Source organism: Cynocephalus volans, chromosome 7 (genome assembly GCF_027409185.1).
Source record: "Cynocephalus volans isolate mCynVol1 chromosome 7, mCynVol1.pri, whole genome shotgun sequence".
NCBI lineage: Eukaryota > Metazoa > Chordata > Mammalia > Dermoptera > Cynocephalidae > Cynocephalus > Cynocephalus volans.
Window position 1 is genome coordinate 148,711,379 of NC_084466.1, and position 66,729 is coordinate 148,778,107.

At 40.6% G+C, this 66,729-nt stretch overlaps 2 protein-coding genes and 3 non-coding genes across 5 annotated transcripts; 2 read left to right on the plus strand and 3 right to left on the minus strand.

Annotated features, from left to right (window-relative positions):
• Positions 1-10,031: 10,031 nt before the first annotated feature.
• TRNAV-GAC (transfer RNA valine (anticodon GAC)) lies at positions 10,032-10,104 on the plus strand. Its single transcript has one exon. It is a non-coding gene; the product is annotated as a tRNA-Val (tRNA).
• A 5,858-nt stretch (positions 10,105-15,962) lies between these two features.
• NANOS1 (nanos C2HC-type zinc finger 1) lies at positions 15,963-17,610 on the plus strand. Its single transcript, XM_063103488.1, has one exon. It carries the CDS (start codon positions 15,963-15,965, stop codon positions 16,812-16,814), a length of 852 nt encoding a protein of 283 aa, XP_062959558.1. The 3' UTR covers positions 16,815-17,610.
• Positions 17,611-20,909: 3,299 nt separating this feature from the next.
• Positions 20,910-56,200, minus strand: EIF3A (eukaryotic translation initiation factor 3 subunit A). Its single transcript, XM_063102006.1, has 22 exons — positions 56,007-56,200; positions 50,922-51,112; positions 50,607-50,743; positions 50,042-50,205; positions 48,382-48,581; positions 46,874-47,082; positions 45,133-45,304; positions 41,967-42,071; positions 41,480-41,578; positions 37,381-37,497; positions 36,936-37,121; positions 36,000-36,347; positions 35,452-35,556; positions 35,256-35,369; positions 33,570-33,692; positions 32,885-33,038; positions 32,143-32,327; positions 28,235-28,323; positions 26,783-27,618; positions 24,127-24,328; positions 23,034-23,224; positions 20,910-22,134 (listed from the first exon to the last, which is right to left on the minus strand). Exons 1-22 carry the CDS (start codon positions 56,053-56,055, stop codon positions 21,905-21,907), a joined length of 4,206 nt encoding a protein of 1,401 aa, XP_062958076.1. The 5' UTR covers positions 56,056-56,200; the 3' UTR covers positions 20,910-21,904.
• LOC134382872 (small nucleolar RNA SNORA19) lies at positions 37,807-37,938 on the minus strand. The gene has a single exon (XR_010024134.1). It is a non-coding gene; the product is annotated as a small nucleolar RNA SNORA19 (small nucleolar RNA).
• LOC134382873 (small nucleolar RNA SNORA19) lies at positions 41,718-41,844 on the minus strand. The gene has a single exon (XR_010024135.1). It is a non-coding gene; the product is annotated as a small nucleolar RNA SNORA19 (small nucleolar RNA).
• Positions 56,201-66,729: the final 10,529 nt, after the last annotated feature.

A 66,729-nucleotide genomic window follows, 5' to 3' on the forward strand; every position in this document is an offset into this window, starting at 1 on the left:
TCCATCTTGCCTGATCCTCACAACTGCACCATGAGGTAAGAACTAGAGCCATTTTATAGATCAGTTCTTACCCAGGGGTGATCTTGCCCCCAAGGAACATGTGGCAATGTCTAGAGACATTTTGGGGTGTCACATTGGAGAGAAGGAGGCAGTTGCTACTGGTATCTAATGGATAGAGGCTAAGGAAACTGCTAAACATCCTACAATGTAAAGGACAGTCCCACAACGAAGAATTATCCTTCCCAAAATGTCAATAGTGCTGAGGCTGGGAAAACCTATTACAGATGAAGAGACTGAGGTCCAAGAGAACAACATGCCCAGGGTCACACAGCCAGTGCAGTAGGCAGAATAATGTCCACCCAAACCTGTGAATACCTTTCTTTACATGCCAAAGGGGAATTAACATTGGAGACAGGATTAAATTTGCTAGTCAGCTGATCTTAAAATAGGGAGATGATCCTGGATTACCCAGGTGAGCCCAATGTAATCACAAGGGTCCTTATAAGTAAGAGGGGAGACAGGAGAGGCTGTGCCAGAGAGACACAGTGAGAATGACAACCGGCCACTGCTGGTTTCAAAAATGGAAGGTCTGTTTGACCCTAAAGCCTAGCTGACCACTACATTAGAAGAAGTGGGGGTGGGAATCTTCTATAATCCCACAGCCCAGGGAGAGCAATTGCTAATATTTTGGAATTATACCATAGTTACAGATTTATATCATGAGCATTTGCCTATGTCATTAAAAATTAATAGGAAAGTGTAGGGAAAGTGAAGATAAATGGTCAGGATCCCTCAAGGGGTTCGGAATCTTGCCGAGCATTTGATGTAAATATGCACATGTGCCCAGGTGTCACTTGGTTATTGTCTGTAATTGCACTTATACACCCAAGTGTATTTTGGTTGTCAGACTCCACCCAGGTGTTCCTGGGTTATCGGACTTAAGTATAAAGGATGATTGGGTCTGATCCACAGGGCCCCCCAGTCCCGGGGGGTGGGGGGGAGGAGCACAGAGAGGCCGCTACTGCTGCTGGAGGCTGTTGCTGCAAGTTGTTGCTGCCAGGGCCCCCAGGAGGCCACCGCAGCTGCCACCACAGCTGCTGATGGCTGATGCAAGCTACTGCTGCTGCTGAGGAAGCTGAGGACTAAGCTCGTTTTGGAATGAACTTGTCCTTTGCTCACAGCTCCCAGGATCTCTCCCAATTACCTAGCTCATGACCTGCATGTGAGGAGTAGGGGTCTGTGCCTGGCACAGGAGGGGTCTGGTGACCCAGCCTGGCACATGAGGGGTCTGGTGACCCAGCCTGGAATATGAGAAGTCTGTGACCACTCTGTATATGAGGGGTCTGTGACCCAATCTGTACAATGGGTTTGAAGTGTCTGTGGGTCTAGCCCAACAGAAACATACCTTTTATTGACCATATAATAGTTCATCACAGGAAGCACCATCATTTAACAGTTCCTTTTTTACTTGGCTATTGTTTTCAATTCTGTGCTATTACAAACAACCCTGCAATAACCATTTTTGTTGGAATTTCTGACTGCCTCTTGAGTATTTCCTTAGAATAGATTCCTAGAAGTCAAATCATTGATCCCATGGGAATGAACCTTTTGAGGGTCTGAATAGATACTCTGCCAAATGTCTCTCCAAAAAGGTAAGTACAGGAAAGTATCCATTTCATCAAATTCTTGAAAATCTGAAGGATTTATAAAAGTCATTTGGTAGGTAAAAATGCTATCTGGTTTTAATTTGCCTTTCTTTGGTTATTAGAGGAGTTGAACCTTTTTCTCGTATATTGACAAATCATTTTTATTCATCTATCAATCATTTGCTCATGTTCTCTGCCCATTGTTCTACTTCTGTGTTAATAATTTTCTAATCAGTTTGTGTTTTATATACACATATCAATATCAGCATTAAAGATAGCAATCCTGTGGGCTGGCCAGTTGGTTAGAATGTGGTGCTGATAACACCGAGGTCTGGGGTTTGATCCCTGTATCGGCCAGCTGCCAAAAAAAAATGTTTTAAAGAGATAGTAACTTATGTTCTCATATATGACAAATGTATCTTGGAAAATATGTTTTGGAATATATTTGCCATGCATATTTGTTTTGAAGAAATATTCACCATAAATATTTGTTTCGGGAAAGCATTTGCCATAAACAGTTATATGTGGTTGCATTTTGTTGCTGTTGATGTTTTATACCTTTTTTTTCCCTTATGTTATCAGATCTATTGCTTTTTCCTTTGGAATTTAATCCATCATCTAAATGCTTTGAAAGATCCTCCCAGTCCAGAGATGGGGTAAATACGTACATGCATTTCCTTCTATGTTGTATGTGTGTAGTTTAATTTCTTAAATTTAACTCTTTAATTTATCTTTATTATGACTATGAGATGCCAACCATGATGGCAAAGTTCCTACCACTTTTTAAAGTCATAACTACATGAAAAAGTTAAATAACAAACCCAGGAGATATACAAGTTTAGCCAAAATCAAGCCTGAATCTGACATGCACCAAATTGTAAGCATCCTCGCTGTGGTCCAGCAAGGCTATTAGGAACAAAGTGTGCGCAGATCACATAGGGACATCAGAGCAGCATCCCCTCTCCACAAGCTGACCCGCGTTCAGTGTTTCTAGTCTCACTCTGAGATACCCCAGTGCTTATTATCAGGGCCAATGCTGATTTTGACTGTTACATTAGAAGAAGGAGGTGCGAGGTCCTCTGTAATCCCATGGAGGTTTTCCTCGACTTCCTCCTCCAACCACACCATGCTCAACCTCACAAAGAAAAAAGGGTCCTCCTCACCAGGGGGTCCCTGAGCTCCACCTCCCTGGCCATCTCCCACTACCACCAAAAGGAAGAATGGAAACTCCTAGAACCCACCCCAAGCGGTGATTAGTGTCTGCCTGGATGGAAAAGCCCAATCATCCAAGAGGCGATGGATTGGAGCATGGAGCAGTAATTCTCAACTGCAGTGTCTGGTCAGCTCCACAATATCTGCAGTGTCTGGCTTGAGCAAAATCTATTAATAATAAAGGACCAAAGACCACCAATGATTTGCATTTTGTCAAAACTTTTGTTTTTATCAAGTATTGAGTAGATTCAAAAGACTCTTCCAAAATTAAGGGTAAGGTACAAAGAACAACAGTAAGAGGCAACTATGCATAAACCACATACTTTGTCATCACCGTTTAAATGTCCCTCCGCAGTCCCATGCCATCACCAGACCCCTGAGAAGCGCTGTCCTAAATTCTGTAGTCATTCCCTTGCTCTTTTCTGTGGTTATGCCATATATGTTTGTATCCTTAAACAATATTTTGATTAGTTTTCCATATTTAGCTCTATGTAAGTTGAAACATAGCACATTGTCTTCTTTTGCAAACATATTTTTTTCATTCAACATTATGTTCCTGATACCCATGTTTTCTCATGTAACTATAATTTACTCATTAATGCTGCTCAGTGGGTCCCACTGAATAAACATACCACAATTTATTTATTCATTCTACTGTTGGTGAACATGTGGGCTGTTTCCAGTTTGGGGCAATTAGGAATAATGCTACTCTGAACATTTTTTAACAATTTTATTGAGATATAATTTATATTAATGCAAAATGTACCCATTATAAGTGGACTATAAATTTATACAGATGTACAACCATGACCACCATCCAGTTTCAGAACACTTCTATCACCCCAGAAGGTCCCTCATGCCTGTCTGCAGTCAATCCCACCCACCCACACACAGCCCCAGGCAACCACTGATCTGCTTTCTGGCTCTACAGTACTGCCTTTTCTAGAAGTTTCATTTCAGTGGAATCGTACAATATGTAGACTTTTGTGCCTGGCTTCTTTCACTCAGCATGTTTCTGAGGCTCATCTGTCTTGTTGCATGCATCCATAGTCTGTTCCTTTTTATTGCTGAGTAGTCCACCCTGTGGATATGCTGGAATTATTTATCCATACACCAGCTGATGGACATTTGGGTTATTTCCAGGTTCTGGCCAATATGAATAATATTGCTAAGAATACTTGTGTATAAGTCTCTGTGCAGACCTGTGGTTTCTTTCAGCTTGGCAGCTGGACAGTTCTGGGATTGAAACCTTGACCTTGGTGTTATCAGCACCATGCTCTAACCAACTGAGCTAACTGGCCAACTCCTTAGATCTGTTTTCATTTCTCGTGGGTAGATACTTAAGAGTAGCATGGTAGAGTCACGTGGTAAATGTATGTTTATCTTTTTTAGAGAAACAATGAAACTGTTTTCCAAAGTAGCTGTGCCAGAGCCTATGAGAGTTGCAGCGTCTCCACATCCTTGGCAACACTTGGTTTTGCCAGACTCTTAATACAACCTGTTTGGTAGGTAGCGTGAACATTCGTAATCATGTTTCCTGGTGCACATGTGCAAGAGTTTCTTAGGAGTATATATCTGGGTGACTGCTAGGTCACAGGTTATGTGTGCCTTCAGCATTATTGCTAACTTAATTTTCAAATTGGTTATACCAATTTCGTTCCCTCTAGCAGTGTATAAGAGTTCTAGTTACACTACATTCTTGTCAACATTTGATACTGACAGAACATTTAATTTTGCCTATCTGGTGGTATAAAGTGGTGTCTCATTTGGTTTTCATTTGGATTTCCCTGATGATAATCTTGTTTATTCTCTTTTATATTGACCATACACATTTCCTCTGCTAAAAGTGCCTTTTCACATCTTTTACCAATTTGTCTATTGGGTTGTATATCTCATGTCAATTTTTAGAAGTTCTTCTATGTATTCTGAGCACTAGAACCTTTAGTCAACCACATGTATTGCAAATAGCTCCTCTCAGTTTGTGACTTGTCTTTTACTTTCTCTGTGGTATCTTGTGAAAAACAAAAGTTCTTCATTTTAATTACATATCATTTATTAATCCTTTCCTTTATATAGTTAGTGGGATTTTTGTGTGCATGTGTCTTGTTTAAGAAATCCTTTCCTGCCTTGAAGCCATAGGAATTGGCCTATATTGTCTTCTAAAAGCTAGAGTTTTCCCTTTCACAGCAAAGTCTTTAATCCACCTGAAATTGAAATGGAAATTTTATTGAAAATGTAATGTAGCAATCCAATTTCTCTTTTCTTCCATATGGATTCTCAATTATATCAAGTTTCCAACATGGGTCAAGTTTCTTCATATGTGTGGTCTGGTTCTGGGCTTTCAATGTTGTTGCATGACCAGTCAATCTATGGCTGTGTCAATAGCACATCATCTGAATTACTAAAGCTTTAGAATAATTATTTTCTTTGGCAAGGCAAGCCCCACCCCCACGCTGCCTTCCTAGTTCTTCTTCCTCACGAGTGTGTTTGCTTTCTTGGTCTTTGTTTTCCATATAAATTTTAGAATTGGCTTGTCAAGTTTGACACGTGCACAAAAACATACAAAAAGTTAGCATTTTGATTTGAATTGCATTGCCTCTAAATAGATGAATTTGGGAGAACTGACGACTTTATAATAGTGAGTTTTCTATTATACAAATATGGTGTATTTCTTATTTAGTTTCCTTTAATGTCTTTCAATAAAGGTTTATAATTGTCTCCATAAAAGTCTTGTACATATTTTATTAGATTATTAAAATTACTTCTTCTTTGAACAGAACTTGTCTATAAAGTCATCTGAATCTGGTGGGTTTTTGGTGAGATTTTTTAACGCTATTATAAGTAATATTTTAACTACATTTTCTGTTTGTTGGTATACTGAAATGCAGTTTTTGTATACTGATTTTTGTATGCAGAAAACTTGCTAAACTCTCTTATTCATTTTAACAGTTTATTGTATCTTCTCTTATATTTTCTACAGAGAAAACTCATATGATCTGTAAATAATGGCTGTTTTGTTCCTTCCCGATCCTTAGAACATTATTTTTTCTTGCCATACTGCACAAGCAAGGACCTCCAAGACCTCCAGGGCAATGTTGAATAGAAGTGTTAGGTATATCTGCTATGGGGTTTGTAGACATGCTTTTTCAGTTAATTAAAGAACCCCCCCCCTTTTTTTTTAGTTTTCCAAAAGTTTTAAACATAACTCTATATTGAATTTCATCCAATGCTTTTTCTGCATCTACTGAGATGATTTTTTTTTCTTTTAATATGTTAATGTGGCAAATTACATTAATTGACTCCTAATGTTAAACCAACATTCCATTCCAGAGGTAAATCCATCTTAGACCTGATAAATTATATATATATTTTTTCCATTACTGGATTTTGTTTGCTGATATTTTGTTTCAGATTTTTACACATGTGCCCATGGCTCTAAATTTTCCTTTCTTTTATACTTCTTCAAAGTCATCTGGATCTGGTGTTTTCTTTGTGGGGAGATTTTTAACTCTGATTCAATTTATTTACTGGTTTCAGGATTACTGAGGTTTTAAAATTCTTCTTGAGTGCGTTTTAGTTTTCCAGAAATTTGTCCAATTCACATACTTTTTCAAATTTATAAAGCATCTAGAGTCACAGAATTATTTGTATCACATCTTTTATTCTTGATAAATCTTGCCAAATATTTAACTTTGTTAGTGTTTTATAAGAATCAACTTGTTGGCTTTGTCAATCACTCATCATATCTTTGTTTTCTATTTCATTAATTCCTCCACTTTTCTAGTTTCTTTTTTTTTTTTTTTTTGGAAGCTGGCCAGTAAGGGGAAACAAACCTATGACTTTGGTGTTATAAGGCTGTACTCTAGCCAACTGAGCTAACCAGCCAGCCCTCTGTTGTTTTCTAATGGAATGAAATTATGGCCAGAGAATCCTACGTGATGCCAGTCCTATCAAATTTATTAATACCTGGATGATGGCACAGAATCCAGTCAACTTTAATAAATGCTCTGAATGCCTGAAAAGAATGTAAATTCTGCAATTATTTAAAGTAATGTCTATATTCATATTAAAATATTTTATAGATCTACATATTAACTATATATATATATTCACATATATAACTTTTTTATATATGAGTATATATACACATATACATCCATTAGGTCAAGCTTGTTCATTGTTATTCACGTCTTCCATATCCTTACTGATATTTTTTCTGCAACTATGACAGAATTGTTACATCTCCCACTAAGATGGTGGATTTGTCCATTTCTCTTATTTCTCCTTGGAGCTCTATCAGTTTTTGGATTTATATACTTTGAAATTAAATTACTAGGTATATAGTAGCTCAGAATTTGTGGGGGAGACACGGGAGGAGAGCAGGTGGCCAGTACAGGGAACCAAACCCTTGACCTTGATGTTACAAGGCTGCGCTCTAACCAGCTGAGCTAACCAGCCAGCCATAGCAGCTTAGCATTGTTATGGCTTCTTGGTAAATGGAACCTTTCACATTACATAGCCACTCTCTTTATATCTGGAAAAGCTTTTTGGCATACAGTCTATCTATTTTGTTTGCTATTAGCGCAGCCACATCCGCTATTTTTGGTACTGTCTGCTGCCATGTCTTCTTTCATCCTTTAACCTTGAACCTTTCAGTATCCTTATGTTTTATACATGTTTCTTGTGGAGGATATATAGCTGTTTTTTAAAACCAGTCTGAAATCTTTGTATTTTAACAGAACAATGTGGTCCATTAACATTTACTATAAGTACATATTTATGCCAGCCGTCTTATTGTATATTTCCAATTTGCTCTATCATTTCCATGATTATTTTTCCTTCTGTCATGCTTTCTTTTGTAATGATTTTTCTCTCTCTCTTTCATTTCAGTTCTTTGCATCTACTATTTTGGAAGTTACATCCTCTACCTACTTTTTTTTAAATTGGTTTCCTAAAGATTATAACATACATACTTAAGCTACCAAAATCTAAGTTTAATTAATATTGATGTTCAGGATTTTCTTCAAAATGATCCATAGTGCAGGAGATAAGGTGAAAAACAGGTATGGAAATAGATAAAATAAGATTAGTCAGGTATTAAGAGTAAACTGGGTTAGGATTCATTATACTATGATCTTTACTTTTGTAAAGCTTGAAATTTTCCACAAGTTAAAAATTATTAAAGTGAGTATCTTTCCCCTCCTTCTGAACAGTACAAAGATTTTACAGCACTTCCCCCCAGGCTCCCCCTCCTGATGCACATGCTATTGCTGTATTTTTGTTGCATTCAGCTTCTTGTTTGTTTGTGTTGTTTGTTTTAACTGCAAATTAAATAACATCACCATCATCATTATTATTTTAGGTTTGTTTAGAGTCCCCCACACAAGTACTTCTTCCTTGTCTCAGTCATCATTCTTGCAACTCAGACCCTTCCTCTGCAATCATTTTCCACCTGCCTGAGGGACACAAACACACACACACACACACACACACACACACACACACATTCTCTCACACACACATTGTGCAAAGCTCCCTCACCCACAGCTTTCCCTATACTGTGTCAGGTCCTGACAGTCAAAGGAAACCTAAATTCCCCAGCCCAGTTGGACTCTGGATATACCAAGGTCTTGTGAGCCATGACACACCCCAGCGTGTTGGTGGGGTGTCTCTGCCAGGGAGTCCGACAGCCCTCTCTACTCTTCCTGTGGTGAGCAGACTAATGGCTCCAAAAGATGTCTACATCCTCATTCCCAGAACCTATGAATATGTCCATGGCAAAAGGAAATTAAGGTTCCAAGTGGAATTAAGTTTGCTAATGAAAGGATGTTGAAATAGGGAGATTATCCTGGGTTATCTGTGTGGGCCCAGTGTAATAACATGAATCCTTAAAAGTGGAAGGGGAAGACAGGAGGAAAAAAGAGAGAGATGGCAGCTTGAGAAGGATTCAGCAGCCTGCTGATGCTGGCTTTTGAGAAAGAAGGGGCCATGACCAAGGAATCAGACAGCCTCTAGAGACTGGAAAAGGCAAGAGAACAGATTCTCCCCTGGAGCCTCCAGCAAGGAATGCAGCCCTGCCCACACCTTGAATTTAGCCCAGTGAGACCCGTTTCGGACTTCTGGCCTCCAGAACATTAAGAAAACATTTGTGTTGTTTTAAGCCCTATGTTGGTGGTAATTTGTTACACAGCAAAAGGAAATTAATATGCCCTGCTGTGGACTGACTGTGTGTGTCCCCCAGAGTTCATGTATTAGAAACTTAACGCCCACTGTAACTGCTGAGGGTGGGAAATCCTATTACGGTAATTGAAAGGTGAGGCCTTGAAGAGATAATTGGATTATAGGACCATGCAGTAGTGAATGGATTAATAATGGTGGTCGGGGGCATGGTGCTGAGGGCTTTAAAAAGATAGTGAATGAGGAGGTTATTCCCTCTCTCTGCCCCTCCATTTTCCGCAATGTGATACCTAACGTCACTGTCGCCACCACCAAGGCCTTCACCAAATGTGTTCCCTGGACTTTGGACTTCCCAGCCTCAGAAACTGTAAGCAATAAGTCACCCAGTTTCAGGTATTTTGTTTTAAGTAACAGAAACGGACCAGTACAGCTCCCACCAAAGCATCAGCACTTGCTCACGTGTCTGTCTGCCCAGTTAGAGTGTAAGCTCCATGGGGTCAGAAGTGGGTCAGTATTATTTGCCATTTATTCCCAGGCTTTGATGGTGGATAAATGAACATTAGAGCTGGAAAGGGCCAAAAAATCATTTAGGTTATCCCAAGTATTTTACATGAGAGAAAACTGGGATCCAGAGAAGGGAAATGACTTTTCTTGAGACTACATAACTTATAGGGAGCCTAGACTGTCCACCAGCTCTCCAGGGCCACATACCATCTCAGGCCACCACCCTGATTTCTCATCACCAAACCATAGAAGCCCCAGGACAGACACAACTGCCAACAAACCATCATGGTCAGGCACCATCAGGGCACAAGAAATCCCTAGAGAACTCAGGACAGCTGGGAGAATGTCAATACAAATCAGATAAGACCAGAAAATGTCTAAAATGATTTAAGAAATCTTAGAAATGTTAGTCCCGGGCCAGCCCGTGGCTCACTTGGGAGAGTGTGGTACTGATAACACCAAGGCCACAGGTTCAGATGCCTATATAGGGATGGCCGGTTAGCTCAGTTGGGAGAGCATGGTGCTGACAACACCAAGTCAGGGGTTAAGATCCCCTTACCGGTCATCTTTGAAAAAAAGAAAGAAAGAAATGTTAGTCCCAAGGGAGCAGCCGATCCACATGTAACAACCAGGGCAGAACTGCACCCAGCACCTGCCTGATCAGCTCAATTAGGGAGACCCTTCACCTGCAGCTTTAGAATGGGAAGGGCCCATGGGCACGCGGCTAATGCCAAACTTGAGCCTGCCTTCAAGAAGCTTAGCATTTCAGGCCTTAGCCAGAGCTAAAACTTTGGACAAATCAGGAAAAGGCACTTCTTCCACAAGATACCTTTTTCCATCAGAAAACTGTCAAAATATACTGGTGTTCTTAGAAGACACTTTATTCAAATCTGCCAGAAAACTATCTAAGATTCACTCATTTGTATGAGTATGTCTATAAAGTAAAAGGTGCCCCCTAGATGGGAAGCTCTTGTGCAGTGTACAACCTGCAGAACCATACTCAGCAGCTCTGCTTGGCATTCCGGGCTCATTCCCTTCACTGACCTCATCTTTCCATTCCCCCCACCCCCACCTGGAGCTCTCAGGCCCACCACAGAACAATCTTGAACTTGATTTCACCATTTTAGTATAACTCTTCCTTTCCCCTCTAGGGACCCCAGCTTTTTACTCCTGTCCCCCTGCTGACAGCAAGGGTTGAATTTGAGCCAGAGAAGGCTGATGTTGCCATTTAGGGAAACAGGAAGAGGGGAAGCAGGAAGTAGTGAATTTTAAACAAGTATCCACAGGCCAGGGATGATCAAGGAGGTGTGATGATTAACAAACACTACAGGCCTTGGAGAATGAGCTGTGGGAGGTGAGGCATGCTTTTAGCCTCTCAAAACCTCATTTCCCTCTTTGGGAAATGGGTGTCATTACAGGGCTGCTGGGAGGTTTCAGAAATGATGTTAACGCTGAGTGCTCTGTAAGGCTCAGTACCTGTGAGCTGCTGCTATTACTACTATCAGCGTCATCAGCCCAGAGACACATGCCTTTCAGCCTGTCAGCCCCCAGGCATCTCCTGCTTTACACAAAACTGGGACACTCCAGATTTCTAAAGGAAAACCACAGGGCTGGGAGGAGAGAAGGTGTAACAGAGAGAAAGGTTAATTCACCTTATAAAAAGTACCCACTACTGGTTTAATAGAAACGTCCAGACTGCTTTTAAATGAATTGGTTTTGTTTGGGGACATCTCTGATGCAGAATGGAATGTGCCTGGTTTTGCCCCAGGTGGTTCCTTGCACCATCCCCTCCTGCCCCTGGTGCTGTGTGTTGCTGGCTGCCCTCCCCACCCCACCCCCACCCCCACAATCTGGACTCCAGAAGCCCTGAGAATAATCAAGTGCACTGAAGGGGCACGAACCCAGCTTCGGAGGGAGGGGGCCACAGATGCAAATCTCAGCCCTGCTCCTCCTTAGCCTTGCCCTTCTCTATACATGCAGGGGCAGCTGTGGAGGGGGCGGGGTCACACGCGATGGGGCGTGTCAAGCACTTGGTGCTGATGGTGTTGCTATTACTATCAGCTGGGAGTCTGGCCCCGGGCAGGGGGTGAGAGAAGAGACACCCACGAAGCACCTGCTCTCAATTCTCCCTATTCCCTTCCAGCTCTTGCCCACACCCAAATTCTGACATGGTTGTCACCTCCATCTGGGCAGAATATCGTATCCTACCTTCCTGACAGAATTAGCAAATGCATCGTTTTCCTATTAGTACATGTTTTAATTAGAATGAAGTCAGCTCCAAGTTAAAGAATACCTGACTCGCAGTGGCTGAAACAATAAAGAAGTTTAATTATCTCCTGTAACCAGTCACCAAGTCATCAACAAAAATGTCACCAGGGTTTTTTTTTTTTTAACTTCTCCGATAAATCATCACTGGTGTGCCAGCTTTTTGTCCTTAAGACTTGTCACCTCAAGGATGCCGCAGCTCCATCACCTGAGCTGAAGAAGGTGAGGGTCCTGCTCCTCTTTTTTTTCTTGTTTTTCCTTTTTAAATAAGGGAGCAAACTCCTTCCCAGAATCCCCCTAACAGAGATCCCCTTATATTTCAAGGGCCAGACTGGGTTGGCAGCCCTCTTCTTACTAGGGGACATGGAATGTTTCTATCTGGCTTAAACCTGTTGCAGCTCATCCCTGAGGCTGAGGGAGAGACTTGGAACACAAATAAGCAAGAAGGGGAAGTGGCTGCCGGTTGGCACCCAAATGCAGCTGCCACTTTACATGATGAGCTCCTTCACTGATCAGGGGAAGGAGCTGGGGCCCAGAGAAGTTAAGTCTCTATCCAAGGCCACACATACCTCAGCAGGGGCCCAGCAAGCTCTCCCCACTTCACCACTATGGCAGACTCTAAGCCCCCAAAGGGCAGAAGCCTTATCCCCAGGACCCTCTGAGCTTGGCCAGAGGCATGATATAGACAAAGTCCACACCATTCCAGAAGACAGCCCCCACATGCCCCTCAACCAAACCCCAGGCTACATCTTGCCCCCGGAAAAAGCTTGGCAGGCAGGTCAGCGGGAACCTAGAGCCTGACAAACAGTATCTCTGTGGCTGCCTGGACACCCACCAAGATGCCTCATTCCCCAGGGCTGACCTATGTTCCTGAAGAGCCTCGAGATGCCCAAGGTCTGCGTGTTGCCTCTCCTGGTTCAGTTCTGCTGCCAGCAAAGGAAATGGCCTGGGCTGGGGCTGTGCGGAGAGGTGGGAACCACAGGGTCCACTGCCCAACCTGAGCCCTCTCCCCATGCCATGCAGGCCCCACTAGAAGAAAGTGAGCAACACCCTAACTTCTGAGATGAAGCCCATGCCCACCTGTCTTCCTGCCTCCACCAATCTGAGGGTGTCCCTTGAAGAAACTTTCACACTCTGGCTATTTCTATTTCATTCCAGACTCTGAGGAAGTGAACAAGAGGCATTCAGATGTTATTGGAGGCACTTAGAATATCTCTGAAGTCAATTCTGCCACCTCAATGAGCACTAGAGAGCCCACCACCAGGCTGAGGCCTATGCTTGGTGAAAAGGTAACTATTTGTTTTGTTTTTAGGGCAGCTGGCCAGTGCCAGGATTGGACCCTGGACCCTGGTGCTATCTGCACCACACTCTAACCAACTGAGCTAACCAGCTGGCTCCAGTAACTGCTTATTTAACCCAGAGCTGGAACAGGCACCACTCAGGCCTTCCTATGGTCACTAACAGCAAAGGCTTCCCATGCACTGAGGCCCAGCACGTGTCCAAAGACAGAAGCCTTTGTGCACTGTGCCTCCACTTCCAGACGTTCCTCCCAGGGCAAACACCTATTTACAAAAGGGTGACAGTGAGCAAGGGGTACTGCCCGGGGATGCAGCACGTGACTAGACCCCAGGACACTCTCATTCCTTTCCACCTCCTTCCAGGGCATCTCCGTGCAATCACCGCTACCCACACACCCAGGCTGCAGTTCCCAGTCAAGGCATTTGTTCGTATTCATGGTCACTTAAATGTTTTCCTTCTTCTCGTACAACCACAGGGGCTAAAAACCACATGGGGGAGAAAAGGAGGCCTCCAATTACCTGCCATCTTCCCTTTGGCCTGACCAAGGGGGACCAGACACAGCAGCCGGCAGCTTTAAACTTTCCTTGCCAAAGTTTGTCTCAGAATGGTGGCTCCTGCTCTTCAGAGCCTGAAGTCTGCATACCTGAAAGTATGCAGGCTGCGTGAACAGAGTGGAATTTTCCATTTATAGAATAATAATCTTCATACCACTCTGGGGGCCAGTGTTCTCATGCTAAGAGCTCAGAGTTCAGTGTCAGCAAACCTGCCAGGCTTCTGCGGGAGCCCCACGGCATTCGGGCTCTTTTGTTTATTCTTGGTGGGAGAGGGGAAGGAAGTAAAGGCACGACTTTTTAACTTGAGTGCCAACACAAACTTGCAAAAGCAACCGGGCTGGCAAGCGCAGATTACTGCCGGGTTTCAGGAGTTTGGGATTAGGGAGTAGAGGAGTGAGGAAGAGACTGAAAAAAGTATCTGCAACCCCTTCCCCAGACAGGTGTTCAGAACAGGCCTTCACTGCCTCAGGCCCTCCCCTGTGCCTGCCAGCCGGGCCCTGGGTTGGTTGCTGCCTGAGGGCAGAGGCCCACGCCAAAGGCACAGTGCCCCACCTCACTCCTCCTCCGTTTAGCTCCCCCTGTGCTCTGCATTTGATTTCTGCTGATGCCTGCATAGACTGAGTATGAGATACCTTCTGGGCCCATGGTGTAGTGGGAAGGCCACCTGGCCCGGAGTGCTGGAACCTGTCTTTGTTCTAGCTGTCACATAGGCACTGTGTGACCTTAAAGAAGTCCTTCTCTGCTCTGGTTCTCATTTTCTTCATCTGTAAAGTAAGATTGGACTGAATGATCCCTAAGACCCTTTCACTGCTGACATTCTGAGTCATTCATTCATCGTGATATTAACCCATGCCAGCTCTAGGTTCTGGGCATCCCCTGCTGGGTCATTCTAAACCTGCTGGGCACAGCCAGACTCCTGAGCGCGGCCTCAGGCCTAGTGAAGGCTGCCAGCGCCAGGTGCCTGCGGCAATGGTCCCGAGTAGGGAAGGAGAGCCCTGCCCTGCCCAGCCCCATGAAGCCCGCTCTCCCACCCACCCAGCCACCAGAGGAGGCATTTTCCCTGTCGGTGCCAGTCCTAGGTCCCATCCTAGAAGAGCCCTAACTATTTACAAGAAAAAAGTTCCATCTCCTGGGAAGGGTAAGACCACCTCTCAGGCTCTTAATCGAAACTCATCTTCTGGCCGTCATTCTCCATGTTTTTTCCAAAAAACAAAAATACTCTATTCATCTCACTGTATTAAATTATGACGTTGCTTTTCAAATTGCACATACACCCCAGATTTCGATCCAGGCGCCTGGGGGCGAGGGGCTTCGCACAAACACGCCCCAATCACTGTCCAACGCTCTCCAGAGGGAAGATTTTCCTGGCCCAGCCCCCATCCTACCTAAGTCACCGCCTCTCAGTCTCTGAACACTTGTTGGAGGGCTGCTGTGTGCCACGGGAAAGTCCTGCGTCCCTCTCACCCAGCGGAAAGCGCCACAGAGCGCTGCGCACGTGGAAGTCCCTCGACCGCTCTGATGGGAGAACGGCATCCTTAGATCGCGCCCAGTCCTGCCTCCCCACAGCTTTTCCTGCTGATGTTGGCGAGAAGGGGGGAGGAGCAAGGGGGCGTCTCGGAACACGGGCCTGCCCGGGGCCATTAAAGGCTGGGAGGTGGGCGCGTGGACCCCGGGGCACCACTTCCCCGTCGCCATCCCGACCCCCGTCTTCGGCGATCCTCTCCACCAGATCGAGGGAGGCGCAGGCCTGGTCACCTGTTCCAAATCCAGGGCCCCGCGCTCCGGCGAAGGCGCGCGCGGGCAGCCGCCCCTCCCAGGCCCTCGTCTCCGACTTTCCCGTCGCCTCCAGCTGCGCGGGCAGAGCACGCCCCCTCCCCGGGCCCCACCAATCAGTATCCGGAGCGGCGCCCGTGGCGCAGGGGGGCTCTGGCCAGCAGCCAATTAGCGCCGCCTCGCCCGCCCCCTCCCCAGACGAACGCCGCCCGGCAGCTGGCGAGGCTGGCGCAGCGCGCGGGGCGCGGGAGCCGCGCGGGCCGGAGCGGAGCGCGCGCACTGCCCGCCCGCTCCCGGCGTGCCCGCCTCCGCTCCGCCTCCGTCCGGGGCGCGGGCGAGGTGGCCGGGGCGGGGGAGCGCAGGGGGCAGGGCCGCGGCGGCAAGGCCGGGGGGCGGGGAGGAGCGGGGCCCGATAAAAGGCGGCCGGGCAGCCCCACCCCGCGGCAGGCCGGCGGGCAGGCTCGGCGCGTCCCTTCCGTCCGGCCCGCGCCGGCGGCGGGGAGGCGGCGCGCGCGCGGCCCGCAGCCCGCCCATGGAGGCTTTCCCCTGGGCGCCCCGCTCGCCCCGCCGCGGCCGCGCCCCCCCGCCCATGGCGCTCGTGCCCAGCGCCCGCTACGTGAGCGCCCAGGGCCCGGCGCACCCGCAGCCCTTCAGCTCGTGGAACGACTACCTGGGGCTCGCCACGCTCATCACCAAGGCGGTGGACGGCGAGCCGCGCTTCGGCTGCACAGGCGGCGGGGACGGTGGCGGCGGAGGCGGCGGTTCTCCGCCCTCCTCTTCCTCCTCGTCCTGCTGCTCCCCCCACGCGGGGGCCGGGCCCGGGACGCTGGGGCCGACTCCGGGGCCGCCCGACTACGACGAGGACGACGACGACAGCGACGAGCCGGGGTTCCGGGGCCGCTACGTGGGGGGCGCGCTGGAGCTGCGCGCGCTGGAGCTGTGCGCGGGCCCCGCCGAGGCCGGGCTGCTGGAGGAGCGATTCGCCGAGCTGAGCCCCTTCGCGGGTCGCGCCGCCGCCGTGCTGCTGGGCTGCGCGCCCGCCGCCACCACCTCCTCCGAGGTGACGCCGCGCGAGGAGCGGGCCCCGGCGTGGGCGGCCGAGCCCCGACTGCACGCGGCCTCCGGGCCGGCGGCCGCCCGGTTGCTCAAGCCCGAGCTGCAGGTGTGCGTGTTCTGCCGGAACAACAAGGAGGCCGTGGCGCTCTACACCACCCACGTCCTGAAGGGCCCCGACGGCCGAGTGCTGTGCCCCGTGTTGCGCCGCTACACGTGCCCCCTGTGCGGCGCCAGCGGCGACAACGCCCACACCATCAAGTACTGCCCGCTCTCCAAAGTGCCGCCGCGCAGCGCCAGGGACGGCCTGACCGGCAAGAAGCTGCGCTGAGGGCCTGGGCTCCGGGCTGCTGCTGACACCTGCCGCCGCCGGGCGGTGGGGGGGGCCGCCTACCGTCTCTCCCTTCGGGTCTGCGCACCGTCTCGCCCTCGCCGTGGAGGAAGCGTGGACATCAGCAGCTGGCTGAACTGGGGACATCGTCTTGGGTGGCTTTTCAGAAGAAGCCGAGTCTCTGGAGTACGTGTCGAGCGGTTGACACTAGGCGCTAAGATCTTGGTTTGTCTCTGCGGTTTCTAGTTTACGCACGTCCAGAACGGCGAAGGCTGGGGGTGCGTCCCACTACCTGAAAGATGGCAACTTAGAGGCACTGTTCACTTACTGTACACGTCAGCCTGTTTTAGATGCGTACCGTATGAAATGGTCTTAATCGAATCTTGGGTGTTTCATTTTATGGATGGAGGCACTCTACTGGGTCTAGAATATTTTTTTAAAAGCCTCTGGACTGAGCATAAAACTGGCGATTTTATGGAATGCCGGCAAACGACTTCTGTTGTTTGAAGCAAGTAATATCTTAGTTGTGCTTAATCGGTTATTCTAATTCCAGGTGAAGCGATCCCTTGTAGCATCAGCGCTATGGGAAGTGAAGGTTTAGTAGTAAACTTTCCGGTATTAATTTGGGTGGGTACTCTCTCCTCGTGGCTTGTTTCCCTCCTAGATGGAGGTGTAAAATGCACAATCTGTAGCAGGTAGAATGCAATTCTTTATCCTTTTATGTACCAGATCTTATTACTGAACTAGCAAGTAGCCTTTTTCCACCTTTAAAAATTGTGCCAAGTAATAATCATTTTGTGTATATACTTGGAAATGGTGCTGTTTTAAGGGGAAAAAAAGCCCTTGTGTAATTTATACAATAACAATATATGAATTAATCGATCTTGCCTATAATTTGCCTACCTGGCCTTTTCTCTCCGCACTCATCCATTTTAGTTTTCTTAAATGTTTGATAACATCCAAAGGGAGAAAGGTAAGAAAGCAGTATTAATTTACCCAGAAACGCTCAATTTCAGGATCCCTAAATAGCAAAGAAAAGATCATTCCAGCTGTTGCCTCGCAAACTAAATAGATCCCTTGAGCTCTGCAAGACTAATGTAATAAACTGTGTTCAAGAAGTTTCCACACTGGGCTGTATCTACCTTTAAGAATATAGGCAGTCCTCAAACCAGAATAAGCAGTAACTAAAGGGACTAATTGTCAGGGACAAAAACACAACCTTCCCCTTCGTGTTCTCATTCTTACTGGAAGACCCTAGGTCTGTTTCTGGAACCCCCAGCAATTATTCGTGAGACTAACGCTAACCCTTAGGCAAAGGTTAACTCCTCCTTTACCTCCCACCCCCATTTTTTAAATCCCCCACGCTGAATGCCACACTGTGGCATATAGCTACCTACCATCAAGACACATGTAGGAGCAAAAGCGGAAGTTAAGATGAACTTAATCTGAGATGTACAAAAGCATCACTATCTGAAAATACCAGCAAGAGATTTAGTCTAAGTATATAAAGCTTCCAGTAGGAGGATTTAGCTATGGTATTAGAAGTCAGACTGCTTTCATAATAAATGGCTCACTTCCTCAACAGCAAGTGGCTTGATCCGGAACTTTCATTTGAAGGTTAATAGAGGCTGGGGTAAATACTAGGAAGCTATAGAGCCCCTTCAGTTAAAGGAAGGTGCATCAGGAGTAAGGGGGGTGAGGGGACAGCACAGTTTATTAGCCAGAGGGAAAAAATAATCTACCCCTGCTAGTCTTAACCCAAGAGTAGAGAACTGCAGATTTGACTGGGCCTAAACTTAAATAGCTTAATAAAATCATGTAATTACTTGTTTCTTTTGCTAGAAAATATACCAGTTTCAATTAGCTTTGCTTTTTGGGGAAAGTTTTTCAGGTTAACAAATTCCTATTACCTCTCCCACTACTCTGTTCTACGTCTTCGAAAGGGTCACTATATAAACAGATCAGCGCATTCTCCAGGCCAAAAGTAGTAGTGAGGTGGCAGGATCAATTTACTATTTTGTTTTTTTTTTTTTAGTCAAATTTTTGTTTCCAAGGTCTCAGGCATGTGGCTTTGATATACCCTTAGCATATGGAAATCACTGATGTTGTACCTTATACTAATTTGATATTCTGACACCATTACTATTTTACCAGAACAAGGAACATGTTGAGCATGGAACATAAGTCCTGAAGTCAGGAGAGTAGTGGAAGAGGTCCCTACAAAATCTCAGAGAGTCAGACAGCTGTAACGTTAATCCATTTTACAGGTGCCCTATATCTGCCCCCCTTGTACCACTCCCATCAAATTTGCCTGTTTTCCAGCAAACATTGAATTGCTGGGAGTTAAAGTATGAACAGAATATTACTATCATTTTCTAGAATTCTCTTATGAAACATGGTATTATACGTTCACTTAAAAGCAATCCTTGGAACTCAATGTAAAACAAACTATACACACTTTGCAAAACTAAATTATTTAGGATAAAGAACTCCGATTTTTCAAAGTTTACAAAATATACCAAATAGTGACAAAGTTATCTGCTTCAAAAGAACATGTGTATTTGGCTAAGTAACAAAACAGTATATGGAATCCTCAAAAGAGCTTAAACTGCAGGGGCACAGACTGCCTTAACCTGTTATTTTCTGTACAGACTTAGACTTAAATTTCCAGTTATTTCAGTTTTCCTACAAAGTCGTTTTTACAAGGAGCAGAATTATAGCTTTGATTCTTACAAAAATTTTTTGTCATAGACCTGAGACCAAAATTATACATTTTAAAATGATATCAAATATGTGTACTTCAAGGGAAACAAAGGGAAAGTTGTTAGTCTGTTCTTAGCCACTCAATGAAAGACATTGCTCCAATAGTGTCCCATATATTTCAGTTATAAAATTAAGTCAATCTAGTCAAAATGTCTTTGGTAAAAACAGAACACAGGTAGTTCTTGACATAAAAACATCCTTCACATCTAGATGCTAACCTCCTCCTGTAGCCACTATGGACAACTAATGGGCTATAGAGTCTTTTTCAGGCCGATGATGTCTCCACCCTCACATCTACCTGTATTAACAGTAGTGCTATTCTAAGAATGCAGAAGCCACTGCGAACTTGGAAGACCACGTAGTACATCCATCAGTGAGTAGGGTGGTTGCTCAGCTTTCCCTTAACACCTGTTAATGAATACTGGGGGAGGAGGGAGGGTTGTGCGTCCTGGAGAGTGGAAACCTAAGAGCAGGATCACAAAGCATCAGACTCTTCTGCCCTCCTCCTATGCTTTGGATTCTGACTCCCACGGCAAGAATTTGGGTAAACAGTATGTCTGAAAAAGGACCTGGAAAGAAAAGAATGAATTTGCAGAGTAGCCTTAAGACCTGTTACACAGGCATCTGTAACACCTAAACAGATCTGGTTAAATGAATCATCTGTGAGAGCTTATCTGAGATGTCACATGTACAGTTCTGCTCTCTAGTAACAAGTTTACTGCCCCAGATGTATTCATTGATCTTAAGTTCTTTCACTTATTAAAGAAAAGACCCTGTCCCCACAAGACCTTTTAAGACTTCCATTTGCCTGAAATATCAGATATTAAGCAAGTGTTAAGTGATTTTCATCAAAGGTAACATCAAACAGAAAAGGCTACTACATCTGACTATTTAGGTAAAAAAGCATCAGTTTTCCTTCTTCTGGCCTTACAGCTTGTACCAACGGAAATTCTCACCACTACTCGACAACAGAAATAATGTAAATGCCTAGAGCCAATATAAATTTGCAACTAATATACCCTGAAATTAACTATGATTTTTCCTATTTCAGGTGAAATCCAAGGTTCTGCTTCACACACAACATGTACACAAACTCAGAGGACAGCATTACAAGGAAACTTAGGAGTTTCTCAATTAATGAAGGAGGACATCTCAGGAGAAACATGCTACCCACATTTGCTTTCTGTTATATTTAGGTTATTTTCTATTTTCTTTGACATGAAACAGAAATTTAACAGTCCTCATAAGAACTCAAGTAAAATAAACTCAAGTGAATATACAAACTTACCATTCTAAACATTTTAACTATAACCACAAATCAACACTAAAACGAATTCTGTAAGTATTTTATTTATCACCGAGGAAAAAACACAGCAGCAAGTTCTGTGTTGGCTTCAATAAAACCAATAGTTAATCTTTAACATAGCTACTACACTCCAAAATTGAAGTCAACACAGTCATTACTACAAATTACTTGTTGAAAAGAATCTATCCTGAAGAGAAAGAAAATTAGGAAAAAGAATTTAAACAATCCCTCCAAATCATACATTTATAAATATTGTCATATTTAAAATGCTTGAAAGGCATGAATTCTCCATTAATGGAAAAGCAGTTTGCTAATGGCAACAGAAAAAACTCAGCAATAGTTTACCAAATGCTTTAAAATTTAATTTAAAAGCTGTACTGTTTTGGATTCACACTTGAACAGTATTCTTGTCGTTATAGTTACAACTGCAAAGTACTTTATACTCTTCTCGCAAGTAAAATCTACAGAAAATTTCACTGTAGTATCCAATGCTTGTAATGTTTACTGCACTTATAGTGAATCTAAAAACTTTCTAAACTTAGTTAATAGTAAATACCTCAAAATATCCAAAGAGGTATGTTTCAACTGCTAATGGTGTGAAAACTTTCAGATCCACTGCTTTAAACACATTTTCTTTAACAGAACCTTACAGCAATCCAACTTAATATCAGATATTTCAAAATCAAAAGGAAAAGATCAGTTCTATACTGAGATACAGGTGTTACTCAATACTTGAAGGGTTCACATTTTAAATTTATTTAGTTTTTCTTTTTTTGTAAACAAATAATTGATGAAATAATGCAACACCTTAAATTCCAGAAAATGGCATAATTTTCCAACTTTCTGTGGATACAGTGCATGATCAACCTATTATATAGCATTAATACAAGTTCATGCTCTTTGTGTTATGGTGAAACAACATTTAAGAATCCAATTTAGATTGGTTGAAGCACAAGTATAATAATCCTTGAATGTGATCAAAACTATGTGAGACAAGAGTCTGAACTCATCTTCTTGAGACTTAACGTCGTACAGTGGTCCATCCATCTTCATCAGTCTCATTTTTAGTACGACGAAGAGACTCCTTATCTTTCTCAGCTCTCCACGAGGCCTTCTCTTTTTCACCTTCTCTTTCCCGGTCTCGGTCTCTTTCTCGATCTCTTGAAAGAGCTGGGGCAGGAACACGACGAGGAGGATCCCGCTCTTCTGCTCGGTCATCTTTCCTGTCATCAGCACGTCTCCAAGAACTTACTGAAACATTTAATTAAAAAAAAGAAGTTTGTACTATAGTCTTATGGCTCTAAATAAACAGACCTTAAGCAAACTAACACCTCAAATTACTCAGAAATCCTGTACTAAAGATTAATACAGAATCAGAATTAAAAACCAATAAAAGTTACATACATTTTAATCATTTTGATATAATTTCTGACAAATCTTTAAAATAACACACAGACTTAGATATAACTCAAAATTTGAAAAAAGAAGAAATCATTAGCCTGGGGAAGTGTCCTAATTGGTATAAAACTTTAAGGTGACAAAAATCTAGCTGAATGAAAGTTTTTTTAATTAAAAGGATGTCTGGCTCTTGAAGAATTGTAACAGCAAATCAGCCATAAAGATAATGGCAGTTTTAAACTATGGCTATAACAGAAGAAATACCAGCTGGCCGGTTAGCTCAGTTGGTTAGAGGGCCACCTTATAACACCAAGGTCAAGAGTTCAGATCCCAGTGCCAGCCGGCCCTGCCGGAGCCCCCCCAAAATAAGAAATACCCTTATGATCCTGTTGTGCAAACAAAATATTAAAAGCTTGTGAGACAAGTACTTAAGTTCAATGGTCATTTTAAACACACTAAAGGTATTTTTTACCAAAGTTTCAACTATTACAATTTCAGAGAAAGAATGTTTACACTTTATGCTTATCTGCCTGGACCTTACTTTATCCAATTTAGTCTACTACTGTACTTTGAATTTAGAGATGAACTCACTTCACAGGCTGACCATTGAGTAAGGTGTGAGAACCATATATAAATCAGTTTATCTTATTTTTGGTACTGATACAAATTTATGAGATAATTAAATAAAACCCAAAATTCCTCCAGAAATGATGGTTCTCTAATATTTCAGCAGCTGTACGTAACCTCCATACCTTCATCACGTTCTGATCTGAGAGGAGGTCCTCGCCGGTCTCTGTCATCTCTTAGATCACGCCTTTCTCTTAGATCACGTCGATCATCTCTCTCACGACGGCGGTCATCCCTATCCCTATCATCACGGCGACTCGAATCTCTCCAGCTCGAAGACTCCTCAGCTGGTCCTCTTCTCCAGCCACCTTCATCCCTGTAGCAATTTAAAATAAGTTTTTGCTGTTGTTAGACTACATGGGTAGTTATAAGTAAATACATCATATCCAAGTTGGTGCTCAGAGTTTACAAATATAGCAGGAACAAAGTTTAAACTCATACCTTAACCTCAACCTGATACCCTCAGGCATGGAGAGAAAACAAGAACACCTACTTACTTCTATACTTCCCACATGGTAGCCACCAGGTACATGTGGCTACTTAAATTTATCTAAAATAAATTAAGACATTTCCTCAGTAGCACCAATCACATTCCAAGTGCTCAATATCCAACCATGACTGCTGGCTACCATACTGGACAGTACAGATACATTTTCATCCTTACAGAAAACTGTACTTAACAATGCTGGTCTAGATTTATCAGTGCAAATCGCTGCTCTGAGAGAGAGAGCAAGCTGCAACTTTTACCAACAATAAAAGGCGCTTTTGATAATTTAAGTCAATAAAACTGATTGCCCTAAACCAAAGGGAAAAAGCAATGGACTGGCAAAGACCCTGGACTGGTTCCATTACCAAACAAGTATACAACCTGTAGACAGCCACACACGTTAAGCCTCCATCTTCTCAGGTTACGAGGGAATGTTCAATTAGATGACCTCGAATTTTTTTTTTAATCTGTACTATGATTCTCAGAGATAAATGAGGGGATAAGGACAACCATTTCTCAATAATAGTTTGGAATACACAGAAGAGTAAAAGAATCCTAACTGTAACTTCACAAATAGTTTAATTAGATTATCAAACCTAGGGGGGAGGGGGGGGAGGGAGAAGGGAGGGAGGTTTTGGTGATGGGGAGCAATAATCAGCCACAATGTATATCGACAAAATAAAACTTAAAACTTAAAAAATAAATAAATAAATAAATAAAGATTATCAAACCTAGGTCTTCTGAAGCGATCCTCTCGATCTCCATCTCTCTCTCTGTCCCTTTCTCTCTCAGGGTCCTTGTCATTCTCCTCACGATCTTGATTGTCTCTATCCCTTTCTTTTTCTCTGTCCCATTCACGTTCTTCTGATGGTCTCGATTCTCGAGGTGGACCCCAACTCTCTTCTCTGGCTTTTTCTTTTTCTCTCCATCCACCTATATTTTTAGAGAAGCGAAATATTTCCCTTAAGAAACAGATTGGCAACCATGAATAGAAATCTTTATGGTATTAATTCATTACCATTCTAAATGCTAATTTAAGACACTCCAACTTCATTTCAAAAAAAAAAAAAAAAGCACTAAAGCTGTGTATGTCACTGCAAAGACTACCTACCTAACCATTAACAGCTTTTCTAACTTACATATCTATAGGAATCTTAAATAGTCTAGGCTGAGTGTTTCATGAAATAAAACCATCACAGATAAACTTGTAATTCTCCCTGTTGTATGGAGAGTTTCAGGTATAAAATCTGTTCAGACAGTAAACAGACTGCTCATTTAAGCAGAAAATTTGAAGTTTTCTCATATAGAGCCCAAATTATGAGTTCATTTAAACCCTGCAACATTTTCAAAGCCTTCACAGCCAAAGAAGACTCTTTTCTTTCATATTTCTGTGTTCCACCATTTACCACCCACCATTCTAGTCATTAAACAAGGATAAACCCTTTGATCCTGCCCAATATCTCACATTTAGCCATGGAATGTCTGTGAGGACACAAAAAGGCCAAAGGAAGGAGAGATTTTAATGAAAGTGTATTACAGCCATAAAGCTAATAATTCTTGTTACTAACACTGATATCATCATGTACCAAAGCATTATCTATTTTAGAAAACCCTTTGCCTATATTCATTCCTTCAGTCCCATCCAAAGCTGAGGTATGTACAATCAATCCTCATTATTCATGAATCCTGTATTTGTGAATTTGCCTACTTGCTAAAATTTATTTATTAACGCCCCAGTTAAAATACTCATGGCACTTCTACAGTCACTGGCAGACATGTGAAGAGCAGCAAAAAATCTGAGTCGCCCAGCACACATGCTGCCAGCCAAGGTCAACAGCACTCTGCATTCTTGTTTCAGCTCTTATGCTATAAAACCAGTGTCCTTTATGGGATCTATTTAGTGCTGCGTTTTTCACTTTGCACATCTCTGTGATTTTTGCTGGTGATTTCACCATTTAAAATGGCTCCCAAGCATACTGCTAAAGTGCTGTCTATTATCCCCAAACACAAGAAGGCTATGAGATGACTTAAAGAGAAAAATGCATTTTAGATAAGCTTTGTTCAGGCATGAGTTACAGTACTGTTAGCTCATATACTCACTTTCTACATGGGTTCAATGTTAATGAATCAATAATATGTATTAAATAAGGCATCTTTAAACAGAAACACATAAAACATGACTGTGTACTGACGGGTTGACAAAAAATGTGATCAGAGGCTTGCAGGACCCTAACCTTGTATTTCCTCAAACAGCAATGGTTCGGTATTCATGGCAATTTTATAAAATATAACTACCATGAAGTAATAGGAATCTACTGTACTGTTAACCCCACTGTACATGAGGCACAGAAAAGTTAAATGGCTTTCCCAAGGCCACACAGCTGAACAGCGGAATGAGGTAAGACCAGAAGAGACAGAAGCATGCAACAGAAACCACTATGGGTAAAGAAAGGCAAGGAAGCTACTCGCTTAGATCTTCACTTAGAACAGGTTGCTCTGGTTGTTACAAAAACCATAGAACTGGGAGTGGGAGAGCAATGATGGTGACCCAGACCCAAGTACAAGCAAGGGGAATAGAGAAGCAGGCAGATTCAAGGAACATCAAAAAGGCAGAACTGAACTAGATGAAAGATTTAACATAAAGGATAAAATAGAGACCACGGTAAAGGAGAACTCCCAGATTTCTAATTTATCCAGTGAGATGGACAGTGGTGTCCCTGAAGAGAAGCAGGTGGGGCGTAGTAGTGGTGGAGAATCCAGTTTTGGACAGGATGAGTTTGAATTGTCAGTGAGACTTCCGGGTGAAGATGTGCTGTGTGCAATATGCAGCTGACACCTGCATGCAGTATGCAGGAATCACCTGGAGAAGATGGTAACAGACACACGTCACAAACATGTATGTAACTGCTCAAGAAATGACGTGTGAGAAGATGAGCAGGCTGAGGACTAAGAAATTTAGAAAATGAGCCCTTCCATGCATAATCCCATGCTTGGCAGAAATGCGGACAAATATTTAACGAAAGTACATTTTAGTTTTAATTATTTTTAAAAAGAGGTTGGTCCAAGACAAAGCCTAAGGAACACAGTAAATCTTAAGGAATGGGCATAGAAAGAAGAGCCTTTAAAGAAGCCATGAACAGGCAGAACTACTAAAGAACAGGGGGTGAGGTTATTTAATTTTTTTGAAGTACAGGCTATCAAAGACAAACTTTTGATATAAAAGTCACTGCTTAGTTATTCAAGGAAAGAAAAAACACCAATTTACCTAGAAAATGATAATATAGCCCAACTGTCACTTATCCATTAAAATTTCACTATCTACATGTAAACATATCAAGCAGATTCTAAAAAGCATCTGTTCTAGTTTTCTGAATGCCAGAATTTTACCTGGCTTGACAAATGGTCTCCAGGGACCAGGTCTAGAGTCATCACCCCGTCTGGGAATCCGATCATCATCACCACGTCTTGCAATACGATCATCTTCCATGTTTCTCCAAGGCCCTCTGTCATCATCTGCACTGCGCCTGGAAATTCTATCATCATCAGCATTCCTCCAAGGTCCTCGATCATCATCCAACCCACGCCTGGGGCCCCGGTCATCATCCATGTTCCGTCTGGGACCCCGGTCATCATCCATGCTCCGTCTGGGACCCCGGTCATCATCCATGCTCCGTCTGGGACCTCGGTCATCATCCATGCTCCGTCTGGGACCCCGGTCGTCTTCAGCATTACGCCAGGATGACCGCTCTTCATCAGCAGCTCCTCGCCTCAGCCCCCGGTCCTCATCTATCCCACGTCTTGGTCCTCTGTCCTCATCAGCTGTTCGCCAGCTTCCTCTGTCCTCATCCAGTCGTCTAGGTGGTCTGTCATCATCCGCATGACGCCAGCTTCCCCTGTCTTCATCAGCAATTCGTCTAGGAGGCCTGTCGTCATCAGCGATTCGTCTAGGAGGCCTGTCGTCATCAGCAATTCGTCTAGGAGGCCTGTCGTCATCTGCATTACGCCAGGATGGCCGGTCATCATCGGCCGGGCGGCGAGAGAACCGATCTTCATCAGGACCGCGTCTAGGCCCTCTATCGTCATCCATGCCACGCCGCGGAATCCGATCATCATCTGGTCTAAGAGAAGATTCCCTCTCTTCATCATCCCCTAAACGCCTTGGTCGATCTTCATCTCTTCTATGAGGCCTCTCCTCATCCCGCCCTTCTCCACGTCTCCATTCTCTAAAGAGCAACAAGTCACACATTTTTAAGAAAGCATATGATCCTTTGGGGCATTATTTTTTGTTTCACTCACTTTCAAAAATCACTTCAGTCTAAATTCATTAATCCTGTTCCTCAAAAAGTGTTCTCCTAATAAAAAAAGAACACAAAATCCAATATCTCACATCAACAAACAGACCAACAAGTAGACAACTCCCTAAAAAAAGTATCTGCACTTTACCAGGAGCACTTAGGCAATTTCTAAATATTTACAATGAGCTTTCTAAACATAATTTCTACACAGCAATCAAAGCCAGCATTCTTGCCTATTGTTAGCAGTTACTTTAAAAGATGGTTCAATCTACTTAATAAATCTAAAGGAAAAAAAATGTTATGGAACTTTCAATACTGTTAGATTAGGTTGAAAAATCTGAAGCACGTACTTCTCAAGATGTTTAGAAGTCAATAATTACAACAAGGTTGAAGTAAACTATAAAAACATTTCAGTAACAGACATACAATTCCTCACAGCTCTCCTTTCCCTACACATACTACATAAATCAAGTAAACAAAACCACTGATAAGATATTCACAGAACCTATGATTAGGTGGTACTACTTTCCTTAACACCACTTACTTCTCTGGTGGGCCCCTTCTCCACTCGGAATCTGCTTCAGGTGCTTTTCTCCATGTGCCTTCCGAATCTCTATCTCCCCAACGAGAGTCCTACATCAACAAAAAAAGAAGTTAACAAGAGGCTTGTAACCGTTGTTAACAACAGTTTATTATAACAACTACTGGTATTACCATTCAAATATTTCTTTGTACTTAAACAATCTCAAGCCCTTAAACATAAGCAAGTTTTCAAATTATATTTCTTTTTTAATCAGAAATCAGACTGACAGTACAGTGAAAGTGGTATTTGCATATACTGTGGGTGGCTTTATAAACTGATAAAACACCACTGGAGAGCAACCTGGGAGCACCCACCTGGAGACATTAAAATGCCTACAGATTCCTTTTGACCTAGAAATTCCTCTTTGAGACTATGTGAAAAAAGTCAAGTACCCTGAAATGTACATCATCGTGCCCACGAAGCAAAAAAAAAAAAAAAAAAAAAAGTGGGGTAAATAAATGTCTGATAGGGGATGGTTAAATTAAGTTTTTCTCCCTTCAAAGTACTGTGCTGTCATTAAAAATTATGGAAAGGGTGTCAAGAAGAGACAGTCAATACCCTTACAGTGAAACTGTAAATATGGTACAAGCTTTCTACAGGTCAAGGAATACAACTTAAATCACGAATACCCTCTGGCACAGCTTGAATGCTTGCACAAATGTAACCTAAGGCCATACTCAGACTAAGAGGAATTCTCTAGAAGATATTTTAAAACAAGATTTAGGGATGAGGTAGGAAAGCTAAAATAAAAATCTATGAAGCTGAGAATAACCTACAACCCCAAATACTGTGTGAATATGAGAACTTTAACTAAAAAAATTTTTAAAGTGTCTTGGCAATGAAACCTCCAATAATGACTAGAGACAACGAACAGTGAAAGACAAGAATGGCTATGAGCGGGTTCTGTGCCAACACAGCCACGAACTGTGTGCTAGCTCTTGAGAAGGGGGTTGTTCTAAGAGACTTTCCCAACTGGACACTGAAAGAAAAAATACGAATTCAATAGTCGGTGTAAGTTATGATTGCTACAATGGAGGAAACAGCCACAACCAGAAGACCAAGTTTCTCCCACTCCTCACACTTGCCCTGAGAATTATACGCAACAAATTATTCAAGTAATTAGAAAATACAAATATCAGAACTTCTAAAGAGATTTTTAGCGATGGCTGTCACAGCCATTAACCAAACAAAAAAACAATTCTAAAAAACTAACATGACTGCCAAGAATTTTTTAAAGTCACTGGATCATAGGCTGGCTGGTTAGCTCAGTTGGTTAGAGTGTGGTGCTGACTGACACCAAGGTCCAAAGTTCAATCCCTGTACCAGCCAGCTGCAAAAAAAAAAAAGTCAGTAGATCACATAGCAGAATGGACCCTGCTGATGAACATATAAACTGAACAGGGATCTCAGGGAACCTGGTTCAAAAGGACAAAGAGATGAAAAGAGCGAAAAACATTAAAAGAGGACTTTGAAAAGGCAAGAATAGAGAAAAAGGAGAAAAGTTTTCTTAAGGAAGTTTTACCCTCTCTGAAGAGACTGAATTTTCTGAATCCTCTTGGCAAAAGTGCCAAAAAGGAGGAATAAAAAAAAATCATATGCTTATGCAACAAAACAATCTTTTTAGTGAAATTTTTTAAATTCCCTTTACCGCAAAGATAGAGAAAATTCTAAAAGTTTACAAGGAATAAAACAGCATCTACAGAAGTGACAAGACCAAGACTAGTATCAAGAACCCTCCCCTCTGTAACACTGTGTTCCAAAAGTCAAGCAAAGGTTTCCAAATTTTGAGATCATTTTGAACTGACCGAACCATTGTTCAACTGTGAGAGAAAACAAAACCTCTTTTGAGAAATACACAAAAACATTTTGAAAAAACTTAAGATATTAAAAAAACATTATCTGCAAAAGGGAAAACATGATACAGTGTAAACATATTTCAGACTAAATAATGTTTGTTGATATGGCTATAAAACTTGTAGAGATAACATGTTATGATGATCTGAAGGCAAAAATATCCAGTATATTGCAGTAAAACATAAAGGCATACTCAGAATTTTATTCTGTTTGGAAGAAGCAAAGGAGACTTAATCTACATTGTAAAATTTAAATAGATTTAGGAAAAAATGAATAGTAATCTCTAAAAGAACGGAAAAAGTAAAAATGAACTGAGAAAAGGTCTTGTGTTTGGCTTAAAGAAAAAGGAACGCATGTAAAAAGCTCCAAAACCAAATATTAGGAGAAAAAAATAAATATAATAGCTACCATGCTAAATGTAAATAAATCAAACTAAAGACAGGGGGTGGGGCGGTGGGCAGGACTGCAACCACAAAACAGAAAAGGTTGAAAATGACCTAAAGGATAGAGATTTACAAAAGCTAACTAAAAGAAAAAGTTAGAAATCCATAATCATAGCAGGTGACTTTCCTCAGAAGATGAAGTTCCCATAAATTAACAGGATGCAGCAGATTTAAATACCACAACAGCTCTGATTTCATACATACACACAGAACTTTGTGCCCAACATTCACAAAAACTTGACCATATGCTTTTAAGACACAAGGGAAAATGTATTAAATTCCAAAAAATTAAAAATCACACAGTCCACATTTACTTATAACAAGAAAGTAAAACTAGAAATTAGCAATGAGTAACAAAATTAAAAATATATCCACATATACTTTATAAAACAGAAATTGATAACTAGTATCCAGTTCTCCCATAAACTATAAGCATCTGATACAGGTATGAAAGATAAAGGAGCACAAAAAAGGCATGCAAGAAATCCTTTAGCTATTTATCTCTTACTTTCAAATGTTTAAAAAACTAAGTAGGCACATCCCAAGCAAAAGGAAGAGAGCAGGCAGATTGGTGTCACAGACACATAAGGCAGAAAACTAGCTCAGAATGACTGTTGACTTAGAAGAAAATGGTGACAGATGAAACTGATAAAAAAGGCAGTAAACGTGAAAGGCCTGGAATGCATGTTTTGCCTTTGGCTCACAGTAATGAGTACCAACCAAAGAAAGGTTTGAAACCCAAGAGCAGGTATAAAAAAACCAAACATGCGGCACTATGAAAAATCAAGTAGGCCACAATGTAGAGGAGGTCTAAAGCAGGGCAAAGATTATGGTCAGGGAGACTAGTAAGGAGACCAGCAAGTACATAAGCCAAAGAGAAATCTGAATTAAGGCAGTAATGTAAGGTCAGAAAGGAGGGGTAGATTCAAACTTCTGATTAAGTGGGTAACAGTACCACCAATCAGGAAAGGGAATTCAAAAAATACAAGACAGAACAAAAAACACAGGTCAGTTTTAGACACGAGTGCATATTAAAAATAAATAAATATTTAGAGCAGTGTTTGAATCACCTAAGAATCTTTTTAAACTGCAGATTCTGAAACATAAGGTTTGGAGTTGGACCAGAGAGTCTGCATTTTTTAAAAGCTTCCAGATTATGCCGACACTGCTGGTCCACCAAACACACCTTTGAGTACCAAGGAGTCAGAGAACTCACATCATCCTCTAAATTCACATCAACTTCTTTCAAGGAACTCAGGAACAGTTCCTCTTCTGTAGCACTATGGAGGGCTATCAACAAAACACTTGTACTTAAGTTTCATGAGACTGAGTCTTACAAGTATTCTTGACAGATATTCTGAAGCCTACAAAATCCCATCTTTACTAAGACCGGTCAAATTTTTCTCCCTTCTGTCTTTGGAAAGACAAAATACCAGATTTAAAAGACATGTGAAAATAACTGATTTAAAACACCAAGCCCAGATATTTACATAGGTACCATGCAAGAGAACTGGCTGGTCAACACACATCATGTTAGAAAAAAACAATAAATTCAATAATTTCGATACTCACTTTCCTAGAAAGTGGATCATCAGCAAGTCTTCTCTCTTCCTCTCTACGACGTTCTCTTTCTTCAATTTCCAACTCTCTTTGGCGTTTTTTCCTTTCCACTTCTTCTAACTTCTTGACCCGCTCCTGATATTCTCGCAGCTCTTCCTCCCGCTTTGCTCGTTCAGCACGCTCTCTCTCTTCACGCTCTGTATAATTAATTAGGTTACTAACTGTGCCTCCCACCTGCATCTTTCCCCTTGTGTTAGATCTACTTTTCTGGTATTAACAAGGCAGTACAGCATAGAAGTAAATTTTAAGAATTTAAAATGTTTGCAAACAGCTAACTGGCAGAATTATTCAAGAAGCCAAGTATTATGTCACTCAACATTAATAGTTTTGTAATGACTTAAGAAAGCACTAGAATCCTTCTCCTGTTCCTGCACATCTGGGATTCCAGATATAGGATCATTTGACAGCCTTCATCTGGCCAGTTAGTCCTCAATAAGTATTAATACCTAAACAGAATACAGTGATAAAAACAAAAAGATATATTAATTTTTAGGACAACAAAAAATATGTAGGAACAAGTTAGGAGAGGACGTAGCATCTTCACACATAAAAAACTGGGTTCCGAGAACTAGTTAACTGCAGTGCTAAAGGGCCAATTATCTTGATTCCTGTATTTTCTAAATAAGGTTGCTGAAAACTCGATCTAACACCAACCTTGCAGTACCATACCTCCACTCTTGGTCTACAGAGTTACCTTTTAGCATTTGTTCTTCTGCCCTCCTCTGTTCCTCCTCCTCTTTTTCTCTATAGTAAGTTATTCTGCGTTCTTCTTTACGTTGCCTTTTACGTTCTTCCAAACGATTACACCTTTCTTCTGCTAACCGCTCTTCAAACTGTTTAAGTTTTTCCTGCAATTAAATAGTTACCAAAATAAAATCAAAATTTTTCAAGAGCAATGAGCTTTTAAGTTTACAAAAGACTTCCAAATTTCTTGGAACCAGAGAAAGCAAACTCCAAGTACAAAAATCAGAATTTCCATACAACTATTGAAACTTTATTAGCATGCCAAATTTTAAAAAATTCAAATTACTGATATTATCTACACTCAGTGGATTTATCTTATAAAATCAAATGATTAAATAACAACTTAAGGCTAAGACACTTCAATCAAGTGTTTTTTCATTACTGAATCAAACAGTAAACAAAAGCTTGGATCAAAAGAGACTATACAGTCAACTAATTTTCACCTTTAGAAAAATCTGTTTAGATAGGTGACTATTTAGCTTACAAGATATTTTCCAAAAATTTGTTAAAATGTTATCTGAATGACTATTAAATATGTTAACTCAAGACAGAACATACCACTGTGTTAAAAGAGAACCTTAAGGCAAAACTTAAAAGCTCATGAATAAACTTCTCCCTAAAACCAATAAGCTCACCTCATAAACAGACTGCCGTGCAGCTTTGAGTCGCATTACAAATAAATCTCTGTCTTCCAGCATTCGTGACATACGATTCTTATGTTCAAGAGCTTTTTCACGTTCTAGCTGCATAGTAGTAATCTGAAAGTACATAATATACAGTTAAATTTCAAATAATTTATTTGATTACTAATTTACCCAAATTACTGACAGATATTTTTGAAAAATTATAAACAGCACCTTTGCCCCTTCCATCTTGCCATAGAAGTGCAAGGGTAACTATCTTCCATGCCAACAGATCTCAGGAAGGAAATTAGGGACAAGAGATGGATAAAGTAATCCCGGGGCATCTATAAATGAGTTTCTATTTAGCCCCATGGTACTATAAATTTTCATAAAGAAAAAACTATAATGTACCTGGTAAAACAAAATAATACCACATGGTAATAAGCACTATGGTTTAATTTTTAAAAGCATTTCCCTACTTAAAAACATCTGGAGGTTAAGGTAGGATGATATTAAGACTTTTTATTTTGTGCCCTAAATGAAAAAATAGAAGGGTTCAGGTTCATTCCAATTATTTCATTTAGTCTACAGCACTTTTCTTTCCCTAGTTAATTTCAAATGTTTACATATTAAGAGTTATCATAGGGCCGAGCCCGTGGCGCACTCGGTAGAGTGCTGCGCTGGGAGCGCGGCGACGCTCCCGCCGCGGGTTCGGATCCTATATAAGAATGACCGGTGCACTCACTGGCTGAGTGCCGGTCACGAAAAAAAAAAAAAAAAAAAAAAGAGTTATCATAAAAATTCCGACTTAGTTCCTTAAAAAATTGGAAGAAGTTGCAACACTAGGCCCATCATCTCCAGATGACAACAATCAGATGGAACCAAGAGGCTGCATTCTCCTCACTGTGATCCCAGAAGAGGTATGCTACTGCTTATGGCTACTTTTTTTTTTTTTTTTTTTAACCACAATCAGTTCACTCATTTATTGGTCCTACAAACATTTGTATCATCAGGTGAATACAATATAGACTAATAAAATTATAGAATGAGGGCCGAGCCCGTGGTGCACTCGGGAGAGTGCGGCGCTGGGAGCGCAGCAGTGCTCCCGCCGCGGGTTCGTATCCTATATAGGAATGGCCGGTGCACTCACTGGCTGAGTACCAGTCACGAAAAAGACCAAAAAAAAAAATTTATAGAATGAGCTGTTTAGTCACAAAGACCACATACTACATGGTTCCATTTATATGAAATGTCCAAAACAGGAAAATCTAGAGACAGAAAACAGATTAGTGGTTGACTAAGGCTCAAATGTAGAGGAAGAAATGGGGAGTGACTGCTAATGGGTACAGAGTTTCTTTTTTGGCTGTGTTCTAAAATTAGATTGTGGCAAAGTTTGCACAATTCTGTAAATACTCTAAAAATCATGAGCTGTATACACATGCCATACAATTCACCCATTTAAAGTGTACATAAAAATGTTTTTTTTTTAATGGGCTTTTCAGCTGTCCTGTTTTACAAGTTTCGTTTTTAATTTCTAACGTGAAAATTTCTCTTTCTACCATTCTGTTAATAGGCTACCAATAAAGCACTGTTTCTACCAAAATACAAAAATTAATTTTGAAACTCTGGTCCCACTGTTGGCAGAGGATTCAATTATAGTTTACAGCCTAAAACATTACAATTACATGGAAAACTTACTCTTTCTTCTTCTTGTTGTTCCCACAGATCCATGTCTTTAATTCTCTGTTCCTCATAAGCACTCTTTATCAATGGAATTTCTTCCAGACGTTTAGCTCTTTCAAAATAGTCAATCTGAATAAAATGAAAACAAATGTAGTTTTTTAGAAAATCTTTTTACTTGGTATACTAAAAGTTTACTAGTCCTTTCATTTACCTTCTTTTCTTGATTCTTTAGGCGTTCTTGAAGTTCCTTCTTTTCCTTCTCCAGTTGTTCAACCTGTTTAGCCATGATAAAATCTGGATCCAATTCTTCAAGGTCCTGAGAGGTAATACAAATGCAACAATGTTAATAAGAATATAAAAGAAATGCCTAACAGTGAAACTAGCTCACTGCTTTCTAGAATTAAATCCTAAATTTTTTTACAATGGGTATTATTCAGGAAACGTAAAAATATTGTACGATCACCTTATTTCTACTTGAATGTAGAGAAAAAATATATACATGATTTTACCACGTATTTCTCACTCCTCCAGTATATATCTACCCAAACTTTACCACTGTGATGAATATACAGTGGTTAAAAACTGTACAGGACAATTAAAAATGCTTTTTCTCAGATTTAGTCACTGAACCAGATGTGCCAAAATGTGTGAAATAACAAAATAATCCAAAAGAAACCAACAAATGGTAAAGGACCATGGTTCTAAGAGTACAGAAGACCTGGATAAAAATACATTTTTAATGGGTATTATGCTACATACTTCAATGTCAATATCTTTGAAGGCTTTGGCACCCAGTTCCGTTTTCTTGATCTGCTCCAAACGCTCGCGAACTGTTTTCTTTTTGATTTGTTCATGTTCCTGCAAGATACGCTCCTTCTCTCTCTCCTTTGCCTCCTGGCGCAGCCTCTCTTCTTCAGCTTTCCGTACTTTCTGGAGTTCTGCTTCCCTCTGTTCCAATTCTTCTTTCTCACGCTGAATATTCAGACTCTCAAGCCGCTCTTTCCTTTCCTCAATTGTCTGACGGCGAGCCAAGATACGTTGATGCTCTTTTCGTGAATTTTTAAGGTATGCAGTAACAGCCAACTGATGCTGTTCTTCTTTCTCTTGCTTCAGAAACAAATGCATTTTCAAAATTGATTGAAAGTAACACACCCTGGTATTAGGCAGCAAAGAAATTACAAAATAATCCTGATACATTGACCTCTGTGTGTTTGCATGTAGTAACAGAGGATGGCTATTCATTTGTTACCAAAAGCTGTGGCACTACTCCTATTCAGTCTCTTAAGAGCAAGTACATAGCTAAAGAATCTCTATTCACTAAGCCAACTTTTCTCTGTACCAAATCTCTACCAAATCCTAAGTGTTCAAGCCAAGGAACTCACAAACAAGAAATAAGTAGAAAGGAAAAACCAAATCACTGTACTCCACTATTTTAGAGGTCATGACACTTGCAGTCCGTCTTACATAACACAATCCGTAGTATTACACTGCCTGTGGAGGGTAGTATTTTATTCCATGAAAGACAGCTCAATGATGTGTGTATTTGATAACATAATGAAACTACCAAGCACAACTGAATAGGAAATTATAATAAATCCCTTCTCTCAGATATCATCTCAAACCTTTTTTGTGAAAGACATGGTGTAAGAGTCCCTCAAAAATTCTGTAATTCATTTCCCCGCCAAAGATGCATACCAGTATATGCGCTGGCTTAATGACTTCAAGTGCTTTTGCAAGTACTGAGGACATGGCTGTCAGCTGATTTCTTATCTGTTCTGAAGGCATGCTTTGCAAATGAGGACCAATCGGAGCATCTTCTCGTGTAGCATAATTCAAATCGGAGCCAAAACTCAGGGTCCGAGAAGTGTGGTCAATACGAACCTTTGAAAATTAAATTATCAATGAATGGTTAAATCTACATGTAAACATGTAGTCATTCTACAAATAAATATAGCTTTTGAAAAAAAATTAAAACTGAATTTGAAAAAAATTAACACAAGAATGTTAAATACAAAAACCTAGAAGATTCACTCAGTAAAACTTTTAAATGGCGCCACTGTACCAAAAGCTGAAAAACAAAGAATATGTATCTTTCTAGTTCTCAAGGCCTTCAGCCTCAGTGTCCCTTTACAGCACATACCTGCAGGTCACAGTGCCTGGCTGCATCGACTATGGCCCGTTCCAGTTGGAAAGCATCAACAAAAGGAACCAGAGAAGTCAAACGAGAAAACTCAATGCTCTGATAAATCTGTGCCACCTGCAAAAAACACAGGGTTAGTAATAATAGCTACCATTTATTCAGCACCTGTGTGATCTCATGACAGCCATGATAACTAGAAATTATACCCATTTTTCAGAGGAAAAAATTTAAGCTCAGAGAAATTATGCTAACAGTACATCCCCCAAGCTATCAACTCCAAACCCTATGCTTTGACCCATCATGTTATACTCCTCCTCAGACATACAATCTTTTCAAATCCATGTCATAAAACAGAAAACCTAAATGGTCACATATTTCTAAAGACCTGCTACTTACAACTAATACATATAACCACGTTTATAAATTTTTTGTCTGAAGGAGACTGACAGCATTACTATTTATAGTTATACTGCTAATTAACCTTCAAATATTTGTATAGCACAGAAGAAATAACACTGCTCACACATACTAAAGAAAGCAGGTCGATGAAATGTGCAGAAGTACTGAAGCAGGTTGGCTGGTTAGCTCAGCTGGTTAGAGCACAGCTTTGTAACACCAAGGCCATGGGTTCAGATCCCCATACCAGCCAGCCACCAAAAAAAAAAAAAGAAAAAAGAAAAAAGAAAAGAAATACTGAAGCTAACATATAATAAAAGCCCCCCTTCTCTAAATGAAACAAATAGACACCAAATCAGGAGCATTTAAGCCATTATAAAACATAATATTCAAACTTACTCAAGAAGTTGGACTAAAATACAAGTATACCTCAGAGATATTGTGGGTTCAGTTCCAGACCACTGCAACAAAGCAAGTCACACAAATTTTCTGGCTTCCCAGTGAATATATGTTATGTTTATACTAGTCTATTAAGTGTGCAATTGCATTATCTAAAGAAAACAATGTGGGGGCCGAGCCCGTGGCGCACTCGGGAGAGTGCGGCACTGGGAGCACAGCGACGCTCCAGCCACGGGTTTGGATCCTATATAGGACTGGCCAGTGCACTCACTGGTTGAGTGCCAGTCACGAAAAAGACCCAAAAAAAAAAAAAAAAAAAAAAAAACCAATGTGAAACGAAACTATGACCTTATTTTAAAAACACCTTATTGCTAAAATGATGCTAACAATCACCTGAGCCTTTAGTGAGTCATAATCTTTTTGCTGATGGAGGGTCTTGCCTTGATGTTGATGGCTACTGACTAATTGGGGTGGTGGTTGCTGAAGGTGGGGGTGGCTGTGACATTTTTTTAAGATAACACAACAATGAAGTTTGCCGCTTCAATTGACTCTTTCACAAAAGATTTCTCTGTAGCATGAAACACTATTAGTATATTATTATATACTGTGCTATTACCCACAAGAGAACTTCTTTCAAAACTGGAGTCAATCCTCTCAAATCCTGTTGCTGCTTTATCAATTAAGTTTATGTAATCTTCTAAATCCTTTGTTGTCATTTCAATAATGTTCACATCATCTTCACCAGGACTAGATTCCTAGATGCCATCTCAAGAAATCACTTCCTCCGCTCACCCATAAACAGCAATTCCTCATCCGTTCAAGTTTTACCATGAGATTGCAGCAGTTCAGTGACATCTTCAAGCTCCACTTCTAATTCTGGTTCTCTTGCTAGTTCCACCACATCTGCAGTTACTTCTTCCAATGAAGTTTGAACCCCTCAAAGTCATCCATGAGGGTTAAGATCAACTTTTCCAAACTCCTGTTAATGCTGATGTCTTCATCTCCTCCCCATGCATCACAAATGTTCTTAAGGGCATCTAGAATGGTGAATCCTTTCCAGAAGGTTTTCTATTTACTTTGCCCAGATTCATCGGACGAATCACTATCTATGGCAGCTATAGCCTTTATGAAATGTAGTTTTTAAATAATAAGACTTGAAAATAAGTCTGGAAAGTCAAAATTACTCCTTGATCCATGGCCTGCTGACAAAACAGATGTTTTGTCAGCAGGCCTGAAAACAACATCAATCTCCTCGTACATCTCCATCAGAGCTCTTGAGTGACCAGGCACATTGTTAATGAACAGTAATATTTTGAAAATAATCTTTTTTTCTTAGCAGTCTCAAAAGTGAGCTTAAAATATTCAGTAAACCACGCTGTGAACAGATGTGCTGTCATCCAGGCTTCGTTTTCCCATTTATAGAGCACAGGCAGAGTAGATTTAACATAATTCTTAAGGACCCTAGGATTTTCAGAATACTAAATGAACACTGGCTTCAATGTAAAGTCACCAGCTGCATTAGTCCCTAACAAAGTGAGCCTGTCCTTAGAAGCCAGGTATTGACTTCTCTCTAGCTAAAAATGTCCTAGATAGCTTCATCTTCTTCCAGTATAAGGCTGCTCTGTCTAAACACAGAATCTTGTTTAATGCGACCACCTTCATCAGATCTTAGCTCCATCTTCTGAATAACCTGCTGCAGCTTCTACAGCAGCACGGGCTGCTTCACCTTGCACTTTTGTGTTATGAAAACAGCTTCTTTCCTTAAACCTCATGAATCAGAGGCATGAAGCAAAGGCTAGCTTCAAACTTTTCTTCTGTAGCTTCCCCACCTCTCAATCTTCACAGAACTGAAGAGAGCTTGGGCCCTACTCTGAATTAGGCTTTGGCTTAAAGGAACATTGTGGCTGGTTTAATCTCCTATTCAGACCACTATAAACCTCCCTATCAGCAATAAGCCTGCTTCACTTCCTTACACTCATGTGTTTGCTGCTTTTAATTTCCTTCAAGGTTTTCTTTGCATTCGCAACTTGGTTAACTGGAGCAAGAGGCCTAGTTTTTGGGTCCATCTTGGTTTTCAATGTGCCTTTCTCACTAAACTTAATCATTTCTAGCTTTTGATTTAAAGTGAGATATTTGATTTAAAGTTAAATATTTCTTTCCCTTGAACACTTCGGGGCCACTGTAGGGTTATTAATTGGCCTAATTTCAGAACTGTTGTGTCTCAGGGAATAGAGACAGGGAAACAACCAGCTGCTAGAGCAGTCAGAACACACACAACATTTATCGATTAAGCTCGCCATCTTATGTTAAGTGCGGTTTGTGGCGCCCCAAAACAATTAAAATAGTAACATCACAGAGATTACCATAACAGATGTAATAATGGAAAAGATTGAAATGTGAGAATTACCAAAATGTGACAGAGACACAAAATGAGCACATGCTATTGGAAAAGCGGCGCTGCTGATAGACTTGGTGCAAGGTTGCTACAAAACTTCAATTTGTAAGAAATGCAGTATCTGCAAAGTGCAATAAAACAAGGTGTGCTAGGGCCTGCCCGTGGCTCATTCAGGAGAGTGCAGTGCTGATAACACCAAGGCCATGGGTTCGGATCCTATAAAGGGATGGCCAGTTAGCTCAATGATTAAGCGTGGTGCTGACAACACCAAGCCAAGGGTTAAGATCCCCTTACTGATCATCTTTAAAAAAAAAAAGGTATGCTACTATGTCAAAACTTAGTAAAACCTAGTGTTAGCAGAAGGGGAAAAGGCAGTCTTGTTCACTATTGGTAGTAGGGTCTATTAATCGCATCTTCTGTGGATCTATTAAAGCTATAAATGTGTAAATTCTATGACTAATTCCACTTCTTATGTTACAGAAACTCACGGCAAGTATGCAAAGATACACGTATGAAAGATGTTCAATGGTACAACATATCCTAATAAAAAAAAAAAAAAAACATAGGTTTCAACAAATAGTGTGAATGAATAAACCACAGTACCTTTAGAGTATAAAAAACAATGTAGGCATTAAAAGGATAAGGTAGCCCTACATTACTAACATAGGAAAACACATAGATATAAACACATAAAGATTCAGCAAAAAAGATAAAAGCAGTCATGAAATACGTACGCAATTTTGTTTTTCAAATCAATAAATAAGACTAATTCTGGCAGGGGTAGAATTTGGGTAAGCTTTCACTTCCTACGCAGTTTTAAATTTTTCTAGTCTTTGGTTTTGTGCTCAAAACATACAAATAAAGGGGAGAATTCCAGTTCTCTCATAAATTATTCATTTTTATTTTTACCTGCTGCAGAAGGCGGAGTATGGTGTTGTTTTGCAGTTGTGGCACATATTGTTGCAACTCTGGTTCCTTTTCAGGTTGTTCCCTTACCCAATTTAAAACCTATAAAATCCATTAAATTGAAAAAGAATTATACTTTCTACGTAACAGATATTAAAACATGAAACTCTTTCAGTTTTTTCAATATACAAAAACATCACACAATGCAAACAAATACAAAATGTTCCATGAAGCTGTTGATATTTGTCTGAAGGTGACTGACAGCAATGGCTAAATTAGTCATGCTGCTAATTTACCTCCAAAGGTTTGTTTAGCACATCAGAAATACCTTTTCTCTTAACATAAAGAAAAGACAATGAAATGTGCACCGAATTCAAACACAAAGGACAATATTTGTCTCTTACCAAACATATCAAATATAAATACAACCCAAAGCAGCAATAAAGCCAGCTGCATGGAATATAACCAAAAGTTAAATACAAAGGCTTACCTTTGTGACTCTCTCGCAGAGTTTTAGTGGATTAAATTCTACTTCCAGCCAGTTGTAAAGGTCTTTCACTTCTGGGACAACATATTGCAATACATTAAATCTGACCTATGGTAAGCAAAACAAAAGGTATAACTGCAAAACGAAATTTGCCAATTGAGTGTCTCTAAACAATAAATTAAAACTACAGGATTGAAAATCTGAAAGACAAAAGATGTCTAGCCTCAACCCCCTTTAAATTTACCAAAGAGAAATCCTAAGTACTACTCTGTTGAGTCTCTTGCCCTATATTATGCACCTACCTATAGTGAAAAGCCCCACAAGAACTTAAAAAAGAAATAAGAACTGTAAATCAACACAATCAATAAGATATTTACATAACAAGGTCAAGGGTTTGGATCCCCATACCAGCTGGCCACCAAAAAAAAAAAAAAAGATATTTATAAAGACAATTACCGTGGATAATAAATTACATAGACTAATTTATTATCAATTACAAGTAAAATACTAAAGCTTATAATAACTTTACTTTTATATTAATTGTCACACAAAAATCATCACATCAGCACTATTTCTAATAGCCCCGAACTGGAAAAAACTGGAAAATGCCCATCAACAGGATAGTGATACATTCATATAATATACAGAAATGGTCAAAAGAGAACAGCTACATAGAACAAATGAATAAACCTCACAAACAATTATGAAAAGAATTTCACTTCTTATTCCATTTGTATGAACTTTAAATTTTATATAAAATGCCCAAACAGGCAAAACCAATTTGTAGTGTTATAAGGCAGGACAGTGGCTATTCTCGGGAGTATGGGAAAGAGGTGACTGCAAAGAACATTTTGACAACTGACCCAATTACACTTATGATTTATACTTTTTTTAATGTTACAGTTTAATGTTTCTAATTATATTTGAATAGAACTCAACTTCCTATCACAATAATGATGCCAATTGCATAAACTTTCTTACAACAGCAGACAAGAGTATCATAATTTTACAAAGCCAAAAGCTGTCTATTACCAAATTCTATCTAACCTACCTACGTTTCCACCCTGGAATACGTCACAGGTTCGGAACTGCTAACCCAAGGACAGAGTAACTGCTGGGACTGAGCAAGACTTGAAAACACAGGAGTGTGTACCATACAGACTCAGACACAAGACTGAGGCAAATGCTGGCAGATCCCATCCCCAAGCGAAGAGGATGTCCACATAGTTGAGTATTCTGGTCTAAGTTTAACTCCAGTAAAAAACGGGTACATGACTGTTGTCCTAAAACATCTGAATATGAGCCACTTTAAGGGTCCTTATATCTTTATTGCAATAAGATGTGCTATTAGCATCCAAATAAAATTCCCCCAGCTCTAATTTCATTCCTATCAAGAAAGTATTTTAGATTCTCCATTTAGTCCCCCCTCCAAATAGGGAATATGATAGGTTATCATAATCTACTGTTAAATTTCTTACTAAAATTAACTGGCTTTCTGATTTATCAATCGTCCTCTTATAAACTTCATTAATTTGAGACTTTTCCTGAGATAACGGAATCATTCTCACGGTCTCACAAATTTAGTTATGAGCCCAAAGCTCAGGTCTGGACCCCAGACATATGGCGAAATTTATAAATGCCTCAGCAGTCAGCTAATCTATTCTCACCTGACAACCAGTACTTTCTCTTAAAATTCTATACTTTCTATGGGCACAATGAGGGCTCAAACATGGCTGCTAGTCCAATGCTCCCCCATCACTTATCCCTGACTCAGCATAAGAAACCACCTTTAATATCAACATGTGACGTGTAGAGGCATGACCTCAAAAGATATGGCTTATACTTTCAGCACATTTCTTAGGCTTCCAAAAAAAATTTTTAATGTGTTTGCTTATAAAATATCTTCCTAAAGACACTGCTGTTATTTTATGACATCTAAGCCTATTTCGATCCCACAGAAAATTTGTCCGAGACAAAGCTGAACTTTTTGAGCAGTGGTAGCAGACTAAAACATACACACAAAGCATATAAAGTAAAGAAATATTCTTTTATAGAATAAGCTCTTTTCAAAAGCTGACTACAAGGGGAAGCTATATCACTACTAAAACAGATAAATACATCACAAGAGAAAAATGCTGCTATCTAATAAGCTTAATAGTCCTTACCTAAATAAACTGACTCTTCCAGAAAATGAAGGCCTTTTATCCGGGTTTTACCAGTGACTATATAGGTGGTTCCACAGAATACATTTTCACAATATCTAGGACAGCCTGACTTGTCATTATCCTTTTGGTATTTCTCTAATTGTTCTATTCACAAATCAGGGACTATTAACGGTTTAGATTCCATTTTTTGCAAACATACAGTCAAGTTGATTTTTCCTTAATAGATTTCTCTAGCACTTGTCCCTCTTCTTCTTAACCCAAAGCAATCTGCTGGAGGGGATTACTGCACTATCACTAAGTCAGACTACTGTGAATGAGAATCCCTAGAATCTAAACTCCCCTGGAATAAAATTCCATCTTAAGTATCACTTGCCAAGCACATAATAGGCATTTGACAGATTTCCACTGAATCTGAAGTTTCCATCATGAGTAACACTGTAAAGATACACAAATCTTAGGCTCAACACTCCGAAGCTAATGTAGTATATCTGGTAGGTAAAACCTAGAAATCTGCATTTTAAAAAGTATTTCACACACAATTTCATTGCAAGAACCACCACTTTAATAACATAAAATAAAAGCTTAAAAGAGAAAAAAGTTGGAAATGTTTTAGTTTTCCAAAATCAAACCTAAATCTACCCCACCTTCTCTCCTACTCTCATCATCTCACCTATATCAGCTTGATTAGTCTTCCTACACCCCCCCGAAATAAGCCATGAATCTTCTTGCCAATCGTTACTTTTTCTCTTACTGAGTGGTTCACAGTATTTCTCAGTGCCAGTCCAAGTCCTGCTACAGCAAAGCTCCCACCAATTTAACCCCAGCTCACCCAGGAATCACCTCAACTGAACAAAGTGCTGATTTACACCAGTGGTTCCCTGTCCATGCATCAAAATCCCCTGGCAATGAATGAATCAGAACTCCCAGTATTTAATCATGAATTATTAAACCTGACCACAAAGTTTTCTATCCAAAGCTACAAAACTACTGAAACTTATACTAACCATATCATTAATAAGGCCAATTCGCGTTGGTGGGGCTTGAAGACCTAGTAGTGTTGCAAGGCGACGTTGTTTTTCAACTATAATGCCATCCATATCCAGAAGTCGAGCAATATCAGTACGCTCAGGAGTAATAGGGATGGAAAGAGTGGCCAAAAGGACTCTTGTAGACATTCTGAGGAGAACAAAATTAAATCTAAGCTTGCAAGTGTTACCTGAAGCAGAAATCATCTGGTAAGATATGCCAGTGACAGAATACATACATCATCATAGTGAACTATATTCATAAATATTATTCTATCACAGATGGCATTAACCTGTGCTTAAGTGAATACCTGGAGAATAAGAACTTCATCACCCACTTACTATTGTCAATGTTTTCTAACTACAGAAAAAGATTTTGGTTAGATGGCAGAAAAGACACATTCATGGTCCCCCACACTTCCTCACAAAATTAATTAGGGCAGCTTTAAAAACTAAAGAAATAAGTGGAAATAAGGGAAGAAAAATTACAAGTACCATATGCAAACACATTTTGGGGAGTGGTGGAGTGGGAGAGGGGCACAAGGTGAAAAGCTAAATTTTCACTTCCCTGAAACACAAGAGGGAAATCAGGCTGAATTAAGAAAACTATAGAATGCTAAGGATTGTGGGCTCTGGAGCCCCGGAGCTGAGGGCTGGAATCTCAGTGTCACCATTTGCAAGACTGTGATCTTAAAATACTTAATTTTCTGAGTCTAAGGCTGTTGTGAAGATTAAACCTAATAATATACATACAGCTAAATAGCCTAATGCTCATTATTATTATAGTACTTTTTGAAGGAACAGTGTTAAGTATCTTGAAGGAAAATAAATTTTTTCTTGTATTGAACAGATGTGGATTACATAAGAGACCAGGGAATGACATAATGGACACTGTCCTCAAGAGTTTCAAAGAAAATATACCAGCAGAATTCATTGAGTCGGTTCTATGTATCACTGTAAAACTATAAGAAAAACAATTTGGTGCACATAATTCTACGGGAGGCCAAAATAATATTGTCTACCAATACAAGAAAAAAACTGGCGTGTGAGTTGCCTTAGTCCAGCTGAAATGTATTTTTGAAACACGACTGAAAGAAAACAAGCAATATACATAATGTTAAAAAAGTAAAATGGGGCTGGTTGGTTAGCTCAGTTGGTTAGAGCACGGCCGTATAACACTAGGGTCATGAGTTCAGATTCCCATACCTGCCAGCAGCCAAAAAATTAAATAAGTAAGTTAAATGGTCTATAGGTTGTTGGGTCATGTGTGTGTATCCCAAATATTCTACAGTTAATAATTTATACATGAAAAAAATTATTTGATAGAAGTACATATCTTGTTTTATTTGTTCTAAAAACAGACATTAACACAGTCATCTTCTTAATCAATTTTCTCAACCAGGCTTTTGGTGGAGTTGGTTATCAGACAAACGACAGCTACCAAAGACCAAAAACACAGTCAAAGAAGAACAATATCTGGAGACATTTTTGGTAGTCACAACCGGGGGGCTGCTACTGGTATATAATATGCAGAGGCTAGGAATGCTAAAACATCCTACAATGCAGAGGACAGTGCCCCACAACAAAGAATTGTCCAACCCAAAATGTGACGAGTACAGAGGCTATGAAACCCTGACCTAGACAGAACATACTACTACTATGCCATTTGGTAGAAGATATGCTTCACAATCTCAACACTATCCACCCATAACATTCTTACCTTTGCATCTCATCTTGTGTAAGATTCTTCCTCATTTCTCTAGACAGGTGATAAAGACGATGGAGTGTAGATGCATGAAAAAGAGCATTTCCAGATTTCCAAAACACAGTTGAGACTTTGTTATAGTAATTTGCCATTAACTGAGGTTTAGGTGGTTTTTTAGACAAGGAGAATAGCCCATGAATATCTTCCACGGCTTTGAATGCTTCCTAAAAAAAATTAGCAGTATAAATTACAGGCATTGCACTCTAATACAAAAAAATCTAATTCAAATCATTCTATGAAACCTCAAACACAGAACACAAAAATAAAAGCAGCAGACAAAATGTCTTCATGTGTTGTTCTTTTTATTCATCTATAATTTAATACCTGATATGTTTAAGAAAACAACCATAATTACAAAAACACTAACTCCTTAAATTTTTTAAAATTCTTTAGGAAATACTGTAAAGTAGATAGAGCACACTAAAAAAGAAGATATTTGCATATTATCATACCACTTGGGAGAATATAAAGAAAAAACTTGGAAACGATGTAAAACAGAATAAACGGATGATTTCTGAGTGCTGAGATAACGGGTGAATACGTTCCTTTAACTTATCTATTTTTTCTATAATAAGCATGTTTGTCTTCTAGAGATAGTATTTAAGATGGGTTTCCCTACAGAAAAGGAAAATATTATGGGGTGAGAACAAAAAAATCAAATCACATTTTCACTTGGCCTTAAAAACTCCCGGTTTTTAGTTTCTTCCTCTGTAATTTCAATTAGATATATTTTGTCAAATATATAAAGGCCTTCAAGTTTCATGGTTACAAAATCATGTCAAAATGTCTCTGAGGATTCTTATGGAAAAAAGGCCAAGTAGAGGACGAGCTTCCCACCACCACTGAGATCTCCAATGTATGGTATTCACCACACAAAATTACTAAGCTAAAAGCACCAAGAAACCTAGGAAATAGTCTAGTGCACACTTCTACAACTATCTGTAGTAAAGGACAAGTTTATTTTATTATCATAGTGAACAGACACAAAATTATAATGAAATTGCTATAAAAAAAATTGTAAATGTTTTTTGCCTCTACTTACTTCACCATGGACTAAACCGTTCACAGACCGACACCAGTCATGGAACCACACTTTGAGCAGCAATAAAGACATACCGTTTTAAATTAATAAAGGGATACGAAAATCAACCACACTGTATATTGATAAATTAAAATAAAATAAAATAAAATAAAATAAAAAATAAAAACATACATTTTATTTGGAAAGAAACCAGGTCTGAAAGAAATTACGTGATCTGGCCTAGATTTCACAGACAGCAACTAGAACCAAAATATTCTGAGATTTCCTATCTAGAACTCTCACTATTCCATAAGACAATCCTAAATTCCTCACCTTATCTATTGAAATTAACCAAAGCATACCAAGATGAAGATACTCATTATTGGGAAAAAAAGTAATAGTCCATTATTACCAGAAAGAAAAGCTAATAATTCACACATACCTGCCACAATTCCATGCTGATAGCACTGTCCAACTGAACAAGCCTGGTTTCCAAATGCATGGACTGGCTCTCTGGATTATTAAGATTGATTGCTGTACTTTGGTTATGGTGGCGTTGAATCTGCGATAAGTGCATTCTCAAATTGTCACACAGTTTACGGAACTCAGCCTTACGGGTATATTGGAGGCAGAATTTGAAAGCTATAAGCATAATTATAAAATGTTAGGTACTTCCTACTGTCAACTTAAATATCTGAATAGATTTTATTTCACATATTAAGATCAGTTATTTAAACAAGATTCACAAACTCATCAGTCTTTGAATGTAAGCTTCATAACTCATTTCATGTGTCCTGACTACCTCTTTGACTGAACCGTGACAAAATCAAAGATGATGCAGTCATCACATCTGGCCTAGAACCAAAATATATTCTGGTACATAAATGAGAAACTACTGGAACTTAGATCTAGGAAAGACTTACCTTTCAAAGATCTATCACTCCAAATCCTAAGAGTAAAAAATTCTAGCCTGAAATACAATGAACTTTGACATCTAACTTACACAGAAAGCAACATGCTTTTGTACTAATTAAAACTATGTAATAAAATTGGAGGCTTACAGTAACCTAATTTCAACTGTATACATAGATGTATATATGCACTACTTGCTCCACCATTAAAAAACACGGTAATTTTCTAATGTCATACATGCAATACTTTAATAATTTTTAGAATATCTTTGTCCTCAAAAAATATGTAGTATTTCTATTTCAACAGGCTTTTTAAAAAGTGATACAGTTTAACTTCACGTTAATATTTATGTCAAGTTACTAAAGAGTCCAAGTTTACTTCTATTAAGTGAAAATACACATATGCTAGCCATGTACGCAAAACAAAACACAGGTTCCAATATTCCTAGTAAAACATTCTTAGTCACAAAGTCACTCAACACTCGAATAAGCAAATGCCAATCATCCCTGTAAGACTGACAACACAAGCTATACCTAGAGCAAAGTAGAAAAAAGCCACAAGCCACTCTCCACTAAGTTACCCAGTCACATACAGATAAAAGGTTACATTACCACAGGAAAGAGTATCAAGTGACAGAGAAAGAGAGAAGATACTTTCAATACAGGCCTTCACAGATTAAAAGTGCATGCAGAACAACTGCATATTTATTAAGATGATCCTTAGTCATCAAGAAGGCTTAATTCTATATTCAGTGATGTTGTTTAAGAAAAAAAAAAAAAATACATATTTTTCATGGAATCCTTTAAAAATATAGATCTTAAAGAGATCTTAAAAACCCAGTGCACAGCCAAGGAACCTTCTAAGGAATATGCAACAAGGTACCAAAAGTAGAACTCAAGTTTACCAGAGAGCAATGAAAAAGTTTATTATTTTCAGTCACCTAGGGAATTCCAAAATGATTTTAAAAGGTCTTTGAGACATCAATGGGATACATTTCATAAGGAACTATCTTTAACTAGTACAACAAATTTCTTATTCAGTCATTAATATTCAAATGAATGCCAATCATATTTCAATAAGGGTAAAAACTAGTTAAGTACAATGGAGAAAAGGAAGTTAATCTTCTGAAAAATCTATTCTTAAGTCAACTTTTCAAATCAATTTACTCAGATTTCATGTTCTCATCTTACCTTGTTGGGCAATATCATGGTAGAGGCGCTCTACTCTAGAATTGTTTCGAAGTAGGTCCAAACACTGTCTATATGATTCCCAAAGGAATTTAACCCATGGAGTTAAAAGTAATCTGTCAGTACGATCCTGAGTGTCTTCACCACTTACAGCACTTAGGAGAACACTACAGAGAAAGAAAAAATGTTGAAAATAATTTTAGACATGGTTTCCTACTTTGCCATGTCATTAAAAAAAACAAACCCAACAATGATCATCATAAAATAGTGCAAGTTCTTCCAACAACTTTGTACACAATGTAAGGTTTTCACTGTCTACTAACTGAATTCCCAATCTGTATTACAACCATTTAAATTAATATATGCCCTTCTATTTTAAGACTGTAATTTTCCATTTTATGCATTTTGAATATTACTTACATAATTTTTTTGGTTATCATACACTTAGAACTTCAAAGCTACACGTTCTTTCTGATAAACATCTACATTAAATGGGAATGATGGAGACCCAGGTGAAGAAAAATGCTGAATTAACTATGAAAATATTTACTAGAGTTTAACCACATACCTCTCAGGAGTCTGGATATTATCTAGGTCTTCTATGTCCAGGACCATCTGCTGGGATTCTTCTTTAGCAGCTTCAGTTTTTTCCTCTGCCAGTTTCAAATACGCCCTAACAACGTCCTCTAGAGATTTGATGTTCACCTAATTGTCCCACAAAAAAAAAAAAAAATCCGAACTTAAACTATTTCTTCCAACGAACCATAAAATGTTCAAAAAGCAAATTTTAAGAGATATAAAATATGTTAACTCTGAAAAGTAAACTCTTCTGCAAATTACTAAAAGTACTTATTAAAGATATAAAATCCAGTTCTGTTTGTACCTGTTGACATATGTTCTTATACTGGTATAATCCTTCCTTAGCCAAGTGGCTCTTGCGAAGATCCACGCAAAGTTCCAAATATTTCAACATAATTGGCTCGTGTATCTTTTGCCATGTTCTATGTTTCTTACTTTTCATAACATCATAAAGAACATCAAGAGCAGGTTGCTTTTTGCCAACCTCGAGAAATTCTGAAAAAGTAATTCAGGAAAATTAAAATCAGGTATGCATACTACACAAAAGTTCAAACCTTGCTTTTTCAACAAGCTGTTTTAATTTAATCCACGACCACCTTTTTTAAGATCACATTATTTTTGACTTCTAAAGCTATGCCGTAATTATCCAAGGTAAAACAATGAAAAGACTGTTTGAGCATCTCTAATCTGAAAAACTGAAATCCGAAATGCTCCAAAAACTTTAAGCTCTGACATGATGCTTCAAGTGGAAAAGTCCACACCTGTGTGACAGGTTGCAATTAAAATGCAGGTGCATAACAGTTTATTCAGTGTCCCCAAGGGAAAAGACCTTCCCAATCCCCTTCAGCTGCAATATATCTTTTCCATGCATGCCTGCACACTTTTGCTTTTTGATGGTTTGATATACACAAACTTTGTTTCATCTGCAAAATTATCAAAAGTATTACATAAAATTACCTTCAGGATATGTATACAAGGTATACATGAAACACAAATGAATTTTGTGTTTAGACTTGGGTCTCATCCCCCAAGATACCTATGTATATGCAATTTTTCCAAAATCCACAAAAATCTGAAATTCAAAACTCTTCTGGTCCCAATCATTTTAGATAAGGAATACTCAACCTGTATCTCAAAATATGGTCTACAGGTAAAACTGAATTTCATTCAATTCCATTGTGATTTATTAAAAGTTCCAGAAAACGAAAACATGAGGGAAAAAATCTCCCCCCGCAAACACAGCAAAGTTCAAGTATGACTTCACAGTCACACTGATCAGGCTGATGAAATTTCTGCCAGTTCATGCTACCAGTAGAGGCAAAAGAACACATTAGATTGCCTTTGCTCCTTTAAGACCAGGTAACTATAAAGAGGGTCTATTTCTGGGCTTTCTATTCTGATTGTCCTCTGTTAGTTAATATGTCTAGTCTTTTGGCAATACTACACTGTCTTGATTGCTGTACCCTTATAGTAAAGTCTAGAAATGAGATAGTGTGTGCTCCAACTTTGTTCTTCTTTCAGTGTTGTATTAGTTATACTAGCTCTCTTGCCTTTCTGTATAAACTTTATTTATAATCAACTTGAAAATCTACAAAATAATTTGCTGGGATTTTGATTGGGACTGCAATGAATCCACAAGTTTGGAAGAACTGAAGATACTGAGTTTTCCAATCCATGAACAGAGAATCTCTCCACTTATTTAACCCAGTCTAAATATGAGAAAAACATTAAGACAAATCCCAACTGAAAGATGCTATGCCTATTTGTGTAGGCATATTTGTGTACCTCCAAAATTCATACTGAAACTTGATTTACCATTGAAACTGGTTAAGCTCAATTTTTCCCCCATGGCTGGCCAATACAGAAATCCACACCCAACTGAGATAACCAGTCAGCCCTAAGTTCAATTTAATATTCAAAAATTGCCAAATTTCACACACACACACACACACACACACACAAAATCTTCCCACTGCCCATTTGAAAACACACACACACACACACACACATATATACATAAAATCTTCCCACTGCCCATTCGAAAAACAATTTGTGGGAACTATAACACTATAAAAATGTCTTAAAACACTACATCTCCCTTTTTTAAATCATTATTTTCTTAAGGAAAAAAAAAATAGACAAAAATTTTTTTTTTTTATTTTATTTTTTTAAAAAGATGACCGGTAAGGAGATCTTAACCCTTGACTTGGTGTTGTCAGCACCACACTCACCCAGTGACACCCAGTGAACTAACTGGCCATCCCAATATGGGATCCGAACCCATGGCCTTGGTGTTATCAGCACCACACTCTCCCGAGTAAGCCACGGACCAGCCCAGTCAGTTTTACTTTTAAATGAGAGTGTGGTTTCTTATTACCATTCTAAAAAAGTCTTATTTAAGGACAGAACTAAAAGTAAAAACATTTTTCACTTCCCAAAGAGTCTATCAAAATTTCTTATACCAAATCCTATATTTCAACTTCGAAACAAGTCTCAATCAAGCCAAAGTAACACATGAAAAGATGTTTTATAGGACAAACACCTCCACCAAACAAAAACAAAAACGAAAGAAAAACAAAACATGGATAGCAGACAAATAAAAAACTGGAATGGGAACAGATTTTTCATGATAATCCATGATGGTGAGTTTTCCTGTCTTTATCCAAAACTTCTACACAAGGAGGATTTAGTTCCTCTGAATTATCAGAACCACCATACACTAAAGGCTCTATTCCAATACTTAAAGAAGTATTGATTTCCAAATTAATATTCTAGAAATTAAAATTAAAATCTGGTAGTATAAACTATTACTAAGAGGGTGGCATTCTGAGTTTACCTTTCAGACACGTGACTGAAAACTATGTATCTATAAGAAAAAAGAAAAAAAGTGTAGGTCAGCCCTTCATTTTCACTAGTTTGTGCAACAGACCAAATAGATAAGCTATAATGTTACTCAATCTGTGGGTTTAATAAGAATTTTATTTTTTAAGGCATTGGTTGTACAGTGTACAGTGTTACAGGATCAGGAGCACCTAGCTTGACACTACTAACATCACACATAATCTGCAAAAGGAGCCTTCCTCAAATGATTACAGGATATGAATTTCTTGCTTGTAATTGCTGGGCCAGTTCTCACTTTCCTCAAAGATTACTATAAGTTTTTCCAAAAATACTGCTCTAATATTCAAGCTTAGGATGACCTGAATGACTATTCTACTTAAATTTATTTACATTTTATTAAGACAATGCAACCAATTAGGTCTAAATATGTTTGGGGTTACAAATTTCACAGATCAAACATTTAGATGAAGAGATTATTTCTGCTGAGTGGAATGCCTTTTTCTTGTCTTATTTAATGTTTTGTAAGCAGTGACATGTGCCATCCACAACCTGCTCACTTTGACACTGAGAAGGGATCCCTCACTCAAAAGATAAAAGGTACAGAGGTTACTACCTGGAAGGTAAGGCATCTCCACCACAGAAACCCCCACACTACAGCTTAAAGGAGCTGCAGCAAGTAGTCAACTACAAACAAAATTCAAGTCTCCCCCCGCCCCCAGAATCCTTCTCTCATCTTGCCTACTTTAATTTCAGATGCTTACCCTAATTTGCCCTTCATGAACCAAGTCTATTTCAACTTAGAAACTGAAAAAAGATTTGATAAATTTATGTATTCTTTCTAGTTTTAAAAAGTTACAGAAATACTAAATTCACATGAAGATTACAAAGGAAGTACTGATGAAGGAAACAAAGCCTGAATACACCGAATGTGTAACAGTTAGGCCAGAGACTACAGTGCCTACAAGCATGGAAAAAAATGCCTGTTGGTAAAGAGTACAAATAACTTTAAAACAGATCTATAATAGATATGCACCACATAGTATAATTCTATAGTTCATTGCATACCATAGTATAATTCTAAGTTTCAAAACATCCAAAAATGTGGTAACTTTGCTACACTTTAGTTTGAGTGATAAATTTCCATTTCAACCTATTTTCTTTCCTATGAATTTATAAACGTCCTTAAACTTCCTGCCTGTTCTAACCATAAGATCGCTAGTTAGAATGAGTAGTTATCAGATCCATGTTGTAGTTTTAATAGGTCTTTTAAATTACTCTAGTCCACAGAATGTGGAATTATCCTATTCCAGATGGTTCCCTCCCTCCCAAGTTGTTACTTTTAGTTTAAAAAAAGTATGTGAGCACATCTCTGGCCCTGACATATTATCAGTAGTATCGATTTTATGTAGTGACTCCTCAAACTGACCTTTTCACAAGATGAATTTCCAAACAGCTAACAAAATAAGCTCTCCAAACACAAAACTGGAACAGACACGGTATGCCCATCTACAAGATGTCAGGATTTAAAAACCCCTTAACAGTAAAGTGTTCAAGGACCACAGACATACATAAGCCATTTTCACCCCCATAATGCCAATGTGATAAATGCCTCTTGGCACACAAGTTTTCCCTGCAGGCTACCATGGTCCTAAGTACACATATGGAAGGAAACAGGAATGGCAGGTAGCAGCGTTGTGGCGAAAAAAACTTATCTCTGTGTTAACAGACTTTGGTTTTAGTCTCCTGGCTCAACAACTAACTCCCGGAGTGACCTTGAAAAAGAAAGCCATTCTGTCTCTCTCTCGGCCTCAGTTTCGTTATCGTTAAGAGAGAACCTCAAGTCCCTTTATAATATTAAGTCTGATCCAACTTTCTCGATTCAGAATAGGCTTTTGGACTGACCCCATTCAATGCCAGGAAAATAAAAACACACAGGAAACCGGTTAAATGGGTCAGAGACCCAGAAGCAGATATCAAGTGGCTGGCTGAAGGCTCAGTGGACCCTGACCCAGAAAAGCGCCGCGCGGGGCTCGGGGGGCGGAGGTTTCTGCGGGAGAGCCCGAGGTGGGACTGCCGAGCTCCCGGCCCCGGTGGGAGGTGGAGCCGAGGCTCTCGCGTGCATTGTCCCCGGGAGGGAGCCATGTTTCTTCCTCCCCGGCACTCCCAGATGGCGGCCGGGGGCGCGGGGCCCAAGCAGACGAGAGTCCCGTGGTCTGGAGCGCCAGCGGAGGCGGACAGGGGCGAAAGAGTCCGGGTCCGAGCAAGGCCTGTCTCCCGGGCTGCGGCCCCCGAGACTCACCAGAAGGCGGCGGGGGAAAGGAAGGGCCCCCGGGGTGACGGTTCCGGGCTTCGCGCCTCCCAACCCCTGGTCGGTCGGACTGGGAAGGAAAACCATGCCCGACCACGGGCTGGGACGGCGGCGGGCAGGCCGCATCGGGCTTCTCTCCAGCCGCAACCCGGGCAGCGGAGCAACGAGAAGCAGGCCCGGGCCCTCGACCTCCGAAGCCTCGAGACGCCCCAGTCCGGCGCGCCCCGACCCCCCACTCACCGTTGGCGCGCTTGAGGGCATTTTCCGGCCTCTGGAAATAGGCCGGCATCTTGGCGGCAGGCTCAGCTCACCCGGCCTCAGCGAACTCCTCAGTGGGCCTGGCCGGGAGAGGAGACGAAGAGGAACCAGCGCGAGGTTCCACGCGCCTCGCCAGCAGTCGCCCGCGCCCAGCCGGCCAGAGACAGGAAAGGGACGGCCCACGTGACTCCCGTGCGACGGCAGTGCCGCCGCCCAGGCCCCGGATGTAGGGTGGGCCTCCGCGCTCGCTCCGCGCATGCCCCTGCGCAGGCGCGCTGGTGTCACGCGCGCCGGCTGACGTGGCGGGAGCCGGCGTCTTAGGCGCGCTGTGGGAGCGGAGGCTCTGGAGGCCCTGTGTCCCCTTGGGACTGCGCGGGGTAGCGTTAGGTAGGGCATTCTCAGGCCCTCCACTCCTCCAGCGAGAATCTGGGTGGGAAAGGTGAGTTTTAGGTCAAAGTTTCTGTCTGGCGAAAAGGCAGGCGTCTGCACAGATTGATTTTCAACACGGTTTGTGCAGAGTCATGCAGAGATACAGTTAAGGTCCTATCCGGGTAGGGAATGGCCTGTCCTAGCTACATGAAAATGCTGAATTTACTTAACGGATATGTTTTGAGCAGGTATCATCGGGACAGCGCTGGTCACTACTGGGAAAGAGTGGTGACCTGTCCCTTGACGGACAAGCATAGGGCGGGGGGGACGCAGTAAATAAACAAGCAAGGTTATTTCATATCTTGGCAAAGTGAAAAAGTTGGTGTCACAGGGATTGCCTGGGGAATGGAGGCGAGTGGGGAAGAAGCAGCCTGGTGTAGAGCAAAAAGCCCTGGAGCGTCGTCGCTTTTACATACAGCACACGTCACAAACATTAAGAAAATGAGTGTTAGTGAAAAAAATCGACTTATAACAGGCCCTGTCTTTTATTGTTGATTAACAATTTCAATGTTCACAGATTAATTACTATACCTAGAACTTGAAAGCCATTTCAACCGAATCAAATTCTCAACACCTTGGTATAAAACTGAGTTCAGAAGGTAAGTTTAGAAAGCAGCAGCAGTGGAATAAATTCTTGCAAATTTATTACATATTTTGTAATAATAGGATATGTGAATTAATGAGGGGGTACTGCATTAATGAATAGGGAAACGACAGTATATACACACACACAAATTCCCTCCTCATTCCTTCTGCCTTCACACAGAAGTTTTTCTATTTATCTAAATTTATAAAGAAAATTTGAGAAATGCAGATATGGACAAAAAATCATTTTTTTTTTTACAAAAGGTTATTTTGAAATTAATTTCAAAGAGTTCTTCCTTTCATATGTCTGAGCTTACTCAAAAGAAAAATAATAATAAGAGCCAGACGGGTTTGATCTAAAAGCAACTAATACTAAGAAGCTATAAGAACTGTTTTATGGGCAGGATCAAGAGTCTTGTTTGTGTAGATAATAATTAAGTCGAAATTAAAGAGCTGAACGTAAGAGCAAATATTTCTTTTAAGAGCTGGAGTTAGAAAACTATTTAGTAGACCATAGAGAGATGCAAACAATAAAATACTCAAAAAAAGAAACCTGGCCTAAATATCAGAAAAAGCTTTCGGACATTCTTAACTTTCCATTATCATATCTCAAAGAAGAAAAGACAAATACTAGAAAATTGGGAGGTAAAATTAAATCAATATTACTATATATTGATCCTTTTCCCTTTCAAATCATTTGAAGTATAAGAAGCATTTGGTAATATAGTAGCCGTTGATCATTTAAGTGCATTAAATAAAATTATTTAGACTCTAGTACCATTTTTATGAATGAGTAAAGGTATAATGTCAATTTCCAGGATAAATTTACCTGTTAAATTAAGCAACAGATATTCAGTACCAGCTAACAGCCATAATATTGGATGTTGGAGGTAAAAAAGGTAGAGATGCCTGCTTTCAAGGAGGTAATGATTCACTGGTGAAAATACATGAGTACAAAATGAGGGACAAGATAGGATCTAACCTGGGCCAGGAGAAAAGTATAACTACTTGCCATTGATTAATGCTTACTTAGTAGGAAACAGGCAACCTGAATATGATAGAAACCATTTTAGGAAATAGTAATAGGAAGCAATCAGGCTAATGAAGTTTTTTCCTAAGCCAGTTGCTTTTGTATTACATATGACTGGATAATTTCTCTAATACAGTGTTTTTGGGGGGGGTCCAACTTGAGTGGAGTAAGCAAGACTCAAAAAAAACAGTTGTGAGCACAACATAGGTACTCCATTGTATGGATTTGCAACATAATATCTATCCTACAGCTTTAAAACAAGTATCATGTTTTACAATTGACAAAATGCTTTCACATTTATGGTTTTGTTTACAAGAATGCGGTAAGTAATTTGTACAGTGAACATAGTGAGTTTCAGAAAGGTAGATTAAGGTTCACAGTAATACATTCATTCAACAAACCATTATCAAGTGCAGACCATGTGCCAGACATGGTAGGTATAGTGAATTGAAATACGTCCCCCCAAAACTCACTGAAGCTTGAATTGTGTTCCCCAAGTTTTATGTACTGGAAACTTAGCTCCCTTTGAGACTGTTAAAGAGGGTGGGAAGTCCTTTTATGGTAATTGAAAGGTGGAGCCTTGAAGAGGTGATTAGATTGTAGGACCGTGCAGTAGTGAATGGATTAAAAATGGTGGTCAGGGACATGGTTCTGAGGGCTTTAAAAGAAGAGAGAGGAGAAACTGTCTCTCTCTTTCTCTCTCTCTCTCTCTCTCTCTCTCTCTCTCTCTCTCTCTCTCTCTCTCTCTCTCTCTCTCTCTGCTTCCACAGTCTTGCAATATGAGACCCCTGGGGTGACTGTTGCCACCACCAGATATGTTCCTTGGACTTCAGACTTCCCAGCCTCAGAAACTGTAAGCAATAAATTTTGTTTTCTTTATAAACCACCCAGTTTCAAGTATTTCGTTATAAGCAACAGAAATGGACTAATACAGTAGGTATGCACCTGACAGGTGTAGGACTTAGCAGTGAACAGGATTAGACTAGTTTCCTGCCTTCACAGGCGTTGCAGACTTAGAGAGAAGCCAGACTTCAAACACTCACCAGAAGCTGGTGAAGACAGACACATGACTGCAATCCAGGCCCCCATCATCTCTCAGGCCCATCTCTCACTACATTCACAATGTGTTTCAGTGCACTAAACAGCCCTCTTATCTCCAACTTGATGCATGCCATCATTTCACTTGGAACATTCTTCACCACCACCCATTACTTGCTCTGGCAACGACCTGTTTCTCTTTCAGGTTCCTCTTAAATGTCACTTCCAACAAGATTCTTACCTAGTCCCCAAATTAGGTTAGATGCCAAGGCAGTGAGCACCAAGAACATCCTGTCTTAACACTAATCATGTAATAGCTTGCACACTATAAGCTCAGAGCAGGAAGAGACCAAACGTGTTGTTCACTGCTGTATCCCTAATGCCTGGCAGAGCTAAGGCCCTAATGCCTCTCAAAAAATGCTGGAGTCAGCTGGCCGGTTAGCTTAGTTGGTTAGTGTGTGGTGCTGATAACACCAAGGTCCAGGGTTCGATCCTTGTACCAGCCAGCATCCTCCTCCAAAAGAAAAAAAAAAATGCTGGAGAGATAAACAAATGGACCCCCATATAAATATTTATATAAGACAATGAAAATTAAAAAACAAAAGATTTATATAAGACAACTTTCCACTATATCTCTGGGGAAGTAAGACCAAGATTGAAAGTCCAATGTGTGTCTTCTTTAATTCATAGAACATCGACCCACCAACATGGAGCTCCCAGTATACCTAAGCACCAGTGTGCAAATATTAATGAGGAAACAGTAATGTTCTTCACCCAAAGCTCGTAATTGCACTGGTTCTGAACTTCCAGCTGTACCAAAGTTCATTTGTGATTTTCTGAGGTCAGTGTTCAAAGATGTTATGTTTTCCTACACCTAAATACCCCTTCCCTCCTTTTCATCCCACCCACACTCACCTTACTAACTGCTGCCAGTACCTCAAGCCTCAGCTCAAAGACTTCCTCTGCAAACTTTTCCTGACAGCTGAGGAGCAACTTAACTGCCCCTTTGCCTGTGCTCTTGCTCGTGCCACAATTAACCCCACCACTCAGCACTCTGCTCCTCCTGAAGCCCCCTCAAAGGGTAGCTGTATTCCTCCCTCAAACAACTGGCAGTTGGAGGTGGGATCAGTGACCACCTAGCTACTTCCCGAGTATTCTGTTTCTCTCCTCCCTTAAACTCTGAGCTTTGAAGCTCACACTGACTAGACCACCTGCTGTTCCTTCACATTGTAGCCTGCATAGGATCTACATATCCCAGGTCACACCCCTCATTCCTTGACTCTTAATTCTGGCTGCCTGTCACCCTCTCCAAAACTACTGTCCTAATTATTTGTGATTTCTGTACCCATGTAGATGATCCTCCCAATAACCTGGCCACCTCGCTTTCACGATTGTCATCTTCCTGACCTCAGTCACTCACACACATGGTCATACCCTAGAGTCTAGACCAGGAATTGGCAAGCTTTTTCTATAACGGGCCTGATAGTACACATTTTAGACTTTGCAGACCAGGAGGAAATGTCTTCAACTTTTTGAGCAACTGTTCTTGCTGAATGGATGATACAGATAGTCTTTTTTTCTTTCTTTCTTTTCTTTTTTTTTTTTTTTTGTATTTTATATTTAAAATGTAAAGATCTAGCTCAAGGCTGCAAAGCTGTACACAAAAAGTAGGCAGCAGGCTGGATTTGTCCTACAGGCCATAATTTGCTGACCCCTATGCTAGACTTCATCTTACCAACAATCTCAGGTGCCAAAATCTCCATCTCACCTCCAGCCACCCCTTCATATCATCTCTGTTGTGTCACAACTCCAACAATTCTTCTGCTTCTGAGACCTTCAATCCACCCATCAATTCAACTTCCTCTTCACTGCCCCTCAGCCCCCCCATGTCCTCTAGTTTCTCCTTTCCCAGCTTAGATTCCATCATTTTATTCTTTTCGTGTCGTCTCTCTATTCTACTCACCTGGAAAAACCCCAACCCTGGTCAAATCCAACCCTCCACCTACTACTTGCCTGCAGCCTAATGTGACCAGAGAAAAATTACAACTATGACAACAGGTCTCACTTTACATTCAAGACCACAGGCTCAACAAGCACCTTGCTGCTGCTCAGCCGTCCTGCTCCACTTCTCAAGGCCATTTCCCAGTCTCCCAGATGACTGCTTCATGCTTTTCCCCATCTCGCTCCAGTCCTGTAACCACCTCCTTTCTCTACTTTCTAACACCTGCTTTCTCTAATGGTCTCCTTTTCTGTAGCACTGAAAACAGTGCAGCAATTAGAAGAGGACATTGGCATGTGCCGTCTGCCCACCCACCTGCATCTGCTCATACTCCCAGCCCTCCCTCCTGCTTCTCCTCAGTCTCTGGGTCCTGTCTAAAGCAGATCTCTAGACACTAATGTGTTCAGTTCCATCTCTTCTCACACACAGGGCCGATCACTCCATCTCCTTGAAATACTTTCTTCCCTTGGCTTCCAGGCTTTCCTGATTTTCTTCCTACCTTGCTGACTACTCCTCGCTGGTGTCTCCTTATCTCTCTCATCTCTGAAGTTAAAATATCTCAGGGCTCAGCCCCTGACTTTGTCCCTCCTCCAACTACACTCATCTCTTGGTTCTAGCTCATGGCTTTAGAAATCATGTCTATGTCTATGAACTACAAAATTGCATCGCCAGCCCTTGATCTCTCTCTCTCTGCTAAAAGCCAGACATCTCACACCCAGATGACTATTTGATATGTCTATTAAACATTTAACACATTATATACACTCAGCCTGCCCCAAACCAGGCTTCTGGTCTCCTCTGCCTCCAGTCTGCTCCTGTCATCTTCCCCATGTTGGTAATGGCAACCCCATTCTTCCAGTTGTTCAGGTCAAAAATACTGGAGACATACTTGACTCCCCTTTTTATTTATTTTGTCACATCCCCACATCCAATCAATCCATCAACAAATCCGATGTCTTCCACCTCCACAGCTACCACCTGGTCCGAGTTACCATCATTTCTCATCTGGTGGATATAATAACCTGCCAACCTGGCTTTCTGTTTCCACCTTGGCTCCCTTTTCTTTACTTTCCACACAGCGAGCAGGGGTGAAAGCAAAAGTGAGATCATGTCAGTCCCTTGACCAAGACCCTCTTGTGGTTCCCCAGCTCACTTAGTGAAAGTCAAATTCCTTTCAAGGCCCACACAATTCCTCCCTTTCTCCTTATCACTTCCCCTCCACCACCAGTGTCACCTTTTCAGGGACATCTTCCCTCACCTCTTTGAAGTAATAATAGCCTCCCTTACTCCCATACTTCCTAGCACCCATCCTTATTTTCCTCCATAGCATTTATCACCATCTGATCCCCGATGTATTTTATGAGTTTATTTCTTAACTGTCCACCCTTCTAGAATATAATAAGCTTGATGAAGGCAAGGATTTTGTGTCTGTTTTTCTACTGCTATATGTCTAGCACCTATAACAGTGTCTTGGGGCCAGCCCATGGCTCACTCAGGAGAGTGTGGTGCTCACAACACCAAGTCAAGGGTTAAGATCCCCTTACCGGTCGTCTTTAAAAAAAAAAAAAGTGCCTGACACATAGTAAGCACTCAATAAATATTTGTTGAGTAAATGACTGAGTTGATTAAAGCAAGCCTCTTATATTATTGACTAACCATCACCTGTATGACACTGGAAGTCCCTTGAAGGTAGTGACTGGGACACTTCATCTTCATGGGTATGCAATGTCTGGCACACAGTCAACACCTGGAAAGGGTTTGTTCAGTGTATGTTTCAGTGTACCTTGATGGCTCTAACAACAAGCTCCAAAACCTTTACAGCCTTGTATTCTGAACCACGAATGTGTCCAACTGGGGTTGGAAACCTTTTCAACAGTGGTACACCAAGGGCAGATGTGGGGTGCACTGTGCCTGTGCTAGGCAGTTCTCACTGAATCTTTGGGTTCTACAAATTTAAAGCAGGAAAATTGGAATGTAGATTTGATTGAGTCTATTTTTAGCAAAAACATGTCCTGCCAATATTTGTTACTTATTGGGAGAAGTCCATCTTACACTCGGCTGTCTTCACCCATTAGTGTTTTGCTGGACTCCAGGAGAAGACTGAGGGGAAGAAGAGGAACATGTCTGTGGGAATTGGTGCATGTACTCACACATGCCATTGCTAGCATGCCAGGAAACCCAGCTCCTGCTTGAGGATTTACAAGGTTATGCCCAAAGCTACACAAACCAACTAGCGCCAAAAAAGTAGAATGAGTAAGACACTGTGCATAGTGGTTTTGGGTGTGGTTTGAAAACAGGCTTCTCTGTTAAATGTGCTCAACATGATTAGAAGGAAACCTGGAACCACAGGGTGTGGGCTTTCATTTTGGGGATGTGGATATTAGACAGTCTTCACGTGGACTTTCTTATTGTATTACCTTCTCACGGAGCAGCGTAAATGGCACCTCCTCAGAGAGCCCTTTCATGACCACCCAGTCTAAATCTAAAGACCACCCTATTTTAGTTCTCTGCAGAGCACTCATCATTAACTGATAGTTGTTGTTGTTTCCTTGGTTACTGTCTGTCTCACCACACTAGATGGTTAGCTTGAAGGGACTGAGTGTATCTTGTTCACCATTGTATCTCCGGCTCCTGGAACTATGCCTGACACAGAGAAACCACTCCATAAATATGTGATGTGTGAATAAATACAAGAATGGAGACTGTGGTGGGCAGAATTCCAAGGTGACCCCAAGACTCCCATCCCCTGGGATACGTGTCCTGTATTATACCAGGGGCTATAAATATGATGAGATATCACTCGTGATTAGGTTATGTGATATGTCACATTTGACTTTAAGAAGGGGAGATTACATGAGGCCTTTAAACCTGAGTCTAGAGGTTTTAGGCAGAGGAAGTAAGAGGTTGAAAGAGTGAGCAGGCATGTGACAGAGCCACAGGCAGCCTTTAGTAGCTGAGAGTGACCCCCAGCCAACAGCCAGCCCGAAAACAGGGGCCTCAGTCCTGCCACTGCAAGGAACTGAACTCTGTCAAGAATCTGAATGAGCTAAAAAGCAGATTCTTCCCCAGAGTCTCAAGAAAGGAATGCAACCTGGCCAACACCTGGATTCCAGCCTGGCCAGACACTAAGCAGAGAACCGAGTCACACTGTAGCTGGACTGCTGACCTACAGAACTGTGAGCTAATAAATGGGTGTTGGTTTAAGCCTCTAAGTTTGTATTAATTTATTATGCAGCACTAGAAAGCTAATACAGAGACCTTAACAGTTTTCTCTGTGTTAACTCTTAGAGAAGCAAGACTGCAATGTTAACAAGTTTCAAATTCTAAACCCACTTTGCGTGAAATGAAAATGAAGATACAGCTCAATGGAGGAAAAGGGCCAGACTCTTTAAGGTCTAGCCATGCAAATTCAGACTGCTCAAGCAAAGATCTCCTACAGGGAATCTGAGACTAGAAACATGTTATTGTGTTCTCCATTGGTGTTTTTAGAACTGAGTGTAATTTCATTTCCTATGGAAATACGTCTCGTTCCATCCCATAATTGTGCCAGATTCAGAGTCATTTGTGGCTTCTAACCCCAGCTTTGCCATTTACTAGCGCTGTGACATTGGGCAAGTAATCTCTCTGAGCCTCAGTTTTATCATCTGCAAAATAGCCGTGATAAAATTGTTTTGAGGTTTAGGTGAGATGGTACATCTTGTGATCTTAGCACAGTCCCTGACGTATTGCTGTCTAAAAATTATTTTCACATATAGGCACATAAGAGAGACAAAATAATCAGCACATGAAACAGTCACAGCCTCTTTCTGTCCCCCAACTGCTAAAGTATTCTGATACTGACTACTGGGCATTTCACCTCTCCCACCTCCTTCATTCCATCTATACTTTATTAGGTATACAGGGTAATCAATTGAAAGGACACCTGGAGGGCCGAGCCCGTGGCACACTCCAGAGAGTGCAGCACTGGGAGCGCAGCGACGCTCCCGCCGCGGGTTCGGATCCTATATAGGAATGGCTGGTGCACTCACTGGCTGAGTGCCGGTCACGAAAAAGACAAAAAAAAAAAAAAAAAAAAAGAAAGGACACCTGGAGAAGTGAGGCAGGAGATTCAAGTAGGAAAGGGCTGAGGTGAAAGAAAGGGAGAATAGAGATATAAAAAAGGCTAAGGGGAAGGCTGGATAGCTCGATCAGTTAGAGCATGGTGTTGTAACACAAGATCCAGGGTTCCAATCCCCATACTGGCCAGTCACCAAAAAAATAAAAATGAAAAAGGCTAATGGGAAAGAAAAGGGAAGAGGAGAGAAGGAATGACAACAAGAAGAGTTACTGGTCAGGAAGGCGGAATGAGATTTCAGAGCCTGTGCTGAATGAATGAGAGAGATAGTTTACCAAAATATGTAGGAGTCCACACTGATGTAAATAAATGATTGAGTAAGTAAATAAATGGGGGCAAATAGACAAATCTCCCATGGAGAAGAATTCCAAATATTATGCAGATACTTTGCCCTCAAGGAGGTGGGGCATAACTTACCCCTTAAGAGTGTAGGGTGTGTGTAGTGACTTTTTTCCAAAGAGCATAGTATAGAAAGGGAGGGGGAAAAAAGTAACTTTACAGTGGAGATACCTGGCACAACTTCAGCCAGGTGATGGAGTTTACCACTCTGATGTGCCGTTGATATGATGTGACGAGAAGGGCCCTTTACCTCTGTGCCCTTCCTCCCACAAACGCATAACTCAGTCTAATCGTGAGAAAACCATCAAATCCTAACTGAAGAACAGTCTACAAAATACCTGACCAGTCCTCAGAACTGCCAAGGTCATCAAAAATAAGGAAAGTCTGCACCATAGAGGCTGCAGCCTCTATGGAAAATGGTATGGAGGTTCCTCAAACAATTGCAGATAGATCTACCATACGACCCAGCTATCCCACTGTTGGGAATATACCCAGAGGAATGGAAATCATCAAGTCGAAGGTATACCTGTTTTCCAATGTTTATCGCAGCACTCTTTACAATAGCCAAGAGTTGGAACCAGCCCAAATGCCCATCATCGGATGAGTGGATACAGAAAATGTGGTACATCTACACAATGGAATACTACTCAGCTATAAAAACGAATGAAATACTGCCATTTGCAACAACATGGATGGACCTTGAGAGAATTATATTAAGTGAAACAAGTCAGGCACAGAAAGAGAAATACCACATGTTCTCAGTTATTGGTGGGAGCTAAAAATTAATATATAAATTCATACACACACACACACACACACACACACACACAAACGGGGGGGGGAGAAGATATAACAACCACAATTATTTGAAGTTGATACGACAAGCAAACAGAAAGGACATTGTTGGGGGGGGGGGGAGAAGGGAGGGAGGTTTTGGTGATGGGGAGCAATAATCAGCCACAATGTATATTGACAAAATAAAATTTTTAAAAAATAAATTAAAAAAAATAAAAATAGAAGTAAAAGGTAAAAAAAAAAAAATGCTGGATATGACTAAAACATGAAAAATAAATAAATAAATAAAAATAAGGAAAGTCTGAAAAACTGTAACAGCCAAGAAGACCCTAAGGAGACATGTTGACTGAATATAATGTGTGAATATAAAGGACTT

Excerpts from the sequence above, each read along its gene's own strand:
- NANOS1 (XM_063103488.1), top strand. The coding sequence starts at position 15,963 with ATGGAGGCTTTCCCCTGGGCGCCCCGCTCGCCCCGCCGCGGCCGCGCC.
- EIF3A (XM_063102006.1), bottom strand. The coding sequence starts at position 56,055 with ATGCCGGCCTATTTCCAGAGGCCGGAAAATGCCCTCAAGCGCGCCAAC. Across the intron at positions 42,072-45,132 it reads TTGGCCTTATTAATGATATG|GTCAGATTTAATGTATTGCA; the intron begins GTTAGTATAAGT and ends TGCTTACCATAG. Across the intron at positions 35,370-35,451 it reads TAAAGAATCAAGAAAAGAAG|ATTGACTATTTTGAAAGAGC; the intron begins GTAAATGAAAGG and ends CATTTTATTCAG.